The sequence below is a fragment of the Lampetra planeri genome, unplaced genomic scaffold, assembly GCF_965212315.1.
Source record: "Lampetra planeri unplaced genomic scaffold, kcLamPlan1.2.h2 scaffold_137, whole genome shotgun sequence".
Taxonomy (NCBI): domain Eukaryota; kingdom Metazoa; phylum Chordata; class Hyperoartia; order Petromyzontiformes; family Petromyzontidae; genus Lampetra; species Lampetra planeri.
In genome coordinates this window covers 2431-73390 of record NW_027614088.1, presented here as the reverse complement: position 1 = coordinate 73390, position 70960 = coordinate 2431, and the positions used below count along the sequence as shown (strand labels likewise).

At 54.0% G+C, this 70960-nt stretch overlaps 1 protein-coding gene and 5 long non-coding RNA genes across 11 annotated transcripts in view; 1 reads left to right on the top strand and 5 right to left on the bottom strand.

The window, feature by feature from the left end:
* The window catches only part of TECR (trans-2,3-enoyl-CoA reductase), a 53669-nt gene extending 53576 nt beyond the window's left edge, over positions 1–93 (top strand). For all 5 annotated transcript variants that reach the window (XR_013589382.1, XR_013589383.1, XR_013589381.1 and 2 more), the window contains one exon: positions 1–93. This exon is cut by the window's left edge. The gene's annotated coding sequence lies outside the window, so the exon portion shown is untranslated.
* Positions 94–1284: 1191 nt separating this feature from the next.
* LOC144739214 (uncharacterized) lies at positions 1285–5102 on the bottom strand. The gene is made up of 2 exons (XR_013589378.1): positions 3996–5102; positions 1285–2395 (listed from the first exon to the last, which is right to left on the bottom strand). It is a non-coding gene; the product is annotated as an uncharacterized LOC144739214 (long non-coding RNA).
* A 16484-nt stretch (positions 5103–21586) lies between these two features.
* LOC144739213 (uncharacterized) lies at positions 21587–31972 on the bottom strand. The gene is made up of 2 exons (XR_013589377.1): positions 27398–31972; positions 21587–23715 (listed from the first exon to the last, which is right to left on the bottom strand). It is a non-coding gene; the product is annotated as an uncharacterized LOC144739213 (long non-coding RNA).
* A 7160-nt stretch (positions 31973–39132) lies between these two features.
* LOC144739210 (uncharacterized) lies at positions 39133–41423 on the bottom strand. Its single transcript, XR_013589373.1, has 2 exons — positions 39668–41423; positions 39133–39523 (listed from the first exon to the last, which is right to left on the bottom strand). It is a non-coding gene; the product is annotated as an uncharacterized LOC144739210 (long non-coding RNA).
* Positions 41424–50309: 8886 nt separating this feature from the next.
* Positions 50310–62984, bottom strand: LOC144739211 (uncharacterized). 2 transcript variants are annotated; one of them, XR_013589374.1, is made up of 2 exons: positions 54877–62984; positions 50310–50493 (listed from the first exon to the last, which is right to left on the bottom strand). It is a non-coding gene; the product is annotated as an uncharacterized LOC144739211 (long non-coding RNA). The 2 variants fall into 2 exon arrangements; XR_013589375.1 differs by lacking the exon at positions 50310–50493 and adding an exon at positions 52717–54627.
* Positions 62985–64257: 1273 nt separating this feature from the next.
* Positions 64258–70440, bottom strand: LOC144739212 (uncharacterized). Its single transcript, XR_013589376.1, has 2 exons — positions 70340–70440; positions 64258–70211 (listed from the first exon to the last, which is right to left on the bottom strand). It is a non-coding gene; the product is annotated as an uncharacterized LOC144739212 (long non-coding RNA).
* Positions 70441–70960: the final 520 nt, after the last annotated feature.

The following is a 70960-nucleotide window of genomic DNA, read 5'->3' as shown; positions in this document are numbered from 1 at the left end:
CGCTCTCTCTGTCCCTCTCTCTGTCTGTCTATCTGCGTGTGTGTGTTGGGTTTCGTGTTTGGTGATTCAAATAAACGTGCATCTTAGAATGTCCGCAATCCATTTCGCTTTCATTTTTTTAACTCTACAACTGTAATGCGAGCGTACGCTGGCGTGCTGCCGGTTGGTGGGGGGTGGCCTTCGCCGCCTCAGCCTCTAAGCCAACCAGGCGAGTTTAAACAGTGAGTTGACCACTACAGCACCCCCCCCCCCCCAGACCGCTCGATGTTTAAAATGTGAGCTGACCACTACAGCTCCCCCCCCCCCCCCCCGTGTTTAAAACGCGAGCTGACCACTACAGCTCCCCCCCCCCCCCAGACCACTCTGTGTTTAAAACGTGAGCTGACCACTACAGCTCCCCCCCCCCCCCCAGGTGTTTAAAACGCGAGCTGACCACTACAGCTCCCCCCCCCCCCCAGACCGCTTGGTGTTTAAAACGTGAGCTGACCACGACAGCTCCCCCCCCCCCCCCCCCAGACCGCTCGGTGTTTAAAACGTGAGCTGACCACTACAGCACCCCCCCCCCCCAGACCGCTCGGTGTTTAAAACGTGAGTTGACCACTACAGCACCCCCCCCCCCAGGTGTTTAAAACGTGAGCTGACCACTACAGCTCCCCCCCCCAGGTGTTTAAAACGTGAGCTGACCACTACACCCCCCCCCCCCCACCGACCACTTGGTGTTTAAAACGTGTATCAGGTACCCGGTTGCGACCTCTGCTCACCAGCACCCAGAGTTATCCCACACACTCCCCACGTACACCACCACCACCAATGCGGAGGTGGCTGCGTGCAGGCACTCGTTGCACACAAAATCGCCGTATGGACACGCACCCCTACCCTCCTGTGGACCCGGCCTCAATCCGCCGTGCCAAAGAGATGCTAATGCTAGCGGGAAGGGGGGCGGCTGGGACAGGGCTGTATGAATACGCACCCCTACCCCACCACTACTGATGCTACACGAAAAGATGACCTGCGGCAGGATCTTGTGTGTAAACGCGCCGCTTAAAGCGCGCTGTGCAAACAAGCACAAGTGTCGCCGGCTCTGTGTGCTGCAGTAAACGCGCCTCATGCACACGCTCAATCACTCGCAAGCCGTCGCAGTCGTATAGATGGTAATCTACGCGCACACCAGCCCCGTGCGCTCTATCACCCCCCCCCCCCGCACGCAGTCACTCCACTTAGAAATCACAGACACCACGCCAAAGTTAACCCACACACACACACAGAAATCACACGACACCGATCTTCTGAACGTAAGTTTATTAATGGCGCGTCTAAAGAAAGCCCCGTGTGTGTGGCCCGGAGTAAATATTCTACGAGCAGCGCCTAGCCTGTTCCTCTTTCGTCCCCCACTCTACTTGTCGTCTCGCAGACGCACTCACGGTGTCGCACCGACGCTGTGGGAGTCGGAGTGACCATGATCCAGAGGTCGCAAACGGGTTTTGATTCCTTACACATACCCTACCTGCTACCCGGCTACCTGTACCCGGCCGGGTATCGGGTAGGGTACGGGTATCGGGTACCCGATTGCGACCTCTGGGATGAAGCCACGTTGCAGGCGCGGGTGGGTTCATTCTAGGAACTTGAATTGTGAGAAGAGACAAGACGTTGGGAAATGAGTGACAAACGGTGACTCACCAGTGACTCGCGGCCTACCCGTACCCGGCCGCACCAGGGTCGCAAACGGGCACCCGTACCCGGCCAGGTATCAGGTAGGGTACGGGTATCGGGTACCCGATTGCGACCTCTGTTTTATGCCCTCGGAATCCAAAGATCCAGGGTCACGTGGTATTATCCTGCACAGCCAATCGGGCGCCTACCTTTCGATTTTAAACCGATGCCCCCACCCCTACCCGGAGCGTTCTCTTCCCATTACGCTTCGATCCATTGTCAACCGGTTTGATCGGGGTGGCCGTCCCGCAGAATACGCATCTGCAGTGGGTCCAGGAAGTTCTTTCCCCACCTCCTCTTACGCGCTGCCCGTAGAGTGTTTGCCCTCGAGGCCCCGTGTCCCTGTGCCGTGTCTCATTGCGGTTAGCCCGACGAGCTTTGTCACACCCATACAACTTTAAGCCAATTCACGGGGGCCGCAATGCGATTTGGCCTGGGGGGGGTAGGCCAATTTCCTGGCACTGGGAAACCGTGGGACATCCCCGCTAGGGGCCCCTCGGGTAAAAACCCAGGGTACCAGGTGACCCCCCCACGAGACCCTACGTGGGTGCATGTGTGTGTTTAGTGTGCGGGTGTGTTTAGTGTGCGTGCGGGTGTGTTTAGTGGGTGTGTGCGTTCGTGTGGAGCGGTGCGAGGAGATGGAGACGCCAGCTGACTTGCTCCGTTGCCATGTCACCAGTTGCCCCTAGCAACGCACACACATCGCGCAAAATTTTCATTCGCGTTAACAATGCTTACAAAATATACACACACACACAACGCTTACAAAATATACACACGCTTACAAAATATACACATAGCGCCAAGGTTCATTCTTCAGTCTTATGTCATCTTCTCCCCCCCCCCACCTCAATGCGTGCAGTTACTGCTATAAAGTCCGTAGATATTAATATTAGAGCACTAAGCATTACACTGGTCAACAAACAAAAAAAAATTCTGGCCTGGACTTTTGCAGCTGTTTTAGACTAATTTCAGGGTGCCGATTCCAAATCTGATTTGCTCAGATTTGCTCTATCACATCTCATTTTTATGCTATCGGCATACCCCATTTTCTTTGATTTAACCCAAAATTAACTCAGTCACTTATGATTGCAAGTTGTTGTGAGTCAGTGACTGCTTTAGTGTTAAAATACGGTGCTGTATTTTTAGGATAGTGTGTTAATACTGGTAGGAACGAAGTGAACCAGCCTACAATAGATTATATCGTCCGTCCGTCCGATGTCCGATTAGGTGTAGCAACATCGCCCCCTACTGCTAAAACTTGGCAGGACCCTACAAAAACCTTTAGACTCAGTGACGCTTTCCTGGCTAAACAAGTGTAACATTCCCTTATAATTCCCTGAGATAATTTTTAACTTAAATGTTTTAATTAAAAGCTAACTCACAGCAGCCTAAAGCCTACAGCTAGGCCTAAAGCCTAGAACTAGGCCTCAAACTCTCCCTTCGTATCGTGCCCCCGCGTGTGTGAAAGGGAGTTAATGTTTAACAATGTTACATTCCCTGATGTTTTTAAATAGAAACATTTACATTTAAAGCTTTTACATTAATAATTAAAACATTTAAATTAAATATTAACTCACAGCGGCCTAAAGCCTACAGCTAGGCCTAAAGCCTAGAACTAGGCCTCAAACTCTCCCTTCGTATCGTCCGATTAGGTGTATCAACATCGCCCCCTACTGCAAACACTTGGCAGGACCCTACAAAAACCTTTACACTCAGTGAGGCTTTCCTGGCTAAACAAGTGTAATAATACATTATGTTTATATTTTTTGGTTATTCGTTCCTACCAGCCCACCCCGCAGGGACCTGTTAATATAATTTTATGTAGATATCCACATCTATTTAATATTTTTCTTCCGCAGTTTTTATTGAAAATGCAATATTTGATATCTCAAAAACCTGATGTGATAGACAAAAACTGATGCCAGATTTGGAATCAGCACCCCCAAAATTACCTTAAACCCGTTGGAATAACTTATGCCAGACAAAGTGTGTCGACCAGTGTTATTGCAGCGTGGGTGGGGGGAGCGGCCCAGCCCCCAGCCTGGCAACGTGCCACCTCCCCCGGTTGGGCAATCTAGGCAAGGCCGCGGGCTTTGCACGGGACTAGGCCTCACCACGGCAATGTAAAGTACAATTGTATTGCTTCTTTCGCTCAGAACTCGCGTAGATATTTCGGTAAAATCACGTGATGACCTCATTAGGCTCATTACGACTAAGGAAGGCGAACGCAAAGCCTGAAGCAGTCGTTGACGACGCCAATGGCAACGGCGTTTCAACTTTACCAGGTGTCCCGTTAACGGCCTGGATTCTCCCGACGACGACGCCCCAGACATCTGCACGCCCTCCACTCCGCTTGCGCAACACGAAGCCGCGTGGAGTTGAACCGAGACATCGAGACGCAGACCTGGCTCCCTGTCCCATCACTGCCTGGGATCTCTGCCCCGTTGGGGCTTCCTTGCTTTGGAGCTGTACCGAGATGTTTGAGCCAGAGTAGACCGGGGAGAGGTTTCTGGAAGATAAACCGTTAGGACACCCCCCCCCCCCAAACCCACCCCCAGCTGCGATGCGAACGCAGTAGCAACATCTGCAGTGAAAACAAACTTGGGCAAAAGAGTCGCGCTGTTACCAGGTGCCACGGAAACCAGCCCGAATTCTCCGCGACGAAGCCCAGACACCTTCACGGGACGCACGAGAGGGTTTGCGTGGAGTTTGAACCGAGAGAGACGTCTGTGTAAATGGGACTTGGGGATCTTGCGACTGCCTGGATTCACCGATGATCTCTCTTCCCCCTCTTTGACGGCAGGAGACGCGAGGGATTCTGGAAGATAAACCGTTAGGACACCCACCCCCCAACCCACCCCCAGCAGAAATTCGAATGCAGAAGCAACGTCTGTAATGAAAACAAACTTGAACAGGTGGCAAAAGAGTTGCGCTGTTACCAGGTTCCATGGAAACTGCCTGGATTCTCCCGACGAAGCCCCAGACATTCGCACTTCCTTCACGGGACGCACGAGAGGGTTTGCGTGGAGTTCGAACCGAGAGAGACGTCTGTGTAAATGGGACTTGGGGATCTTGCGACTGCCTGGATTCACCGATGATCTCTCTTCCCCCTCTTTGCTGTCGTCGCGAGGACGCAGGAGACGCGAGGGAGTCTGGAAGATAAAACGTCAGGACCCCCCCCCCCCCCCCAACACGAACGCAAAGCCTTAAGTAGTCATTGACAATGCCAATGGCAACGGCGTTTAACCTCAAGTAGAACATCCACATCGCTCGTTTGGTGAGCAAGGCCGAGGATCGGGCCGGAGACTCGCACGGTTACCTGGGTTGAGAACTCGCCCAGACATCTCTCTCAAAGTTGGGGGTGGCAGGAACGGATGCCAGCGTGTCTGATTCCCTTGCGTCTCCTGCGAGGACGCAGGAGACGCAAGGGATTCTGGAAGATAAAACGTCAGGACCCCCCCCCGCAACTCCGATACGAACGCAAAGCCTGAAGCAGTCGTTGACAATGCCAATGGCAACGGCGTTTCAACTTTACCAGGTGTCCCGTTAACGGCCTGGATTCTCCCGACGACGCCCCAGACATCTGCACGCCCTCCACTCCGCTTGCGCAACACGAAGCCGCGTGGAGTTGAACCGAGACATCGAGACGCAGACCTGGCTCCGTCCCGTCACTGCCTGGGATCTCTGCCCCGTTGGGGCTTCCTTGCTTTGGAGCTGTACCGAGATGTTTGACGTTTGAGCGAGAGTAGAGACCGGGGAGAGGATTCTGGAAGACAACGTTAGGACACCCACCCCCCACCAACCCACTCCCAGCTGCGATGCGAACGCAGTAGCAACATCTGCAGCAAAAACAAACTTGAACGGGTGGGCAAAGGAGTCACGCTGTTACCAGGTTCCATGGAAACTGCCTGGAGACACCCCAGACGTCCTCACGACCCTTCACCCCTCCGCTGTTCCGTGCACGACCGACGCCAAAGGGTGTCCCCCCCCCCCCCCCGAGTTGAAACCGAGAGAGACGTCATGACGCAGGACTGGTGGGGCTCCCCTTCCTGTCACTGCCTGGGATCTCTGCCCCGTTGGGGCTTCCTTTAGTTGGAGCTGTACCGAGATGTTCGGTGAGAGAAGACCAGGGAGAGGATTCTGGAAGACAGAACGTGAGACACATCATCGTTGTTGAACCCCTTCAGGATTCGAGATCAGAGGCGGTGGTGGGGGTCTATGCAACTAAGTAATAGATCAGTAATCAGCCACTTAGCATGTGACTCACCTCTAAGGCATTGCAATGTGTGTTGTGTATTACTTAATACATTCGGTAAAGTCACGCGACTTTGCCGAAAAACCCAAAGAGAATGAATTCCTGCAGCCACTAAAGCTTTAAGTCGAGATTTAAGACGCTTCCAGGCTGTGCCGAGTCTGTAGCCATCATAGCGATTTAAATTATTTGAATTATTCTCAATTAAAATGTATTCTCTAACCTTGGCCAGCAATAATTAGTTCCGCAAAACACTTCAACGTTATCAAAATCAATTGAATGTCCTTGTTGGCAAACAAGCACTGCCACTGCTGACAGCTGTGCTTGGGAGAGTTTAATGTCCCTTTGGTGCTCAAGTAAAACATCCACATCGCTCGTTTGGTGAGCAAGGCCGAGGATTGGGCCGGAGACTCGCACGGTTACCTGGGTTGAGAACTCGCCCAGACATCTCTCTCAAAGTTGGGGGTGGCAGGAACGGATGCCAGCGTGTCTGATTCCCTATCACCACCACCACCACCATCCGCTCAGCCTTGACAACGATAAACACAACCTCCGTGTTCACACTCGTGGCTACCTAGCAGCACTGCTCATGACCAGTTCATAGTAATAATGTTTCTGCTTCCTGGGACCTCTTTTGCCAGTACCAAAATATACTAATAGGGTTTTTCCCCTTTTTTCTGGCAACAAAACTGACACCTTTTGCAAGGAATCATGTCTACATTAACCACAATACCTGCAGTCAAATTACCAGAGTGTTGTTTTTTGTTTGCATTTGACTGCAGGTATTGTGGTTAATGTAGACATGATTCCTTGCAAAAGGTGTCAGTTTTGTTGCCAGAAAAAAGGGGAAAAACCCTATTAGTATATTAGTATGTTTCTGCTGCTGTGGGTAGCGAGAGACATTGACACTCCCTGACGGACGATGATGGACGTTGTTGGGAGTTGCATCAAGGTTGCGTTGAGTCGCACAGAGACCGTGTGGAGTTGCACTAAGTTGCGTGGAGTTGAACCGAGACATCGAGACGCAGACCTGGCTCCCTGTCCCGTCACTGCCTGGGATCTCTGCCACGTTGGGGCTTCCTTGCTTTGGAGCTGTACCGAGATGTTTGACGTTTGAGCGAGAGTAGAGACCGGGGAGAGGATTCTGGAAGACAGAACGTTAGAGACCGCCCCCCCACTCCCCCTGATACAAACACAAGGCCTGTAGCAGCAGTAGCAGCGAGGCAAATGTGAACGTCAAAATGTTGACGGTGTTACCGGGTCCCGTTAACCGCCTGGAATGGCCGATGATAGAGGAGCAATTTGCGCTTCCTTCCCTGTTGCTCTCCCCCCTTGTACGATGTCGCGAGGTTGCTTGGGAGTTGCACAGAGAACGCGTGGAGTTGCACTCAAGTTGCGAGGAGTTGGAGCAAGGTTGCGTGAAGGCGTTCTGAGGTTACGTAGAGTTGCAGCGAGGTAACGTGGAGTTGCACAGAGAACGTGTGAAGTTGGAGCAAGGTTGAATTAAATTGTTCTGAGGCTACGTGGAGTTGAACTGAGTTGCCTGGAGTTGCAGCGAGACCGTGTGGAGTTGCACTGAGGAAGTTGCGTGGAGTTGAACGAGACGTCTGCGCTAGGCACAACTGCTGGGGTCCTGTAACATAGAACGTTAGGAGCCCCTCCCCCCTCCCCCACCCCAGACCCACAACGGCCAACACTGCACGCCGCTTGCTAGCAATGTCACCATCAACGCCCTTTGCTGGCTTGGGGAAATATTCAGGACGGCCGTAAGAGAACACCGATTTCAATCTTCAGGTCGCATTACGTAAACTTCACGCTGTGGTCATTTGCTAATAAAGGTTTCAAGTTTTGCCTCGTTTAAAACTGTCCAAGTCCTGTCGACAACTTTTCCCCGCGTGGCCAATTACGATAAACAAAACGTCAACAAACCTCAAGTTAACATCCACATCGCTCGTTTGGTGAGCAAGGCCGAGGATCGGGCCGGAGACTCGCACGGTTACCTGGGTTGAGAACTCGCCCAGACATCTCTCTCAGAGTTGGGGGTGGCAGGAACGGATGCCAGCGTGTCTGATTCCCCATCACCATCACCATCCGCTCAGCCTTGACAATAATAAAACACAACCTCCATGATGCTCACGCGTGGCTACAGAGCACGGCTCATTGCCATTGATCATAAATAATGTTGCTGCTGTTGCTGCTGCTGTGGGTAGCAAGAGACGTTGACACTCCCTGATGGACGCTGTTGGGTGTCTCTGGCCCCTCCTGTCCAGGACTGGGTTGTAACAGCGGCAGGGGGTTGCGTATCTCCCATTCCGCCCATCACCACCACCACCATCATCAGCTCTGCCTTGACAACGATAAACACAACCTCCGTGTTCACACTCGTGGCTACCTAGCAGCACTGCACATGACCAGTTCATAGTAATAATGGTGCTGCTGCTGCTGCTGTGGGTAGCGAGAGACATTGACACTCCCTGACGGACGTTGATGGACGTTGTTGGGAGTTGCATCAAGGTTGCGTTGAGTCGCACAGAGACCGTGTGGAGTTGCACTGAGGAAGTTGCGTGGAGTTGAACTGAGACATCGAGACGCAGACCTGGCTCCCTGTCCCGTCACTGCCTGGGATCTCTGCCCCGTTGGGGCTTCCTTGCTTTGGAGCTGTACCGAGATGTTTGACGTTTGAGCGAGAGTAGACCGGGGAGAGGATTCTGGAAGACAGAACGTTAGGACACCCCCCCCCAACCCACCCCCAGCTGCGATGCGAACGCAGTAGCAACGTCTGCAGTGAAAACAAACTTGAACAGGTGGCAAAAGAGTTGCGCTGTTACCAGGTTCCATGGAAACTGCCTGGATTCTCCCGACGAAGCCCCAAACATTCCCACTTCCTTCACGGGACGCACGAGAGGGTTTGCGTGGAGTTCGAACCGAGAGAGACGTCTGTGTAAATCGGACTTGGGGATCTTGAGACTGCCTGGATTCACCGATGATCTCTTCTTTGCCGACGTCGCGAGAACGCAGGAGACGCGAGGAATTCTGGAAGATAAAACGTCAGGACCCCCCCCCCCCACCTCCGATACGAACGCAAAGCCTGAAGTAGTCGTTGATGATTCTGGTCTGCTGGCACTTTGCTCCAGACTCCACTCCAGATCCTGATCCTCGCTCCAAACTCCAGATCCTCGCTCCAAACTCAACTCCAGATCCTCGCTCCAAACTCCACTCCAGATCCTCGCTCCAAACTCCACTCCTGATCTTCGCTCCAAACTCCACTCCTGATCCTCGCTCCAAACTCCACTCCTGATCCTCGCTCCAAACTCCACTCCTGATCATCGCTCCAAACTCCACTCCAGATCCTCGCTCCAAACTCCACTCCTGATCCTCGCTCCAAACTCCACTCCAGATCCTCGCTCCAAACTCCACTCCTGATCCTCCCTCCAAACTCAACTCCAGATCCTCGCTCCAAACTCCACTCCAGATCCTCGCTCCAAACTCCACTCCAGATCCTCGCTCCAAACTCCACTCCAGATCCTCGCTCCAAACTCCACTCCTGATCTTCGCTCCAAACTCCACTCCTGATCCTCACTTCAAACTCCACTCCTGATCTTCACTCCAAACTCCACTCCAAACTCCACTCCAGATCCTCACTCCAAACTCCACTCCTGATCCTCGCTCCAAAATCCACTCCTGATCACCACCACCACAATCAACTCCACCACTACAATCATACACAAGGCGATGATGGAGACACGAGAGGGTTTGCGTGGAGTTCGAACCGAGAGAGACGTCTGTGTAAATGGGACTTGGGGATCTTGCGACTGCCTGGATTCACCGATGATCTCTCTTCCCCCTCTTTGCCGGCGTCGCGAGGACGCAGGAGACGCAAGGGATTCTGGAAGATAAAACGTCAGGACCCCCCCCCCGCAACTCCGATACGAACGCAAAGCCTGAAGCAGTCGTTGACAATGCCAATGGCGTTTCAACTTTACCAGGTGTCCCGTTAACGGCCTGGATTCTCCCGACGACGCCCCAGACATCTGCACGCCCTCCACTCCGCTAGCGCGACACGAAGCCGAGTGGAGTTGAACCGAGACATCGAGACGCAGACTTGGCTCCCTGTCCCATCACTGCCTGGGATCTCTGCCCCGTTGGGGCTTCCTTGCTTTGGAGCTGTACCGAGATGTTTGACGTTTGAGCGAGAGTAGACCGGGGAGAGGATTCTGGAAGATAAACGGTTAGGACACCCACCCCCCAACCCACCCCCAGCAGAAATTTGAACGCAGAAGCAACGTCTGTAATGAAAACAAACTTGAACAGGTGGCAAAAGCGTTGCGCTGTTACCAGGTTCCATGGAAACTGCCTGGATTCTCCCGACGAAGCCCTGATATTCCCACTTCCTTTACAGGACGCACGAGAGGGTTTGCGTGGAGTTCGAACCGAGAGAGACGTCTGTGTAAATGGGACTTGGGGATCTTGCGACTGCCTGGATTCACTGATGATCTCTCTTCCCCCTCTTTGCCGGCGTCGCGAGGACGCAGGAGACGCGAAGGATTCTGGAAGATAAAACGTCAGGACCCCCCCCCCCCCAACTCCGACACGAACGCAAAGCCTGAAGCAGTCGTTGATAATGCCAATGGCAAAGGCGTTTAACCTCAAGTAGAACATCCACATCGCTCGTTTGGTAAGGCCGAGGATCGGGCCGGAGACTCGCACGGTTACCTGGGTTGAGAACTCGCCCAGACATCTCTCTCAGAGTTGGGGGTGGCAGGAACGGATGCCAGCATGTCTGATTCCCCACCACCACCACCACCATCATCCGCTCAGCCTTGACAATAATAAAACACAACCTCCATGATGCTCACGCGTGCCTCTACAGCCAAGGCTCATTGCCATTGATCAATAAAGTTGCTGTGTGGGAAATACAAGAGTCATTGACACTCCCTGGTTTGGTGTTGTACAGCAGTGCGGCTGCTTGCTCTGTGCGTCAGCTTGCGTTTCACATTCACCACCACCAGCACCTGCCGAGCCTTGACAACGATAAACACAACCTCCGTGTTCACACTCGTGGGCTACAGAGCCAAGGCCCATCACCATTGATAAACAATTATAAATGTTGCCGTGTGGCTGTAAAGCACGAAGAGTTAAGGACACTCCCTGGTGGCGGCAAAGATTCTCGCCTCGCTCCTTCGACGGCTGGTTTACTTTGTGCCGATTAGTACAGCAGTCGGGGGTTGCGTTCCTCCCATTCTCCACCCATCGCCACCATCACCCGCTCATCCTTGACAACGATAAACACAGCTCCACGTTCACACTCGTGGCTACAGAGCCAACTCATGACCCATTGAGAATGACGCATGCAGAGCGAGGCGAGTCAAAGGGCACTCCCTGGTTGTGGCGGTGTCATGGGGGGCTTGCTGTGGTGTCTCTTCTTCCCCTTCTGCAGGGCTGGGCTTGTTGTACAGGGTAGGTAGGTAGGGCTGCACGTTTGACTAGGTTCTGTAACAGAGAACGCCCCCCCTCAAGATTCTGGCAAGCCACAGCAACGGACAGATTCGTATGTTCCACAGGTAACAAGTGGGTGTGTGGGGCGAGTCCATTCGTTTACCCAGACCACGAGGCACGAGACGTCTCACCGCCTGGGCTACGGAGACGCAAGCTCTGCTCAGGGGGAAGCAGATGGGGGGGGGGGGGAGAAACTTCTGGAAGACATTTGGTTAAGGACAACCCCCCCCCCCCGCCCACCCAATGCCTTCTTCCATGCACACAGCGCCGTGCACCACGTGGGGTGAAATTGCATGTGGGAGGAGTGGGACGATTGCTTTACCGCACAGCCTGCGCCACCCACACATAGGAGGATGATGGCCGGTCGGTTGAGCTTGGTATAGAACGCCAGCAGCCAGCGAGCGGCTACAAAGCGCGCACACGGGGGAGGAGGGTGCAGGGCAGACGGAGCAGCTGTGCGAGCTACCTGTGGCTGGGCAGCAGAGGGGCAGTGCAGAGGCGGTGATGGTGGCTGGGCAGTGCAGAGGCGGTGATGGTGGCTGGGCAGTGCAGAGGCGGTGATGGTGGCTGGGCAGTGCAGAGGCGGTGATGGTGGCTGGGCAGTGATCGTGGCTGGGCAGCAGATGGCGGTGACGGTGGCCGAGCAGTGGCAGGCGGTGACAGTGGAGCTGTGACAGTAGCAGCGTTGACGGTGGGCTGAGCGCTGACTGAGTGTGATGTTTGTGACCCGACGATTGATTTCACGCCGGCAAGGAACCGCCTGTGCGAGCGAGCCCCGTGCATCTGCGTCCCCGACCCTCCTCTGCTTCACACGTCTCCTGGACGATGCCCACTTCCCCCTCGGGCAATCTGCGCAAAAGACCAGGCCGACAAGAGTTGCTGTTGGTCGCTTCGCAATGGTCCCCCCCTCCCCCCCCCCAATAACCACACTTAGGAGGGCAATACAAGTGTGTAGCTGCTGCATGCCCCGTCAATCGCATAGTGGGGGGGGGGGGGTCCCCCAGCCTTGCCCTCTCCAAGTGGCTTAAGCGGTGCGCAATTTCCACGTTCGTAAAAAAGTCAATTGTTAAATCTTTGGCAAAGAGGGGGGGCCGCCTCCCTTCAAGATGCACTTGCTGATGCAGATTTATAGTTTGTAAAAAATTACTTCAAATTCCTCCACAATTTGTCGAGCGTTCATTGTCCAATCGTTCTTTTTCCGGAACCTTCCAGACTTCACGCGTGCCGGGGCTTTGACGTTGCCAAACCGACGTGGAGTGGCCGCGATGACTCGGGATGAAAGAGTTTGTTTCATGGAGACATTTCATCCTCGCAATAAAAAAAAATCTCCGCAAATTCATCCTCCAGTTTTTTAATGTTTCACGAGCAGCGAACAGAACCTTTTGACGGGCGGTCTCTGCCCCGTTGGGGTTTCCTTTCTTTGGAGCTGTACCGAGATGTTTCAGAGTAGACACGAGGAAAGATTCTGGAAGACAGAACGTTAGAGTACCCCGCCCCCAACACGAACAAATCCTGTAGCAGCAGCAAGGCAGATTCAAACGCACGGCCAAAGGAGTTGCGGTGTTACCAGGAGGTCCGCTAACTGCCCGTATCCACCGCCGATTCGACCGTTTGCACTTCCTGCCTCCGCAGTTGAACCGAGACATCGAGACGCAGACCTGGCTCCCTGTCCCGTCACTGCCTGGGATCTCTGCCCCGTTGGGGCTTCCTTGCTTTGGAGCTGTACCGAGATGTTTGACGTTTGAGCGAGAGTAGAGACCGGGGAGAGGATTCTGGAAGACAGAACGTTAGGACACCCACCCCCCTCCAAACCCACTCCCAGCTGCGATGCGAACGCAGTAGCAACGTCTGCAGCGAAAACAAACTTGAACGGGTGGGCAAGGAAGTCACACTGTTACCAGGTTCCATGGAAACTGCCTGGAGACGCCCTAGACGTCCTCACGACCCTTCACCCCTCCGCTGTTCCGTGCGCGACCGACGCCAAAGGGTGTCCCCCCCGAGTTGAAACCGAGAGAGACGTCATGACGCAGGACTGGTGGGGCTCTCCTTCCTGTCACTGCCTGGGATCTCTGCCCCGTTGGGGCTTCCTTTCTTTGGAGCTGTACCGAGATGTTTCAGAGTAGACACGAGGAAAGATTCTGGAAGACAGAACGTTAGAGTACCCCCCCCCAACACAAACAAATCCTGTAGTAGCAGCAAGGCAGATTGAAACGCACGGCCAAAGGAGTTGCGGTGTTACCAGGAGGTCCGCTAACTGCCCGTATCCACCGCCGATTCGACCGTTTGCACTTCCTGCCTCTGCAGTTGAACCGAGACATCGAGACGCAGACCTGGCTCCCTGTCCCATCACTGCCTGGGATCTCTGCCCCGTTGGGGCTTCCTTGCTTTGGAGCTGTACCGAGATGTTTGACGTTTGAGCGAGAGTAGAGACCGGGGAGAGGATTCTGGAAGACAGAACGTTAGGACACCCACCCCCCTCCAAACCCACTCCCAGCTGCGATGCGAACGCAGTAGCAACGTCTGCAGCGAAAACAAACTTTAACGGGTGGGCAAGGAAGTCACACTGTTACAAGGTTCCATGGAAACTGCCTGGAGACGCCCCAGACGTCCTCACGACCCTTCACCCCTCCGCTGTTCCGTGCGCGACCGACGCCAAAGGGTGTCCCCCGAGTTGAAACCGAGAGAGACGTCATGACGCAGGACTGGTGGGGCTCCACTTCCTGTCACTGCCTGGGATCTCTGCCCCGTTGGGGCTTCCTTTAGTTGGAGCTGTACCGAGATGTTCGGTGAGTGAGAGAAGACCAGGGAGAGGATTCTGGAAGACAGAACGTGAGACACCCCCCCCCCCCACACACAAACACACAAGGCCTGTAGCAGCAGTAGCAGCGAGGCAAATGTGAACGTCAAAGTGTTGACGGTGTTACCGGGTCCCGTTAACCGCCTGGAATGGCCGATGATAGAGGAGCAATTTGCGCTTCCTTCCCTGTTGCTCTCCCCCCTTGTACGATGTCGCGAGGTTGCTTGGGAGTTGCACAGAGAACGTGTGGAGGTGAGGAGTTGGAGCAAGGTTGAATGAAATTGCTCTGTTACGTGGAGTTGCACCGAGTTGCCTGGAGTTGCACCGAGGAAGATGCGTGGAGTTGAACCGAGACATCTGCGCTAGGCACAACTGCTGGGGTCCTGTAACATAGAACGTTAGGAGCCCCTCCCCCCTCCCCGATACAAACAAATCCTGTAGTAGTAGCAGCAAGGCAAACTCAAACGCACGGCCAAAGGAGTTGCGGTGTTACCAGGAGGTCCGCTGTCTGGGATTTCCCGACGACGCCCCAGACATCTGAACTTCCTTCACGGGACGAACGAGAGGGTTTGCGTGGAGTTCGAACCGAGAGAGCCGTCTGTGGAAAATCGGACTTGGGGCTCTTGCGACTGCCTGGATTCACCGATGATCTCTCTTCCCCCTCTTTGACGGCGTCGCGAGGACGCAGGAGACGCTAAGGATTCTGGAAGATAAAACGTCAGGACCCCCCCCCCACCTCCGATACGAACGCAAAGCCTGAAGCAGTCGTTGATCATTCTGGTCTCCTGATCCTCGCTCCAAACTTCACTCCACATCCTCGCTCCAAACTCCACTCCAGATCCTCGCTCCAAACTCCACTCCAGATCGTCACTCCAAACTCCACTCCACATCCTCGCTCCAAACTCCACTCCAGATCCTCGCTCCAAACTCCACTCCAGATCGTCACTCCAAACTCCACTCCACATCCTCGCTCCAAACTCCACTCCAGATCCTCGCTCCAAACTCCACTCCAGATCGTCACTCCAAACTCCACTCCACATCCTCGCTCCAAACTCCACTCCAGATCCTCGCTCCAAACTCCACTCCAGATCGTCACTCCAAACTCCACTCCTGATCCTCACTCCACTCCTGATCTTCGCTCCAAACTCCAACTCCTGATCCTCACTCCAGACTCCACTCCTGATCCTCACTCCAAACTCCACTCCTGATCCTCACTCCAAACTCCACTCCTGATCCTCACTCCAAACTCCACTCCTGATCCTCACTCCAGACTCCACTCCAGATCCTCACTCCAAACTCCACTCCTGATCCTCACTCCAAACTCCACTCCAGATCCTCACTCCAAACTCCACTCCAGATCCTCACTCCAAACTCCACTCCAGATCCTCGCTCCAAACTCCACTCCAGATCCTCACTCCAAACTCCACTCCAGATCCTCACTTCAAACTCCACTCCAGATCCTCGCTCCAAACTCCACTCCTGATCCTCACTCCAAACTCCACTCCAGATCCTCACTCCAGACTCCACTCCAGATCCTCACTCCAGACTCCACTCCAGATCCTCACTCCAAACTCCACTCCAGATCCTCACTCCAAACTCCACTCCTGATCCTCACTCCAGACTCCACTCCAGATCCTCACTCCAAACTCCACTCCAGATCCTCGCTCCAAACTCCACTCCTGATCTTCACTCCAAACTCCACTCCTGATCCTCACTCCAAACTCCACTCCAGATCCTCGCTCCAAACTCCACTCCAGATCCTCACTCCAAACTCCACTTCAGATCCTCACTCCAAACTCCACTCCAGATCCTCGCTCCAAACTCCACTCCAGATCCTCACTCCAAACTCCACTCCAGATCCTCACTCCAAACTCCACTCCTGATCCTCACTCCAAACTCCACTCCAGATCCTCACTCCAAACTCCACTCCTGATCTTCACTCCAAACTCCACTCCAGATCCTCACTCCAAACTCCACTCCAGATCCTCACTCCAAACTCCACTCCTGATCCTCACTCCAAACTCCACTCCAGATCCTCACTCCAAACTCCACTCCAGATCCTCACTCCAAACTCCAATCCAGATCCTCACTCCAAACTCCACTCCAGATCCTCACTCCAAACTCCACTCCAGATCCTCACTCCAAACTCCACTCCAGATCCTCGCTCCAAACTCCACTCCAGATCTTCGCTCCAAACTCCACTCCAGATCCTGATCCTCACTCCAAACTCCACTCCTGATCCTCGCTCCAAACTCCACTCCAGATCCTCGCTCCAAACTCCACTCCAGATCTTCGCTCCAAACTCCACTCCAGATCCTGATCCTCACTCCAAACTCCACTCCAGATCCTCGCTCCAAACTCCACTCCAGATCCTCGCTCCAAACTCCACTCCAGATCTTCGCTCCAAACTCCACTCCAGATCCTGATCCTCACTCCAAACTCCACTCCTGATCCTCGCTCCAAACTCCACTCCTGATCCTCACTCCAAACTCCACTCCAGATCCTCGCTCCAAACTCCACTCCAGATCCTCACTCCAAACTCCACTTCAGATCCTCACTCCAAACTCCACTCCAGATCCTCGCTCCAAACTCCACTCCAGATCCTCACTCCAAACTCCACTCCAGATCCTCACTCCAAACTCCACTCCTGATCCTCACTCCAAACTCCACTCCAGATCCTCACTCCAAACTCCACTCCTGATCTTCACTCCAAACTCCACTCCAGATCCTCACTCCAAACTCCACTCCAGATCCTCACTCCAAACTCCACTCCTGATCCTCACTCCAAACTCCACTCCAGATCCTCACTCCAAACTCCACTCCAGATCCTCACTCCAAACTCCACTCCAGATCCTCACTCCAAACTCCACTCCAGATCCTCACTCCAAACTCCACTCCAGATCCTCGCTCCAAACTCCCCTCCAGATCCTGATCCTCACTCCAAACTCCACTCCAGATCCTCGCTCCAAACTCCACTCCAGATCCTCGCTCCAAACTCCACTCCAGATCCTCGCTCCAAACTCCACTCCAGATCTTCGCTCCAAACTCCACTCCAGATCCTGATCCTCACTCCAAACTCCACTCCTGATCCTCGCTCCAAACTCCACTCCAGATCCTGATCCTCACTCCAAACTCCACTCCAGATCCTCGCTCCAAACTCCACTCCAGATCCTCGCTCCAAACTCCACTCCAGATCCTCACTCCAAACTCCACTCCAGATCCTCACTCCAAACTCCACTCCAGATCCTCACTCCAAACTCCACTCCTGATCCTCACTCCAAACTCCACTCCAGATCCTGATCCTCGCTCCAAACTCCACTCCTGATCCTCGCTCCAAACTCCACTCCAGATCTTCGCTCCAAACTCCACTCCAGATCTTCGCTCCAAACTCCACTCCAGATCCTCGCTCCAAACTCCACTCCAGATCCTCGCTCCAAACTCCACTCCTGATCCTCGCTCCAAACTCCACTCCTGATCCTCGCTCCAAACTCCACTCCAGACTCCACTCCAGATCCTCACTCCAAACTCCACTCCAGATCCTCGCTCCAAACTCCACTCCAGATCCTCACTCCAAACTCCACTCCAGATCCTCACTCCAAACTCCACTCCAGATCCTCGCTTCAAACTCCACCCCTGATCCTCACTCCAGACTCCACTCCAGATCCTCGCTCCAAACTCCACTCCAGATCCTCACTCCAAACTCCACTCCTGATCCTCGCTCCAAACTCCACTCCAGATCCTCGCTCCAGACTCCACTCCAGATCCTCGCTCCAAACTCCACTCCTGATCCTCGCTCCAAACTCCACTCCAGATCCTCGCTCCAAACTCCACTCCAGATCCTCACTCCAGACTCCACTCCTGATCCTCACTCCAAACTCCACTCCTGATCCTCACTCCAAACTCCACTCCAGATCCTCGCTCCAAAATCCACTCCTGATCACCACCACCACAATCACCTCCACCACTACAATCATACACAAGGCGATGATGGAGAGACACGAGAGGGTTTGCGTGGAGTTCGAACAGAGACGTCTGTGGAAAACCGGACTTGGGGATCTTGAGACTGCCTGCATTCACCGATGATCTCTCTTCCCCCTCTTTGCCGACGTCGCGAGGACGCAGGAGACGCGAGGGAGTCTGGAAGATAAAACGTCAGGACCCCCCCCCCCCGACACGAACGCAAAGCCTGAAGTAGTCGTTGATAATGCCAATGGCAACGGCGTTTCAACTTTACCAGGTGTCCCGTTAACGGCCTGGATTCTCCCGACGACGCCCCAGACATCTGCACGCCCTCCACTCCGCTTGCGCAACACGAAGCCGCGTGGAGTTGAACCGAGACATCGAGACGCAGACCTGGCTCCCTGTCCCGTCACTGCCTGGGATCTCTGCCCCGTTGGGGCTTCCTTGCTTTGGAGCTGTACCGAGATGTGTGACGTTTGAGCGAGAGTAGAGACCGGGGAGAGGATTCTGGAAGACAGAACGTGAGACAAACCCCCCCCCCCCACACACAAACACAAGGCCTGTAGCAGCAGTAGCAGCAAGGCAAATGTGAACGTCAAAGTGTTGACGGTGTTACCGGGTCCCGTTAACCGCCTGGAATGGCCGATGATAGAGGAGCAATTTGCGCTTCCTTCCCTGTCGCTCTCCCCCCTTGTACGATGTCGCGAGGTTGCTTGGGAGTTGCACAGAGAACGCGTGGAGTTGCACTGAGCTTGCGAGGAGTTGGAGCAAGGTTGCGTGAAGGTGTTCCGAGGTTACGTGGAGTTGGACCGAGTTGCCTGGAGTTGCAGCGAGGTTGTGTGGAGTTGCACTGAGGAAGTTGCGTGGAGTTGCACTGAGGAAGTTGCGTGGAGTTGAACGAGACGTCTGCGCTAGGCACAACTGCTGGGGTCCTGTAACATAGAACGTTAGGAGCCCCTCCCCCCGCCCCCACCCCAGACCCACAACGGCCAACACTGCACGCCGCTTGCTAGCAATGTCACCATCAACGCCCTTTGCTGGCTTGGGGAAATATTCAGGACGGCCGTAAGAGAACACCGATTTCAATCTTCAGGTCGCATTACGTAAACTTCACGCTGTGGTCATTTGCTAATTAGGTTTAAAGTTTTGCCTCGTTTAAAACTGTCCAAGTCCTGTCGACAACTTTTCCCCGCGTGGCCAATTACGATAAACAAAACGTCAACAAACCTCAAGTTAAACATCCACGTCGCTCGTTTGGTGAGCAAGGCCGAGGATCGGGCCGGAGACTCGCACGGTTACCTGGGTTGAGAATTCGCCCAGACATCTCTCTCAGAGTTGGGGGTGGCAGGAACGGATGCCAGCGTGTCTGATTCCCCATCACCACCACCACCACCATCCGCTCAGCCTTGACAATAATAAAACAACCTCCATGATGCTCACGCGTGGCTACAGAGCACGGCTCATTGCCATTGATCATAAATAATGCTGCTGCTGCTGCTGTGGGTAGCAAGAGACATTGACACTCCCTGATGGACGCTGTTGGGTGTCTCTGGCCCCTCCTGTCCAGGACTGGGATCTCTGCCCCGTTGGGGCTTCCTTGCTTTGGAGCTGTACCGAGATGTTTGACGTTTGAGCGAGAGTAGAGACCGGGGAGAGGATTCTGGAAGACAGAACGTTAGGACCCCCCCCCCCCCCAACTGCGATGCAAACGCAGTAGCAACGTCTGCAGTGAAAACAAACTTGAACGGGTGGGCAAAGGAGTCACACGCTGTTACCAGGTTCCATGGAAACTGCTTGGATTCTCCTAACGACGCCCCAGACATCCGCACTTCCTTCATGGGACGCACGAGAGGGTTTGCGTGGAGTTCGAACCGAGAGAGACGTCTGTGTAAATCGAACTTGGGGATCTTGCGACTGCCTGGATTCACCGATGATCTCTCTTCCCCCTCTTTGCCGGCGTCGCGAGGATGCAGGAGACGCGAGGGATTCTGGAAGATAAAACGTCAGGACCCCCCCCCCCACCTCCGATACGAACGCAAAGCCTGAAGTAGTCGTTGATAATTCTGGTCTGCTGGCACTTTGCTCCAAACTCCACTCCTGATCCTCACTCCAAACTCCACTCCTGATCCTCACTCCAGACTCCACTCCAGATCCTCACTCCAAACTCCACTCCAGATCCTCGCTCCAAACTCCACTCCAGATCCTCGCTCCAGACTCCACTCCAGATCCTCGCTCCAAACTCCACTCCAGATCCTCACTCCAAACTCCACTCCAGATCCTCACTCCAAACTCCACTCCAGATCCTCACTCCAAACTCCACTCCTGATCCTCACTCCAAACTCCACTCCAGATCCTGATCCTCGCTCCAAACTCCACTCCTGATCCTCGCTCCAAACTCCACTCCAGATCTTCGCTCCAAACTCCACTCCAGATCTTCGCTCCAAACTCCACTCCAGATCCTCGCTCCAAACTCCACTCCAGATCCTCGCTCCAAACTCCACTCCTGATCCTCGCTCCAAACTCCACTCCTGATCCTCGCTCCAAACTCCACTCCAGACTCCACTCCAGATCCTCACTCCAAACTCCACTCCAGATCCTCGCTCCAAACTCCACTCCAGATCCTCGCTCCAAACTCCACTCCAGATCCTCACTCCAAACTCCACTCCAGATCCTCGCTCCAAACTCCACTCCAGATCCTCGCTCCAGACTCCACTCCAGATCCTCGCTCCAAACTCCACTCCAGATCCTCACTCCAAACTCCACTCCAGATCCTCACTCCAAACTCCACTCCAGATCCTCACTCCAAACTCCACTCCTGATCCTCACTCCAAACTCCACTCCAGATCCTGATCCTCGCTCCAAACTCCACTCCTGATCCTCGCTCCAAACTCCACTCCAGATCTTCGCTCCAAACTCCACTCCAGATCTTCGCTCCAAACTCCACTCCAGATCCTCGCTCCAAACTCCACTCCAGATCCTCGCTCCAAACTCCACTCCTGATCCTCGCTCCAAACTCCACTCCTGATCCTCGCTCCAAACTCCACTCCAGACTCCACTCCAGATCCTCACTCCAAACTCCACTCCAGATCCTCGCTCCAAACTCCACTCCAGATCCTCACTCCAAACTCCACTCCAGATCCTCACTCCAAACTCCACTCCAGATCCTCGCTTCAAACTCCACCCCTGATCCTCACTCCAGACTCCACTCCAGATCCTCGCTCCAAACTCCACTCCAGATCCTCACTCCAAACTCCACTCCTGATCCTCGCTCCAAACTCCACTCCAGATCCTCGCTCCAGACTCCACTCCAGATCCTCGCTCCAAACTCCACTCCTGATCCTCGCTCCAAACTCCACTCCAGATCCTCGCTCCAAACTCCACTCCAGATCCTCACTCCAGACTCCACTCCTGATCCTCACTCCAAACTCCACTCCTGATCCTCACTCCAAACTCCACTCCAGATCCTCGCTCCAAAATCCACTCCTGATCACCACCACCACAATCACCTCCACCACTACAATCATACACAAGGCGATGATGGAGAGACACGAGAGGGTTTGCGTGGAGTTCGAACAGAGACGTCTGTGGAAAACCGGACTTGGGGATCTTGAGACTGCCTGCATTCACCGATGATCTCTCTTCCCCCTCTTTGCCGACGTCGCGAGGACGCAGGAGACGCGAGGGAGTCTGGAAGATAAAACGTCAGGACCCCCCCCCCCCGACACGAACGCAAAGCCTGAAGTAGTCGTTGATAATGCCAATGGCAACGGCGTTTCAACTTTACCAGGTGTCCCGTTAACGGCCTGGATTCTCCCGACGACGCCCCAGACATCTGCACGCCCTCCACTCCGCTTGCGCAACACGAAGCCGCGTGGAGTTGAACCGAGACATCGAGACGCAGACCTGGCTCCCTGTCCCGTCACTGCCTGGGATCTCTGCCCCGTTGGGGCTTCCTTGCTTTGGAGCTGTACCGAGATGTGTGACGTTTGAGCGAGAGTAGAGACCGGGGAGAGGATTCTGGAAGACAGAACGTGAGACAAACCCCCCCCCCCACACACAAACACAAGGCCTGTAGCAGCAGTAGCAGCAAGGCAAATGTGAACGTCAAAGTGTTGACGGTGTTACCGGGTCCCGTTAACCGCCTGGAATGGCCGATGATAGAGGAGCAATTTGCGCTTCCTTCCCTGTCGCTCTCCCCCCTTGTACGATGTCGCGAGGTTGCTTGGGAGTTGCACAGAGAACGCGTGGAGTTGCACTGAGCTTGCGAGGAGTTGGAGCAAGGTTGCGTGAAGGTGTTCCGAGGTTACGTGGAGTTGGACCGAGTTGCCTGGAGTTGCAGCGAGGTTGTGTGGAGTTGCACTGAGGAAGTTGCGTGGAGTTGCACTGAGGAAGTTGCGTGGAGTTGAACGAGACGTCTGCGCTAGGCACAACTGCTGGGGTCCTGTAACATAGAACGTTAGGAGCCCCTCCCCCCGCCCCCACCCCAGACCCACAACGGCCAACACTGCACGCCGCTTGCTAGCAATGTCACCATCAACGCCCTTTGCTGGCTTGGGGAAATATTCAGGACGGCCGTAAGAGAACACCGATTTCAATCTTCAGGTCGCATTACGTAAACTTCACGCTGTGGTCATTTGCTAATTAGGTTTAAAGTTTTGCCTCGTTTAAAACTGTCCAAGTCCTGTCGACAACTTTTCCCCGCGTGGCCAATTACGATAAACAAAACGTCAACAAACCTCAAGTTAAACATCCACGTCGCTCGTTTGGTGAGCAAGGCCGAGGATCGGGCCGGAGACTCGCACGGTTACCTGGGTTGAGAATTCGCCCAGACATCTCTCTCAGAGTTGGGGGTGGCAGGAACGGATGCCAGCGTGTCTGATTCCCCATCACCACCACCACCACCATCCGCTCAGCCTTGACAATAATAAAACAACCTCCATGATGCTCACGCGTGGCTACAGAGCACGGCTCATTGCCATTGATCATAAATAATGCTGCTGCTGCTGCTGTGGGTAGCAAGAGACATTGACACTCCCTGATGGACGCTGTTGGGTGTCTCTGGCCCCTCCTGTCCAGGACTGGGATCTCTGCCCCGTTGGGGCTTCCTTGCTTTGGAGCTGTACCGAGATGTTTGACGTTTGAGCGAGAGTAGAGACCGGGGAGAGGATTCTGGAAGACAGAACGTTAGGACCCCCCCCCCCCCCAACTGCGATGCAAACGCAGTAGCAACGTCTGCAGTGAAAACAAACTTGAACGGGTGGGCAAAGGAGTCACACGCTGTTACCAGGTTCCATGGAAACTGCTTGGATTCTCCTAACGACGCCCCAGACATCCGCACTTCCTTCATGGGACGCACGAGAGGGTTTGCGTGGAGTTCGAACCGAGAGAGACGTCTGTGTAAATCGAACTTGGGGATCTTGCGACTGCCTGGATTCACCGATGATCTCTCTTCCCCCTCTTTGCCGGCGTCGCGAGGATGCAGGAGACGCGAGGGATTCTGGAAGATAAAACGTCAGGACCCCCCCCCCCCACCTCCGATACGAACGCAAAGCCTGAAGTAGTCGTTGATAATTCTGGTCTGCTGGCACTTTGCTCCAAACTCCACTCCTGATCCTCACTCCAAACTCCACTCCTGATCCTCACTCCAGACTCCACTCCAGATCCTCACTCCAAACTCCACTCCAGATCCTCGCTCCAAACTCCACTCCAGATCCTCGCTCCAGACTCCACTCCAGATCCTCGCTCCAGACTCCACTCCAGATCCTCACTCCAAACTCCACTCCAGATCCTCGCTCCAAACTCCACTCCAGATCCTCACTCCAAACTCCACTCCAGATCCTCGCTCCAAACTCCACTCCAGATCCTCGCTCCAAACTCCACTCCAAACTCCACTCCTGATCCTCGCTCCAAAATCCACTCCTGATCACCACCACCACAATCAACTCCACCACTACAATCATACACAAGGCGATGATGGAGACACGAGAGGGTTTGTGTGGAGTTCGAACCGAGAGAGACGTCTGTGTAAATCGGACTTGGGGATCTTGAGACTGCCTGGATTCACCGATGATCTCTCTTCCCCCTCTTTGCCGGCGTCGCGAGGACGCAGGAGACGCGAGGGAGTCTGGAAGATAAAACGTCAGGACCCCCCCCCCCCCCCAACTCCGATACGAACGCAAAGCCTGAAGTAGTCGTTGAAAATGCCAATGGCAACGGCGTTTAACCTCAAGTAGAACATCCACATCGCTCGTTTGGTGAGCAAGGCCGAGGATCGGGCCGGAGACTCGCACGGTTACCTGGGTTGAGAACTCGCCCAGACATCTCTCTCAAAGTTGGGGGTGGCAGGAACGGATGCCAGCGTGTCTGATTCCCCATCACCACCACCACCACCATCCGCTCAGCCTTGACAATAATAAAACACAACCTCCATGATGCTCACGCGTGGCTACAGAGCACGGCTCATTGCCATTGATCATAAATAATGTTGCTGCTGCTGCTGTGGGTAGCAAGAGACGTTGACACTCCCTGATGGACGCTGTTGGGTGTCTCTGGCCCCTCCTGTCCAGGACTGGGATCTATGCCCCGTTGGGGCTTCCTTGCTTTGGAGCTGTACCGAGATGTTTGACGTTTGAGCGAGAGTAGAGACCGGGGAGAGGATTCTGGAAGACAGAACGCGAGACACCACCCCTCCCACACACAAACACAAGGCCTGTAGCAGCAGTAGCAGCCAGGCAAATGTGAACGTCAAAGTGTTGACGGTGTTACCGGGTCCCGTTAACCGCCTGGAATGGCCGATGATAGAGGAGCAATTTGCGCTTCCTTCCCTGTTGCTCTCCCCCCTTGTACGATGTCGCGAGGTTGCTTGGGAGTTGCACAGAGAACGCGTGGAGTTGCACTGAAGTTGCGACGAGTTGGAGCAAGGTTGCGTGAAGGCGTTCTGAGGTTACGTAGAGTTGCAGCGAGGTAACGTGGATTTGCACAGAGAACGTGTGGAGGTGAGGAGTTGGAGCAAGTTTGAATGAAATTGTTCTGAGGCTACGTGGAGTTGAATGGAGTTGCCTGGAGTTGCAGCGAGGTTGCGTGGAGTTGCACTGAGGAAGTTGCGTGGAGTTGAACGAGACGTCTGCGCTAGGCACAACTGCTGGGGTCCTGTAACATAGAACGTTAGGAGCCCCTCCCCCCGCCCCCACCCCAGACCCACAACGGCCAACACTGCACGCCGCTTGCTAGCAATGTCACCATCAACGCCCTTTGCTGGCTTGGGGAAATATTCAGGACGGCCGTAAGAGAACACCGATTTCAATCTTCAGGTCGCATTACGTAAACTTCACGCTGTGGTCATTTGCTAATAAAGGTTTCAAGTTTTGCCTCGTTTAAAACTGTCCAAGTCCTGTCGTCAACTTTTCCCCGCGTGGCCAATTACGATAAACAAAACGTCAACAAACCTCAAGTTAAACATCCACGTCGCTCGTTTGGTGAGCAAGGCCGAGGATCGGGCCGGAGACTCGCACGGTTACCTGGGTTGAGAACTCGCCCAGACATCTCTCTCAGAGTTGGGGGTGGCAGGAACGGATGCCAGCGTGTCTGATTCCCCATCACCATCACCATCCGCTCAGCCTTGACAATAATAAAACACAACCTCCATGATGCTCACGCGTGGCTACAGAGCACGGCTCATTGCCATTGATCATAAATAATGTTGCTGCTGCTGCGGGTAGCAAGAGACGTTGACACTCCCTGATGGACGCTGCTGGGTGTCTCTGGCCCCTCGTGTCCAGGACTGGGTTGTAACAGCGGCAGGGGGTTGCGTATCTCCCATTCCGCCCATCATCACCACCACCATCATCAGCTCTGCCTTGACAACGATAAACACAACCTCCGTGTTCACACTCGTGGCTACCTAGCAGCACTGCTCATGACCAGTTCATAGTAATAATGGTGCTGCTGCTGCTGCTGTGGGTAGCGAGAGACATTGACACTCCCTGATGGACGTTGATGGACGTTGTTGGGAGTTGCATCAAGGTTGCGTTGAGTCGCACAGAGACCGTGTGGAGTTGCACTGAGGAAGCCGCGTGGAGTTGAACCGAGACATCGAGACGCAGACCTGGCTCCCTGTCCCGTCACTGCCTGGGATCTCTGCCCCGTTGGGGCTTCCTTGCTTTGGAGCTGTACCGAGATGTTTGACGTTTGAGCGAGAGTAGACCGGGGAGAGGATTCTGGAAGATAAACCGTTAGGACACCCACCCCCCCCCAAACCCACCCCCAGCTGCGATGCGAACGCAGCGGCCTGAAATAAATAGAGCTGTAGATGACCGACGTATTAACTTATTATGTATTGTGATTATGGTGCGCTGCTGCTGCTATTGTTAATCCGGCTGTCATGGATTGACTTAAGCAGCTAGCGAAGAATGCTACGTTTAGCTGTGCGTTGTGTCTGTCGCTATTGTAAACTTTTAATCACATTTGTTGGGAAAACTGTTACGTTGTTGACATAGCATTGTTTTAGTAAGTTTTAGAGGGGCTTCATTTGGCCCAATTTTTTTATTGTGTAGATTTATACTTAACATTGTTATCTGTTTTGTATTGTTATTGGGATCAAACAGAAATGGCATTTTTTGCACTTTCTGTACGCAGCATAGATCGTTTGTGCTTTTTCTATAAGATTTTATTGTTTATGTAATGCGATGTTTAGATTTGTGTACAATTAATTCTAGGTGTATATTGTAATTTTAATGTTTGCTGCAGTTGACACCCACATCAAGAGCCGAATGGCTCACAGGGAAAAATCCTAACGAAATAGAAAAAAAAATAAAACAAAAACTCACGTTTCAAAAAGCGCTAGATTTTGGCAGAAAAGAGTCGCGCTGTTACCAGGTGCCACGGAAACCGGCCTGAATTCTCCGCGACGAAGCCCAGACACCTTCACGGGACGCACGAGAGGGTTTTCGTGGAGTTCGAACCGAGAGAGACGTCTAGGTAAATGGGACTTGGGGATCTTGCGACTGCCTGGATTCACCGATGATCTCTCTTCCCCCTCTTTGGCGGCGTCGCGAGGACGCAGGAGACGCAAGGGAGTCTGGAAGATAAAACGTCAGGACCCCCCCCCCCCACCTCCGATACGAACGCAAAGCCTGAAGTACTCGTTGACAACGCCAATGGCAACGGCGTTTTAACTTTACCAGGTGTCCCATCACTGCCTGAGATCTCTGCCCCGTTGGGGTTCGAACCCAAGAGACATCCGAGTGAGGCAGACTTGGGCTCCTGTAACCGCCTGGATTCACCGACGATCTCTCTCCCCCTTTGCCGCTGTTGATGCAAGCACGCAGGAGACGCGAGGGAGTCTGCAAGACACGCCGTTAACACAAACCCCCCCCCAGTCCCGCACCTCCGACTCGCGACACACGAACACAAATTCCGAAGAAACACGGCGACGTTTGTAAAAGGCAATGGATTCGTGCCAGAGGATTTATTCCGTTGTCACCAGGTGCCCCAGACACCGGCCTGGATTCTCCGACGACAACGCCCAGACATCGGCGCACGGCGGACACTCACACGCACTCACACGCACGAGGGTTTGCGCGCAGTTCCAAGCGAGAGCGACGTCTGTGCGAATCAAACTTGGTGGTGCTCCTGCCACCGCCTGGGTTCACCGACGATCCCTCTCTCTGCTGCTGCTGCCGTCGCGAGCACGCAGGAGACGCGAGGGAGTCTGCAAGACACGGTGTGAACACAGCAACCCCCCCCCCCTTCCTCCTACCCAGCCCCAAACTCACGACGTGAGAACGCCAATTCCGTAGCAACGCGTTTGTAAAAGCGTAACAGAGTTAGATTTCGATTTAAAACTTCTTTCGTGACTGCAGGGATTCATCTTCTTGGTTCTTTCGGTAAAGTCATCACGTAGAATGGAAATAAAATAATAAAAATAAAATAATAAAATAATTCTCACGACGTTTCGGCCACTACGCATTCAGACTCTGTCTTCTCGACAGACCTGTTATCCACCTGAGGACGGCTGCTTGCGTTGTGGCCGAAACATCGTGAGATTTTATTATGTTTAATTTTTATTATTTTATTATTTCCATTCTACGTGACTTTACCGAAAGAACCAAAAAGACGTAACAGAGTTGTTGTTGTTTTTGGGTTGGATCTCGTGAATATATTAAATGTGTCGTTGAAACCCGCCACCACCCGACACGGCCAATTGGGTAAGGTTTGTCGCGTGAACAAAACGTGCCAATTCGTCACTAGTTCTAGCACAAAAACATCTTATGTAGATCGGTCGCAAAAAGCCCCCTGCTGCTGATGCTGCTACTTGTTAAACGATGCCACTGCCTCCTACAGAGGCAAGGCACTCACCCCCTGGTTATCAACACCACCACCACAATCACCTCCACCACTACAATCACCCACAAGGCGATGGAGAGACACGAGAGGGTTTGCGTGGAGTTCGAACCGAGAGAGACGTCTGTGTAAATGGGACTTGGGGATCTTGCGACTGCCTGGATTCACCGATGATCTCTCTTCCCCCTCTTTGCCGGCGTCGCGACGACGCAGGAGACGCGAGGGAGTCTGGAAGATAAATCGTCAGGAGCCCCCCCCCCTCCAACTCCGACACGAAAGCAAAGCCTGAAGTAGTCGTTGATAATGCCAATGGCAACGGCGTTTAACCTCAAGTAAAACATCCACGTCGTTCGTTTGGCGAGCAAGGCCGAGGATCGGGCCGGAGACTCGCACGGTCACCTGGGTTGAGAACTCGCCCAGACATCTCTCTGGGGGTGGCAGGAACGGATGCCAGCGTGTCTGATTCCCCATCACCACCACCACCACCATCCGCTCAGCCTTGACAATAATAAAACACAACCTCCATGATGCTCACGCGTGGCTACAGAGCACGGCTCATTGCCATTGATCATAAATAATGTTGCTGCTGCTGCTGCTGTGGGTAGCAAGAGACATTGACACTCCCTGATGGACGCTGTTGGTTGCCTCTGGCCCCTCCTGTCCAGGACTGGGTTGTAACAGCGGCAGGGGGTTGCGTTCCTCACATTCCGCCCATCGCCACCAGAGAGACGTCTGTGTAAATCGAACTTGGGGATCTTGAGACTGCCTGGATTCACCGATGATCTCTCTTCCCCCTCTTTGCCGGCGTCGCGAGGACGCAGGAGACGCGAAGGATTCTGGAAGATAAAACGTCAGGACCCACCCCCCCAACTCCGACACGAACGCAAAGCCTGAAGCAGTCGTTGACGACGCCAATGGCAACGGCGTTTTAACTTTACCAGGTGTCCCATCACTGCCTGGGATCTCTGCCCCGTTGGGGCTTCCTTGCTTTGGAGCTATACCGAGATGTTTGACGTTTGAGCGAGAGTAGACCGGGGAGAGGATTCTGGAAGACAGAATGTTAGAGACTCCCCCCCCTCCCAGCTGCGATGCGAACGCAGTAGCAACGTCTGCAGCGAAAACAAACTTGAACGGGTGGGCAAAGGAGTCACAGGCTGTTACCAGGTTCCATGGAAACTGCCTGGAGACGCCCCAGACGCCCTCACGCCCTTCACTGTTCCGTGCACGACCGACACCAAAGGGTGTCCCTCCCCCGAGTTGAAACCGAGAGAGACGTCATGACGCAGGACTGGTGGGGCTCCCCTTCCTGTCACTGCCTGGGATCTCTGCCCCGTTGGGGCTTCCTTTAGTTGGAGCTGTACCGAGATGTTCGATGTGTGAGAGAAGACCAGGGAGAGGATTCTGGAAGACAAAACGTGAGACACCCCACCCCCCCACAAACACAAGGCCTGTAGCAGCAGTAGCAGCCAGGCAAATGTGAACGTCAAAGTGTTGACGGTGTTACCGGGTCCCGTTAACCGCCTGGAATGGCCGATGATAGAGAAGCAATTTGCGCTTCCTTCCCTGTTGCTCTCCACCCTTGTACGATGTCGCGAGGTTGCTTGGGAGTTGCACAGAGAACGCGTGGAGTTGCACTGAAGTTGCGAGGAGTTGGCGCAAGGTTGCGTGAAGGTGTTCTGAGGTTACGTAGAGTTGCAGCGAGGTAACGTGGAGTTGCACAGAGAACGTGGAGTTGCACTGAGGAAGTTGCGTGGAGTTGAACGAGACGTCTGCGCTAGGCACAACTGCTGGGGTCCTGTAACATAGAACGTTAGGAGCCCCTCCCCCCTCCCACGATACAAACAAATCCTGTAGTAGCAGCAGCAAGGCAAATTCAAACGCACGGCCAAAGGAGTTGCGGTGTTACCAGTCTGAGACACGGCAACCCTTCCTCCTACCCAGCCCCAACTCCCGACATGAGAACACAAATTCGGTAGCAACGAAACGTTTGTAAAAGCGTAATAGAGTTGTTGTTGATTTTGGATTGGATCTCGTAAATATTTTAAATGTGTCGTTAAAACCCGCCACCACCCGACACGGCCAATCAGTAGAAAAAAGTGTCACGTTGACAAAATAGTTCACCACTTTAGCCCGCCGGTGTGTTGAAGAGTGGATCGACGACATTTACAATCAGAGTAACAGCGACGTTTCGCTGGAAATTACATCCGGCACCTTCGGTGCGATTTGCCAGAATAGTGAAGCCATCCACCTGCTTCTGGTCTTAAACAAACAGTGCAGGATGACGATGTCATCGTCGTTGTTGAACCCCATCGGGATTCGAGATCAGAGGCGGCGATGAGGGTCTATGCAACTAAGTAATAGATCAGTAATCAGCCACTTAGCATGTGACTCACCTCTAAGGCATTGCAATGTGTGTTGTGTATTACTTAATACAGTCGGTAAAGTCACGTGACTTTGCCGAAAGACCCAAAGAGAATGAATTCCTGCAGCCACTAAAGCTTTAAGTCGAGATTTAAGAAGCTTCCAGGCTGCGCCGAGTCTGTAGCTATCACAACGGTTGAAATTATTTGAATTATTCTCAATTAAAATGTATTCTCTAATCTTGGCCAGTAATAATTAGTTCCGCAAAACACTTCAACGTTATCAAAATCAATTGAAAGTCCTTGTTGGCAAGCAAGCACTGCCACTGCTGACAGCTGTGTTTGGGAGAATTTAATGTCCCTTTGGTGCTCAAGTAAAACATCCACATAGCTCGTTTGGTGAGCAAGGCCGAGGATCGGGCCGGAGACTCGCACGGTTACCTGGGTTGAGAACTCGCCCAGACATCTCTCTCAGAGTTGGGGGTGGCAGGAACGGATGCCAGCGTGTCCGATTCCCCACCACCACCACCATCCGCTCAGCCTTGACAATAATATAACACAACCTCCATGATGCTCACGCGTGGCTACAGAGCACGGCTCATTGCCATTGATCATAAATAATGCTGCTGCTGCTGTGGGTAGCAAGAGACGTTGACACTCCCTGATGGACGCCGTTGGGTGTCTCTGGCCCCTCCTGTCCAGGACTGGGTTGTAACAGCGGCAGGGGGTTGCGTTCCTCACATTCCACCCATCGCCACCACCACCATCACCCGCTCATCCTTGACAACGATAAACACAACCTCCGTGTTCACACTCGTGGCTACCGAGCAGCACTGCTCATGACCAGTTCATAGTAATAATGCTGCTGCTGCTGCTGTGGGTAGCAAGAGACGTTGACACTCCCTGATGGACGCTGTTGGGTGTCTCTGGCCCGTCCTGTCCAGGACTGGGATCTCTGCCCGGTTGGGGCTTCCTTTCGTTGGAGCTGTACCGAGATGTTTCAGAGTAGACACGAGGAAAGATTCTGAAAGACAGAACGTTAGAGACCCCCCCCATCCCACTCCACCCGATACAAACACAACTACGGTAAGTAGCGAGGCAAATTCAAACAGACGCCAAAGTATTTGTGGTGTTACCAGGTGCCGGTTCAACCGCCTGGAATCGCCGCCGACTGACGCAGACCTTGGGCCTCCTCCTCCTCAAGTTTGAGCGCGAGTAGACGGGGTGGAGGAGTCTGCAGGTTGCAGCGTTAGAGGAACCCCCCTGCCCCAACTCCCACAGTCACCAAACTTGACAGCGACGGGTGGCACAGGAGCGGAGCTGTTACCAGGAGGTACGTTCACTGCCTGGGTTCTCGCGACGACGCCCCAGACATCCGCACTTCCTTCACGGGACGCACGAGAGGGTTTGCGTGGAGTTCGAACCGAGAGAGACGTCTGTGTAAAATCGGACTTGGGGATCTTGCGACTGCCTGGATTCACCGATGATCTCTCTTCCCCCTCTTTGCCGGCGTCGCGAGGACGCAGGAGACGCGAGGGAGTCTGGAAGATAAAACGTCAGGACCCCCCCCCCCCGCCCAACTCCGATACGAACGCAAAGCCTGAAGCAGTCATTGACGACGCGAATTGCAACGGCGTTTCAACTTTACCAGGTGTCCCGTTAACGGCCTGGATTCTCCCGACGACGCCCCAGACATCTGCACGCCCTCCACTCCGCTTGCGCAACACGAAGCCGCGTGGAGTTGAACCGAGACATCGAGACGCAGACCTGGCTCCCTGTCCCATCACTGCCTGGGATCTCTGCCCCGTTGGGGCTTCCTTGCTTTGGAGCTGTACCGAGATGTTTGACGTTTGAGCGAGAGTAGACCGGGGAGAGGATTCTGGAAGACAGAACGTTAGGACCCCCCCCCAACCCACTCCCAGCTGCGATGCGAACACAGTAGCAACGTCTGCAGCGAAAACAAACTTGAACGGGTGGGCAAAGGAGTCACACGCTGTTACCAGGTTCCATGGAAACTGCCTGGAGACGCCCCAGACGTCCTCACGACCCTTCACCCCTCAGCTGTTCCGTGCACGACCGACACCAAAGGGTGTCCCCCGAGTTGAAACCGAGAGAGACGTCATGACGCAGGACTGGTGGGGCTCCCCTTCCTGTCACTGCATGGGATCTCTGCCCCTTTGGGGCTTCCTTTAGTTGGAGCTGTACCGAGATGTTCGGTGAGAGAAGACCAGGGAGAGGATTCTGGAAGACAGAACGTTAGAGACCCCCCCCCCCCCACACACAAACACAAGGCCTGTAGCAGCAGTAGCAGCGAGGCAAATGTGAACGTCAAAGTGTTGACGGTGTTACCGGGTCCCGTTAACCGCCTGGAATGGCCGATGGTAGAGGAGCAATTTGCGCTTCCTTCCCTGTTGCTCTCCCCCCTTGTACGATGTCGCGAGGTTGCTTGCGAGTTGCACAGAGAACGCGTGGAGTTGCGAGGAGTTGGAGCAAGGTTACGTGACGGTGTTCTGAAGTTAAGTAGAGTTGCAGCAAGGTTGCATGGAGTTGCACAAAGAACGCGTGGAGGTGAGGAGTTGGATCAAGGTTGCGTGAAGGTGTTCTGACGATACGTGGAGTTGCACCGAGGTTAGGCAAAGTTGAACCGAGGTTGTGTGGAGTTGCACTGAGGAAGTTGCGTGGAGTTGAACCGAGACATCTGCGCTAGGCACAACTGCTGGGGTCCTGCAACATAGAACGTTAGGAGCCCCCCCCCTCACCGATACAAACAAATCCTGTAGTAGCAGCAAGGCAAACTCGTGTTACCAGTCTAAGACACGGCGCAAACACGGCAACCCTCCTCCCCCTCAGCCCCAACTCACGACGTGAGAACACTAATTCTGTAGCAACGCGTTTGTAAAAGCGTAACAGAGTTGTTGTTGTTTTTGGGTTGGATCTCGTGAATATATTAAATGTGTCGTTGAAACCCGCCACCACCCGACACGGCCAATTGGGTAAGGTTTGTCGCGTGAACAAAACGTGCCAATTCGTCACTAGTTCTAGCACAAAAACAACATCTTGTGTAGATCGGTCGCAAAAAGCCCCCTGCTGCTGATGCTGCTACTTGTTAAACGATGCCACTGCCTCCTACAGAGGCAAGGCACTCACCCCCTGGTTATCAACACCACCACCACCACCACAATCACCTCCACCACTACAATCACCCACAAGGCGATGGAGAGACACGAGAGGGTTTGCGTGGAGTTCGAACCGAGAGAGACGTCTGTGTAAATGGGACTTGGGGATCTTGCGACTGCCTGGATTCACCGATGATGTCTCTTCCCCCTCTTTGCCGGCGTCGCGAGGACGCAGGAGACGCGAGGGAGTCTGGAAGATAAATCGTCAGGAGCCCCCCCCCCTCCAACTCCGACACGAAAGCAAAGCCTGAAGTAGTCGTTGATAATGCCAATGGCAACGGCGTTTAACCTCAAGTAAAACATCCACGTCGTTCGTTTGGCGAGCAAGGCCGAGGATCGGGCCGGAGACTCGCACGGTCACCTGGGTTGAGAACTCGCCCAGACATCTCTCTGGGGGTGGCAGGAACGGATGCCAGCGTGTCTGATTCCCCATCACCACCACCACCACCATCCGCTCAGCCTTGACAATAATAAAACACAACCTCCATGATGCTCACGCGTGGCTACAGAGCACGGCTCATTGCCATTGATCATAAATAATGTTGCTGCTGCTGCTGCTGTGGGTAGCAAGAGACATTGACACTCCCTGATGGACGCTGTTGGTTGCCTCTGGCCCCTCCTGTCCAGGACTGGGTTGTAACAGCGGCAGGGGGTTGCGTTCCTCACATTCCGCCCATCGCCACCAGAGAGACGTCTGTGTAAATCGAACTTGGGGATCTTGAGACTGCCTGGATTCACCGATGATCTCTCTTCCCCCTCTTTGCCGGCGTCGCGAGGACGCAGGAGACGCGAAGGATTCTGGAAGATAAAACGTCAGGACCCACCCCCCCAACTCCGACACGAACGCAAAGCCTGAAGCAGTCGTTGACGACGCCAATGGCAACGGCGTTTTAACTTTACCAGGTGTCCCGTTAACGGCCTGGATTCTCCCGACGACGCCCCAGACATCTGCACGCTCTCCACTCCGCTAGCGCGACACGAAGCCGCGTGGAGTTGAACCGAGACATCGAGACGCAGACCTGGCTCCCTGTCCCGTCACTGCCTGGGATCTCTGCCCCGTTGGGGCTTCCTTGCTTTGGAGCTGTACCGAGATGTTTGACGTTTGAGCGAGAGTAGACCGGGGAGAGGATTCTGGAAGACAGAACGTTAGAGACCCCCCCCCACTCCCCCTGATACAAACACAAGGCCTGTAGCAGCAGTAGCAGCGAGGCAAATGTGAACGTCAAAGTGTTGACGGTGTTACCGGGTCCCGTTAACCGCCTGGAATGGCCGATGATAGAGGAGCAATTTGCGCTTCCTTCCCTGTTGCTCTCCCCCCTTGTACGATGTCGCGAGGTTGCTTGGGAGTTGCACAGAGAACACGTGGAGTTGCACTGAGGTTGCGAGGAGTTGGAGCAAGGTTGAATGAAATTGTTCTGACGTTACGTAGAGTTGCAGCGAGGTAACGTGGAGTTGCAAAGAGAACGTGTGAAGTTGGAGCAAGGTTGAATTAAATTGTTCTGAGGCTACGTGGAGTTGAACTGAGTTGCCTGGAGTTGCAGCGAGACCGTGTGGAGTTGCACCGAGGAAGTTGCGTGGAGTTGAACCGAGACATCTGCGCTAGGCACAACTGCTGGGGTCCTGTAACATAGAACGTTAGGAGCCCCTCCCCCCTCCCCGATACAAACAAATCCTGTAGTAGTAGCAGCAAGGCAAACTCAAACGCACGGCCAAAGGAGTTGCGGTGTTACCAGTCTAAGACACGGCAACCCTTCCTCCTACCCAGCCCCAACTCCCGACATGAGAACACAAATTCGGTAGCAACGAAACGTTTGTAAAAGCGTAATAGAGTTGTTGTTGCTTTTGGATTGGATCTCGTAAATATTTTAAATGTGTCGTTAAAACCCGCCACCACCCGACACGGCCAATCAGTAGAAAAAGTGTCACGTTGACAAAAGACAAAAGAGTTCACCACTTTAGCCCGCCGGTGTGTTGAAGAGTGAATCCACGACATTTACAATCAGAGTAACAGCGACGTTTCGCTGGAAATTACATCCGGCACCTTCGGTGCGATTTGCCAGAATAGTGAAGCCATCCACCTGCTTCTGGTCTTAAACAAACAGTGCAGGATGACGATGTCATCGTCGTTGTTGAACCCCATCGGGATTCGAGATCAGAGGCGGCGGTGAGGGTCTATGTAACTAAGTAATAGATCAGTAATCAGCCACTTAGCATGTGACTCACCTCTAAGGCATTGCAATGTGTGTTGTGTATTACTTAATACAGTCGGTAAAGTCACGCGACTTTGCCGAAAGACCCAAAGAGAATGAATTCCTGCAGCCACTAAAGCTTTAAGTCGAGATTTAAGAAGCTTCCAGGCTGTGCCGAGTCTGTAGCTATCACAACGGTTGAAATTATTTGAATTATTCTCAATTCTCTAACTAATCTTGGCCAGTAATAATTAGTTCTGCAAAACACTTCAACGTTATCAAAATCAATTGAATGTCCTTGTTGGCAAGCAAGCACTGCCACTGCTGACAGCTGTGTTTGGGAGAATTTAATGTCCCTTTGGTGCTCAAGTAAAACATCCACATCGCTCGTTTGGTGAGCAAGGCCGAGGATCGGGCCGGAGACTCGCACGGTTACCTGGGTTGAGGACTCACCCAGACATCTCTCTCAGAGTTGGGGGTGGCAGGAACGGATGCCAGCGTGTCTGATTCCCCATCACCACCACCACCATCCGCTCAGCCTTGACAATAATAAAACACAACCTCCATGATGCTCACGCGTGGCTACAGAGCACGGCTCATTGCCATTGATCATAAATAATGCTGCTGCTGCTGCTGCTGTGGGTAGCAAGAGACGTTGACACTCCCTGATGGACGCTGTTGGGTGTCTCTGGCCCCTCCTGTCCAGGACTGGGTTGTAACAGCGGCAGGGGGTTGCGTTCCTCACATTCCGCCCATCGCCACCATCACCCGCTCATCCTTGACAACGATAAACACAACCTCCGTATGTCCACGTGTGGGCTACACAGCCAAGGCTCATTGCCATTGATCAATAAAGTTGCTGTGTGGGAAGTACAAGAGTCATTGACACTCCCTGATGGATGGTAATGGCCGTACGGCTTCTCCCCCCTTCCACCCAGGGCTGGGTTGGTGTTGTACAGCAGGGCGGCTGCTTGCTCTGTGCGTCAGCTTGTGTGTCACATTCACCACCACCACCACCTGCCGAGCCTCGACAACAATAAACACAACCTCCGTGTTCACACTCGTGGGCTACAGAGCCAAGGCCCATCACCATTGATAAACAATTATAAATGTTGCCGTGTGGCTGTAAAGCACGAAGAGTTAAGGACACTCCCTGGTGGCGGCAAAGATTCTCGCCTCGCTCCTTCCACGGCTGGTTTACTTTGTGCCGATTAGTACAGCAGTCGGGGGTTGCGTTCCTCCCATTCTCCACCCATCGCCACCATCACCCGCTCATCCTTGACAACGATAAACACAGCTCCACGTTCACACTCGTGGCTACAGAGCCAACTCATGACCCATTGAGAATGACGCATGCAGAGCGAGACGAGTCAAAGGGCACTCTCCCTGGTTGTGGCGGTGTCATGGGGGACTTGCTGTGGTGTCTCTTCTTCCCCTTCTGCAGGGCTGGGGGCTTGTTGTACAGGGTAGGTAGGTAGGGCTGCACGTTTGACTAGGTTCTGTAACAGAATGTGAAAGGCCCCCCCCGCCCCCCCTCAAGATTTCTGGCAAGCCACAGCAACGGACAGATTCGTATGTTCCACAGGTAACAAGTGGGTGTGTGGGGCGAGTCCATTCGTTTACCCAGACCACGAGGCACGAGACGTCTCACCGCCTGGGCTACGGAGACGCAAGCTCTGCTCAGGTGGGAGGAGATGGGGGGGGGGAGAAACTTCTGGAAGACATTTGGTTAAGGACAACCCCCCCCCCCGCCCACCCAATGCCTTCTTCCATGCACACAGCGCCGTGCACCACGTGGGGTGAAATTGCATGTGGGAGGAGTGGGACGATTGCTTTACCGCACAGCCTGCGCCACCCACACATAGGAGGATGATGGCCGGTCGGTGGAGCTTGGTATAGAAGGCCAGCAGCCAGCGAGCGGCTACAAAACGCGCACACGGGGGAGGAGGGTGCAGGGCAGACGGAGCAGCTGTGCGAGCTACCTGTGGCTGGGCAGCAGAGGGGCGGTGACGGTGGCCGATTCAGTGGCAGTGCAGAGGCGGTGATGGTATTTAGTGGCAGTGCAGAGGCGGTGATGGTGGCTGGGCAGTGCAGAGGCGGTGATGGTGGCTGGGCAGTGATCGTGGCTGGGCAGCAGATGGCGGTGACGGTGGCCGAGCAGTGGCAGGCGGTGACAGTGGAGCTGTGACAGTAGCAGCGTTGACGGTGGGCTGAGCGCTGACTGAGTGTGATGTTTGTGACCCGACGATTGATTTCACGCCGGCAAGGAACCGCCTGTGCGAGCGAGCCCCGTGCATCTGCGTCCCCGACCCTCCTCTGCTTCACACGTCTCCTGGACGATGCCCACTTCCCCCTCGGGCAATCTGCGCAAAAGATCAGGCCGACAAGAGTTGCTGTTGGTCGCTTCGCAATGGTCCCCCCCTCCCCCCCCCAATAAGCACACTTAGGAGGGCAATACAAGTGTGTAGCTGCTGCATGCCCCGTCAATCGCATAGTGGGGTGGGGGGGGGTCCCCAGCCTTGCCCTCTCCAAGTCTCTAAAGCGGTGCGCAATTTCCACGTTCGTAAAAAAAAGTCAATTGTTAAATCTTTCGCAAAGAGGGGGGACCGCCTCCCTTCAAGAAGCACTTGCTGAAGCAGGTTTAGTTTGTAAAAAATTACTTCAAATTCCTCCACAATTTGTCGAGCGTTCATTGTCCAATCGTTCATTTCCCGGAACCTTCCAGACTTCACGCGTGCCGGGGCTTTGACGTTGCCAAACCGACGTGGAGTGGCCGCGATGACTCGGGATGAGAGAGTTTGTTTCATGGAGACATTTCATCCTCGCAATAAAAAAAAATCTCCGCAAATTCATCCTCCAGTTTTTTAATGTTTCACGAGCAGCGAACAGAACCTTTTGACGGGCGGTCTCTGCCCCGTTGGGGCTTCCTTTCTTTGGAGCTGTACCGAGATGTTTCAGAGTAGACACGAGGAAAGATTCTGGAAGACAGAACGTTAGAGTACCCCCCCCCCCCCAACACAAACAAATCCTGTAGTAGTAGCAGCAAGGCAAATTCTAACGCACGGCCAAAGGAGTTGCGGTGTTACCAGGAGGTCCGCTAACTGCCCGTATCCACCGCCGATTCGACCGTTTGCACTTCCTGCCTCTGCAGTTGAACCGAGACATCGAGACGCAGACCTGGCTCCCTGTCCCATCACTGCCTGGGATCTCTGCCCCGTTGGGGCTTCCTTGCTTTGGAGCTGTACCGAGATGTTTGACGTTTGATCGAGAGTAGACCGGGGAGAGGTTTCTGCAAAAGAAACTGTTAGGCCACCCACCCCCCCCCAAACCCATCCTCCAGCTGCGATGCGAACGCAGTAGCAACATCTGCAGTGAAAACAAACTTGGGCAAAAGAGTCGCGTTGTTACCAGGTGCCACGGAAACCGGCCTGAATTCTCCACGGCGAAGCCCAGACACCTTTACGGGACGCACGAGAGGGTTTGCGTGGAGTTCGATCCGAGAGAGCCGTCTGTGTAAATGGGACTTGGGGACCTTGCGACTGCCTGGATTCACAGATGATCTCTCTTCCCCCTCTTTGCCGGCGTCGCGAGGACGCAGGAGACGCGAGGGATTCTGGAAGATAAAACGTCAGGACCCCCCCCCCCCCCCAACTCCGATACGAACGCAAAGCCTGAAGTACTCGTTGACAATGCCAATGGCAACGGCGTTTAACCTCAAGTAGAACATCCACATCGCTCGTTTCGTGAGCAAGGCCGAGAATCGGGCCGGAGACTCGCACGGTTACCTGGGTTGAGAACTCGCCCAGACATCTCTCTCAGAGTTGGGGGTGGCAGGAACGGATGCCAGCGTGTCTGATTCCCCATCACCACCACCACCACCACCCGCTCAGCCTTGACAATAATAAAACACAACCTCCATGATGCTCACGCGTGGCTACAGAGCACGGCTCATTGCCATTGATCATAAATAATGCTGCTGCTGCTGCTGTGGGTAGAAAGAGACGTTGACACTCCCTGATGGATGCTGTTGGGTGTCTCTGTCCCCTCCTGTCCAGGACTGGGATCTCTGCCATGTTGGGGCTTCCTTTCGTTGGAGCTGTACCGAGATGTTTCAGAGTAGACACGAGGAAAGATTCTGGAACATAAAAGGTTAGAGACCCCCCATCCCCACCCCCCGATACAAACAAATCCTGTAGTAGTAGCAGCAAGGCAAATTCAAACGCACGGCCAAAGGGGTTGCGGTGTTACCAGGAGGTCCGCTAACTGCGTTTTCCCGACGACGCCCCAGACATCTGAACTTCCTTTACGGGACGCACTAGAGGGTTTGCGTGGAGTTCGAACCGAGAGAGACGTGTGGAAAATCGGACTTGGGGATCTTGCGACTGCCTGGATTCACCGATGATCTCTCTTCCCCCTCTTTGCCGGCGTCGCGAGGACGCAGGAGACGCGAGGAATTCTGGAAAATAAAACGTCAGGACCCCCCTCCCCCCCAACTCCAATACGAACGCAAAGCCTGAAGTAGTCGTTGACAACGCCAATGGCAACGGCGTTTCAACTTTACCAGGTGTCCCGTTAACGGCCTGGATTCTCCCGACGACGCCCCAGACATCTGCACGCCCTCCACTCCGGTTGCGCGACACGAAGCCGCGTGGAGTTGAACCGAGACATCGAGACGCAGACCTGGCTCCCTGTCCCGTCACTGCCTGGGATCTCTGCCCCGTTGGGGCTTCCTTGCTTTGGAGCTGTACCGAGATGTTTGACGTTTGAGCGAGAGTAGACCGGGGAGAGGATTCTGGAAGACAGAACGTTAGAGACCCCCCCCCCCAACCCACTCCCCCCCGATACAAACAAGGCCTGTAGCAGCAGTAGCAGCAAGGCAAATGTGAACGTCAAAGTGTTGACGGTGTTACCGGGTCCCGTTAACCGCCTGGAATGGCCGATGATAGAGGAGCAATTTGCGCTTCCTTCCCTGTTGCTCTCCCCCCTTGTACGATGTCGCGAGGTTGCTTGGGAGTTGCACATAGAACGCGTGGAGTTGCGAGGAGTTGGAGCAAGGTTGCGTGAAGGTGTTCTGAGGTTACGTAGAGTTGCAGCGAGGTAACGTGGAGTTGCACAGAACGTGTGGAGGTGAGGAGTTGGAGCAAGTTTGAATGAAATTGTTCTGAGGCTACGTGGAGTTGGACCGAGTTGCCTGGAGTTGCAGCGAGGAAGTTGCGTGGAGTTGAACGAGACGTCTGCGCTAGGCACAACTGCTGGGGTCCTGTAACATAGAACGTTAGGAGCCCCCCCCCTCCCCCACCCCAGACCCACAACGGAAAACACTGCACGCTGCCTGCTAGCAATGTCACCATCAACGCCCTTTGCTGGCTTAGGGAAATGTTCAGGACGGCCGTAAGAGAACACCGATTTCAATCTTCAGGTCACATTACGTAAACTTGACGCTGTGGTCATTTGCTAATAAAAGTGTCAAGTTTTGCCTCGTTTAAAACTTTCACAAAGTCCTGCCCACAACCTTTCCCCACGTGGCCAATTACGAAAAGCAAAACATAATAGGGTTTTTTCCCCTCCGATGTTCTGAGGTTACGTAGAGTTGCATCGAGGTAACTACAAATCCTGTAGTAAGTAGCAGCAAGACAAACTCAAACGCACGGCCAAAGGAGTTGCGGTGTTACCAGGAAAACCGCTGTCTGGGTTTTCCCGACGAATGTCCCAGAGTTCGAACCGAGAGAGACGTCTGTGTAAATGGGACTTGGGGATCTTGCGACTGCCTGGATTCACAGATGATCTCTCTTCCCCCTCTTTGCCGGCGTCGCGAGGACGCAGGAGACGCGAGGGATTCTGGAAGATAAAACGTCAGGACCCCCCCCCCAACTCCGATACGAACGCAAAGCCTGAAGTACTCGTTGATAATGCCAATGGCAACGGCGTTTAACCTCAAGTAGAACATCCACATCGCTCGTTTCGTGAGCAAGGCCGAGAATCGGGCCGGAGACTCGCACGGTTACCTGGGTTGAGAACTCGCCCAGACATCTCTCTCAGAGTTGGGGGTGGCAGGAACGGATGCCAGCGCGTCTGATTCCCCATCACCACCACCATCATCCACTCAGCCTTGACAATAATAAAACACAACCTCCATGATGCTCATGCGTGGCTACAGAGCACGGCTCATTGCCATTGATCATAAATAATGCTGCTGCTGCTGCTGCTGCGGGTAGCAAGAGACGTTGACACTCCCTGATGGACGCTGTTGGGTGTCTCTGTCCCCTCCTGTCCAGGACTGGGATCTCTGCCATGTTGGGGATTCCTTTCTTTGGAGCTGTACCGAGATGTTTGAACGAAAGTAGACCGGGGAGAGAAATTCTGGAAGATAAACCGTTAGGACCCCCCCCCCCCAACAGAAATTCGAACGCAGAAGCAACATCTGTAGTGAAAACAAACTTGAACAAGTGGCAAAAGAGTTGCGCTGTTACCAGGTTCCATGGAAACTGCCTGGATTCTCCCGACGAAGCCCTGATATTCCCACTTCCTTTACAGGACGCACGAGAGGGTTTTTGCGTGGAGTTCGAACCGAGAGAGACGTCTGTGTAAATCGAACTTGGGGATCTTGCGACTGCCTGGATTCACCCATGATCTCTTCTTTGCTGGCGTCGCAAGGACGCAGGAGACGCGAGGGATTCTGGAAGATAAAACGTCAGGAGCCCCCCCCACCTCCAACACGCACGCAAAGCCTGAAGTAGTCGTTAATAATGCCAATGGCAACGGCGTTTAACCTCAAGTAAAACACCCACATCGCTCGTTTCGTGAGCAAGGCCGAGGATCGGGCCGGAGACTCGCACGGTTACCTGGGTTGAGAACTCGCCCAGACATCTCTCAAAGTTGGGGGTGGCAGGAACGGATGCCAGTGTGTCCGACTCCATCACCACCACCATCATCCGCTCAGCCTTGACAACGATAAACACAACCTCCGTATGTCCACGTGTGGGCTACAGAGCCAAGGCTCATTGCCATTGATCAATAAAGTCGCTGTGTGGGAAGTACAAAGAGTCATTGACACTCCCTGGGTTGGTGTTGTACAGCAGTGCGGCTGCTTGCTCTGTGCGTCAGCTTGCGTTTCCCATTCACCACCACCACCACCTGCTGAGCCTTGACAACGATAAACACAACCTCCGTGTTCACACTCGTGGCTACAGAGCCAACTCATGACCCATTGAGAATGACGCATGCAGAGTGAGGCGAGTCAAAGGGCACTCCCTGGTTGTGGCGGTGTCATGGGGCTTGCCGTGGTGTCTCTTCTTCCCCTTCTGCAGGGCTGGGCTTGTTGTACAGGGTAGGTAGGTAGGGCTGCACGTTTGACTAGGTTCTGTAACAGAGAACGTGAAAGGCCCCCCCCGCCCCCCCCCTCAAGATTTCTGGCAAGCCACAGCAACGGACAGATTCGTATGTTCCACAGGTAACAAGTGGGTGTGTGGGGCGAGTCCATTCGTTTACCCAGACCACGAGGCACGAGACGTCTCACCGCCTGGGCTACGGAGACGCAAGCTCTGCTCAGGTGGGAGGAGATGGGGGGGGGGAGAAACTTCTGGAAGACATTTGGTTAAGGACAACCCCCCCCGCCCACCCAATGCCTTCTTCCATGCAAACAGCACCGTGCACCACGTGGGGTGAAATTGCATGTGGGAGGAGTGGGACGATTGCTTTACCGCACAGCCTGCGCCACCCACACATAGGAGGATGATGGCCGGTCGGTTGAGCTTGGTATAGAACGCCAGCAGCCAGTGAGCGGCTACAAAACGCGCACACGGGGGAGGAGGGTGCAGGGCAGACGGAGCAGCTGTGTGAGCTTCCTGTGGCTGGGCAGCAGAGGGGCGGTGACGGTGAACGATTCAGTGGCAGTGCAGAGGCGGTGATGGTATTTAGTGGCAGTGCAGAGGCGGTGATGGTGGCTGGGCAGTGCAGAGGCGGTGATGGTGGCTGGGCAGTGATCGTGGCTGGGCAGCAGATGGCGGTGACGGTGGCCGAGCAGTGGCAGGCGGTGACAGTGGAGCTGTGACAGTAGCAGCGTTGACGGTGGGCTGAGCGCTGACTGAGTGTGATGTTTGTGACCCGACGATTGATTTCACGCCGGCAAGGAACCGCCTGTGCGAGCGAGCCCCGGTGCATCTGCGTCCCCGACCCTCCTCTGCTTCACACGTCTCCTGGACGATGCCCACTTCCCCCTCGGGCAATCTGCGCAAAAGACCAGGCCGACAAGAGTTGCTGTTGGTGGCTTCGCAATGCTCCCCCCCCCCCCCCCCCCAATAACCACACTTAGGAGGGCAATACAAGTGTGTAGCTGCTGCATACCCCGTCAATCGCATAGTGGGGTGGGGGGGGGGGGTCCCCCAGCCTTGCCCTCTCCAAGTCTCTAAAGCGGTGCGCAATTTCCATGTTCGTAAAAAAGTCAATTGTTAAATCTTTCCCAAAGAGGGGGGGCCGCCTCCCTTCAAGATGCACTTGCCGATGCAGATTTATAGTTTGTAAAAAATTACTTCAAATTCTTCCACAATTTGTCGAGCGTTCATTGTCCAATCGTTCTTTTTCGGGAACCTTCCAGACTTCACGCGTGCCGGGGCTTTGACGTTGCCAAACCGACGTGGAGTGGCCGCGATGACTCGGGATGAAAGAGTTTGTTTCATGGAGACATTTCATCCTCGCAATAAAAAAAATCTCCGCAAATTCATCCTCCAGTTCTTTAATGTTTCACGAGCAGCGAACAGAACCTTTTGACGGGCGGTCTCTGCCCCGTTGGGGCTTCCTTTCTTTGGAGCTGTACCGAGATGTGTGAGCGAGAGTAGACCGGGGAGAGGTTTCTGGAAGATAAACCGTTAGGACACCCACCCCCCCCAACCGCGATGCGAACGCAGTAGCAACGTCTGCAGTGAAAACAAACTTTAACGGGTGGGCAAAGGAGTCACACGCTGTTACCAGGTTCCATGGAAACTGCCTGGAGACGCCCCAGACGCCCTCACGCCCTTCACCCCTCAGCTGTTCCGTGCACGACCGACGCCAAAGGGTGTCCCCCCCGAGTTGAAACCGAGAGAGCGGTCATGACGCAGGACTGGTGGGGCTCCCCTTCCTGTCACTGCCTGGGATCTCTGCCCCGTTGGGGCTTCCTTCAGTTGGAGCTGTACCGAGATGTTCGGTGTGTGAGAGAAGACCAGGGAGAGGATTCTGGAAGACAGAACGTGAGAGACACCCCCCCCCCCCCACACACACAAACACAAGGCCTGTAGCAGCAGTAGCAGCGAGGCAAATGTGAACGTCAAAGTGTTGACGGTGTTACCGGGTCCCGTTAACCGCCTGGAATGGCCGATGATAGAGGAGCAATTTGCGCTTCCTTCCCTGTTGCTCTCCCCCCTTGTACGATGTCGCGAGGTTGCTTGCGAGTTGCACAGAGAACGCGTGGAGTTGCACTGAAGTTGCGAGGAGTTGGAGCAAGGTTGAATGAAATTGTTCTGAGGTTACGTGGAGTTGGACCGAGTTGCCTGGAGTTGCAGCGAGGTTGCGTGGAGTTGCACTGAGGAAGTTGCGTGGAGTTGAACGAGACGTCTGCGCTAGGCACAACTGCTGGGGTCCTGCAACATAGAACGTTAGGAGCCCCTCCCCCCTCCCCCACCCCAGATCCACAACGGCCAACACTGCACGCCGCTTGCTAGCAATGTCACCATCAACGCCCTTTGCTGGCTTGGGGAAATATTCAGCACGGCCGTAAGAGAACACCGATTTCAATCCACCATAGGAACCTCCTTTGCCAGTAGCAGAATATGATCATTGGTTTTTTACCCTTTTATCTGGCAACAAAACCGACACCTTTTGGTGTCATCTGGTCCAACACCATGTGAGACTGGGCTCTAAGAAAAGCTGTCTCGGTGTGGACCAATCAACTTCAAGGACAGTGCATATCATTATCAGAGTTGTGTTTTTTGTTTGCATTCCGACCGCAGGTATTGTGGTCAATGCAAACATGACTCCGTGTCAAAAAGGTATCAGTTTTGTTGCCAGATAAAAGGGTAAAAAACCAATTATCATTGATTTCAATCTTCAGGTCGCATTACGTAAACTTCACGCTGTGGTCATTTGCTAATTAGGTTTTAAGTTTTGCCTCGTTTAAAACTGTCCAAGTCCTGTCGACAACTTTTCCCCACGTGGCCAATTACGATAAACAAAACGTCAACAAACCTCAAGTAGAACATCCACATCGCTCGTTTGGTGAGCAAGGCCGAGGATCGGGCCGGAGACTCGCACGGTTACCGGGGTTGAGAACTCGCCCAGACATCTCTCCCAAAGTTGGGGGTGGCAGGAACGGATGCCAGCGTGTCTGATTCCCCATCACCACCACCACCACCATCCGCTCAGCCTTGACAATAATAAAACACAACCTCCATGATGCTCACGCGTGGCTACAGAGCACGGCTCATTGCCATTGATCATAAATAATGCTGCTGCTGCTGCTGCTGTGGGTAGCAAGAGACGTTGACACTCCATGATGGACGCTGTTGGGTGTCTCTGGCCCCTCCTGTCCAGGACTGGGTTGTAACAGCGGCAGGGGGTTGCGTTCCTCACATTCCGCCCATCGCCACCACCACCATCATCCGCTCAGCCTTGACAACGATAAACACAACCTCCGTGTTCACACTCGTGGCTACCTAGCAGCACTGCTCATGACCAGTTCATAGTAATAATGTTTCTGCTGCTGCTGGTGCGGGTAGCGAGAGACATTGACACTCCCTGATGGACGTTGATGGACGTTGTTGGGAGTTGCATCAAGGTTGCGTTGAGTCGCACAGAGACCGTGTGGAGTTGCACTGAGGAAGCCGCGTGGAGTTGAACCGAGACATCGAGACGCAGACCTGGCTCCCTGTCCCGTCACGGCCTGGGATCTCTGCCCCGTTGGGGCTTCCTTGCTTTGGAGCTGTACCGAGATGTTTGACGTTTGAGCGAGAGTAGACCGGGGAGAGGATTCTGGAAGACAGAACGTGAGACACCCCCCCCCCCACACACAAACACAAGGCCTGTAGCAGCAGTAGCAGCGAGGCAAATGTGAACGTCAAAGTGTTGACGGTGTTACCGGGTCCCGTTAACCGCCTGGAATGGCCGATGATAGAGGAGCAATTTGCGCTTCCTTCCCTGTTGCTCTCCCCCCTTGTACGATGTCGCGAGGTTGCTTGGGAGTTGCACAGAGAATGCGTGGAGTTGCACTGAAGTTGCGAGGAGTTGGAGCAAGGTTGCGTGAAGGTGTTCTGAGGTTACGTGGAGTTGGACCGAGTTGCCTGGAGTTGCAGCGAGGTTACGTAGAGTTGCACTGAGGAAGTTGCGTGGAGTTGAACGAGACGTCTGCGCTAGGCACAACTGCTGGGGTCCTGTAACATAGAACGTTAGGAGCCCCTCCCCCCTCCCCGATACAAACAAATCCTGTAGTAGTAGCAGCAAGGCAAATTGAAATGCACGGCCAAAGGAGTTGCGGTGTTACCAGGAGGCCCGCTGTCTGGGTTTTCCCGACGACGCCCCAGACATCTGAACTTCCTTCACGGGATGCACGAGAGGGTTTGCGTGGAGTTCGAACCAAGAGAGACGTCTGTGTAAATGGGACTTGGGGATCTTGCGACTGCCTGGATTCACCGATGATCTCTCTTCCCCCTTTTTGCCGGCGTCACGAGGACGCAGGAGACGCGAAGGATTCTGGAAGATAAAACGTCAGGACCCCCCCCCCCCAACTCCGAAACGAACGCAAAGCCTGAAGGAGTCGTTGACAATGCCAATGGCAACGGCGTTTAACCTCAAGTAAAACACCCACGTCGCTCGTTTGGTGAGCAAGGCCGAGGATCGGGCCGGAGACTCGCACGGTTACCTGGGTTGAGAACTCGCCCAGACATCTCTCAGAGTTGGGGGTGGCAGGAACGGATGCCAGCGTGTCTGATTCCCCATCACCACCACCACCACCATCCGCTCAGCCTTGACAATGATAAACACAACCTCCGTGTTCACACTCGTGGCTACCTAGCAGCACTGCTCATGACCAGTTCATAGTAATAATGGTTCTGCTGCTGCGGGTAGCGAGAGACATTGACACTCCCTGATGGACGTTGATGGACGTTGATGGGAGTTGCATCAAGGTTGCGTTGAGTCGCACAGAGACCGTGTGGAGTTGCACTGAGGAAGTTGTGTGGAGTTGAACCGAGACATCGAGACGCAGACCTGGCTCCCCGTCCCGTCACTGCCTGGGATCTCTGCCCCGTTGGGGCTTCCTTGCTTTGGAGCTGTACCGAGATGTTTGACGTTTGAGCGAGAGTAGACCGGGGAGAGGATTCTGGAAGACAGAACGTTAGAGACCCCCCCCCCACTCCCCCTGATACAAACACAAGGCCTGTAGCAGCAGTAGCAGCGAGGCAAATGTGAACGTCAAAGTGTTGACGGTGTTACCGGGTCCCGTTAACCGCCTGGAATGGCCGATGATAGAGGAGCAATTTGCGCTTCCTTCCCTGTTGCTCTCCCCCCTTGTACGATGTCGCGAGGTTGCTTGGGAGTTGCACAGAGAACACGTGGAGTTGCACTGAGGTTGCGAGGAGTTGGAGCAAGGTTGAATGAAATTGTTCTGACGTTACGTAGAGTTGCAGCGAGGTAACGTGGAGTTGCAAAGAGAACGTGTGAAGTTGGAGCAAGGTTGAATTAAATTGTTCTGAGGCTACGTGGAGTTGAACTGAGTTGCCTGGAGTTGCAGCGAGACCGTGTGGAGTTGCACCGAGGAAGTTGCGTGGAGTTGAACCGAGACATCTGCGCTAGGCACAACTGCTGGGGTCCTGTAACATAGAACGTTAGGAGCCCCTCCCCCCTCCCCGATACAAACAAATCCTGTAGTAGTAGCAGCAAGGCAAATTCAAACGCACGGCCAAAGGAGTTGCGGTGTTACCAGTCTAAGACACGGCAACCCTTCCTCCTACCCAGCCCCAACTCCCGACATGAGAACACAAATTCTGTAGCAACGAAACGTTTGTAAAAGCGTAATAGAGTTGTTGTTGCTTTTGGATTGGATCTCGTAAATATTTTAAATGTGTCGTTAAAACCCGCCACCACCCGACACGGCCAATCAGTAGAAAAAGTGTCACGTTGACAAAAGACAAAAGAGTTCACCACTTTAGCCCGCCGGTGTGTTGAAGAGTGAATCCACGACATTTACAATCAGAGTAACAGCGACGTTTCGCTGGAAATTACATCCGGCACCTTCGGTGCGATTTGCCAGAATAGTGAAGCCATCCACCTGCTTCTGGTCTTAAACAGTGCAGGATGACGATGTCATCGTCGTTGTTGAACCCCATCGGGATTCGAGATCAGAGGCGGCGGTGAGGGTCTATGCAACTAAGTAATAGATCAGTAATCAGCCACTTAGCATGTGACTCACCTCTAAGGCATTGCAATGTGTGTTGTGTATTACTTAATACAGTCGGTAAAGTCACGTGACTTTGCCAAAAGACCCAAAGAGAATGAATTCCTGCAACCACTAAAGCTTTAAGTCGAGATTAAAGAAGCTTCCAGGCTGCACTGAGTCTGTAGCTATCACAACGGTTGAAATTATTTGAATTATTCTCAATTAAAATGTATTCTCTAACTAATCTTGGCCAGTAATAATTAGTTCCGCAAAACACTTCAACGTTATCAAAATCAATTGAATGTCCTTGTTGGCAAGCAAGCACTGCCACTGCTGACAGCTGTGTTTGGGAGAATTTAATGTCCCTTTGGTGCTCAAGTAAAACATCCACATCGCTCGTTTGGTGAGCAAGGCCGAGGATCGGGCCGGAGACTCGCACGGTTACCTGGGTTGAGAACTCGCCCAGACATCTCTCTCAAAGTTGGGGGTGGCAGGAACGGATGCCAGCGTGTCTGATTCCCCATCACCACCACCACCATCCGCTCAGCCTTGACAATAATAAAACACAACCTCCATGATGCTCACGCGTGGCTACAGAGCACGGCTCATTGCCATTGATCATAAATAATGCTGCTGCTGCTGCTGCTGTGGGTAGCAAGAGACGTTGACACTCCCTGATGGACGCTGTTGGGTGTCTCTGGCCCCTCCTGTCCAGGACTGGGTTGTAACAGCGGCAGGGGGTTGCGTTCCTCACATTTCGCCCATCGCCACCATCACCCGCTCATCCTTGACAACGATAAACACAACCTCCGTATGTCCACGTGTGGGCTACACAGCCAAGGCTCATTGCCATTGATAAATAAAGTTGCTGTGTGGGAAGTACACGAGTCATTGACACTCCCTGATGGATGGTAATGGCCGTACGGCTTCTCCCACCTTCCACCCAGGGCTGGGTTGGTGTTGTACAGCAGTGCGGCTGCTTGCTCTGTGCGTCAGCTTGCGTTTCACATTCACCACCACCACCTGCCGAGCCTTGACAACGATAAACACAACCTCCGTGTTCACACTCGTGGGCTACAGAGCCAAGGCCCATCACCATTGATAAACAATTATAAATGTTGCCGTGTGGCTGTAAAGCACGAAGAGTTAAGGACACTCCCTGGTGGCGGCAAAGATTCTCGCCTCGCTCCTTCCACGGCTGGTTTACTTTGTGCCGATTAGTACAGCAGTCGGGGGTTGCGTTCCTCCCATTCTCCACCCATCGCCACCATCACCCGCTCATCCTTGACAACGATAAACACAGCTCCACGTTCACACTCGTGGCTACAGAGCCAACTCATGACCCATTGAGAATGACGCATGCAGAGTGAGGCGAGTCAAAGGGCACTCCCTGGTTGTGGCGGTGTCATGGGGGGCTTGCCGTGGTGTCTCTTCTTCCCCTTCTGCAGGGCTGGGCTTGTTGTACAGGGTAGGTAGGTAGGTAGGGCTGCACGTTTGACTAGGTTCTGTAACAGAGAACGTGAAAGGCCCCCCCCCCCGCCCCCCCTCAAGATTTCTGGCAAGCCACAGCAACGGACAGATTCGTATGTTCCACAGGTAACAAGTGGGTGTGTGGGGCGAGTCCATTGGTTTACCCAGACCACGAGGCACGAGACGTCTCACCGCCTGGGCTACGGAGACGCAAGCTCTGCTCAGGTGGGAGGAGATGGGGGGGGGGAGAAACTTCTGGAAGACATTTGGTTAAGGACAACCCCCCCCCCCGCCCGCCCACCCAATGCCTTCTTCCATGCACACAGCGCCGTGCACCACGTGGGGTGAAATTGCATGTGGGAGGAGTGGGACGATTGCTTTACCGCACAGCCTGCGCCACCCACACATAGGAGGATGGCCGGTCGGTGGAGCTTGGTATAGAACGCCAGCAGCCAGTGAGCGGCTACAAAACGCGCACACGGGGGAGGAGGGTGCAGGGCAGACGGAGCAGCTGTGTGAGCTTCCTGTGGCTGGGCAGCAGAGGGGCGGTGACGGTGGCCGATTCAGTGGCAGTGCAGAGGCGGTGATGGTGGCTGGGCAGTGCAGAGGGGGTGATGGTGGCTGGACAGTGATCGTGGCTGGGCAGCAGATGGCGGTGACGGTGGCCGATTCAGTGGCAGTGCAGAGGCGGTGATGGTATTTAGTGGCAGTGCAGAGGCGGTGATGGTATTTAGTGGCAGTGCAGAGGCGGTGATGGTATTTAGTGGCAGTGCAGAGACGGTGATGGTGGCTGGGCAGTGCAGAGGCGGTGATGGTGGCTGGGCAGTGATCGTGGCTGGGCAGCAGATGGCGGTGACGGTGGCCAAGCAGTGGCAGGCGGTGACAGTGGAGCTGTGACAGTAGCAGCGTTGACGGTGGGCTGAGCGCTGACTGAGTGTGATGTTTGTGACCCGACGATTGATTTCACGCCGGCAAGGAACCGCCTGTGCGAGCGAGCCCCGTGCATCTGCGTCCCCGACCCTCCTCTGCTTCACACGTCTCCTGGACGATGCCCACTTCCCCCTCGGGCAATCTGCGCAAAAGACCAGGCCGACAAGAGTTGCTGTTGGTCGCTTCGCAATGGTCCCCCCCTCCCCCCCCCAATAAGCACACTTAGGAGGGCAATACAAGTGTGTAGCTGCTGCATGCCCCGTCAATCGCATAGTGGGGTGGGGGGGGGGGGTCCCCCAGCCTTGCCCTCTCCAAGTGGCTTAAGCGGTGCGCAATTTCCACGTTCGTAAAAAAGTCAATTGTTAAATCTTTGGCAAAGAGGGGGGGCCGCCTCCCTTCAAGAAGCACTTGCTGATGCAGATTTATAGTTTGTAAAAAATTACTTCAAATTCCTCCACAATTTGTCGAGCGTTCATTGTCCAATCGTTCATTTCCCGGAACCTTCCAGACTTCACGCATGCCGGGGCTTTGACGTTGCCAAACCGACGTGGAGTGGCCGCGATGACTCGGGATGAAAGAGTTTGTTTCATGGAGACATTTCATCCTCGCAATAAAAAAAATCTCCGCAAATTCATCCTCCAGTTTTTTAATGTTTCACGAGCAGCGAACAGAACCTTTTGACGGGCGGTCTCTGCCCCGTTGGGGCTTCCTTTCTTTGGAGCTGTACCGAGATGTTTCAGAGTAGACACGAGGAAAGATTCTGGAAGACAGAACGTTAGAGTACCCCCCCCCCCCAACACAAACAAGTCCTGTAGTAGTAGCAGCAAGGCAAATTCAAACGCACGGCCAAAGGGGTTGCGGTGTTACCAGGAGGTCCGCTAACTGCCCGTATCCACCGTCGATTCGACCGTTTGCACTTCCTGCCTCTGCAGTTGAACCGAGACATCGAGACGCAGACCTGACTCCCTGTCCCGTCACTGCCTGGGATCTCTGCCCCGTTGGGGCTTCCTTGCTTTGGAGCTGTACCGAGATGTTTGACGTTTGAGCGAGAGTAGACCGGGGAGAGGATTCTGGAAGATAGAACGTGAGACAAACCCCCCCCCCCCACACACACAAACACAAGGCCTGTAGCAGCAGTAGCAGCAGTAGCAGCGAGGCAAATGTGAACGTCAAAGTGTTGACGGTGTTACCGGGTCCCGCTAACCGCCTGGAATGGCCGATGGTAGAGGAGCAATTTGCGCTTCCTTCCCTGTTGCTCTCCCCCCTTGTACGATGTCGCGAGGTTGCTTGCGAGTTGCACTGAGAAAGTTGCCTGGAGTTGCAGCCAGGTTACGTGGAGTTGCACTGAGGAAGTTGCGTGGAGTTGAACCGAGACATCTGCGCTAGGCACAACTGCTGGGGTCCTGTAACATAGAACGTTAGGAGCCCCTCCCCCCTCCCCGATACAAACAAATCCTGTAGTAGTAGCAGCAAGGCAAATTCAAACGCACGGCCAAAGGAGTTGCGGTGTTACCAGTCTAAGACACGGCAACCCTTCCTCCTACCCAGCCCCAACTCCCGACATGAGAACACAAATTCGGTAGCAACGAAACGTTTGTAAAAGCGTAATAGAGTTGTTGTTGCTTTTGGATTGGATCTCGTAAATATTTTAAATGTGTCGTTAAAACCCGCCACCACCCGACACGGCCAATCAGTAAAAAAAGTGTCACGTTGACAAAAGACAAAATAGTTCACCACTTTAGCCCGCCGGTGTGTTGAAGAGTGGATCGACGACATTTACAATCAGAGTAACAGCGACGTTTCGCTGAAAATTACATCCGGCACCTTCGGTGCGATTTGCCAGAATAGTGAAGCCATCCACCTGCTTCTGGTCTTAAACAAACAGTGCAGGAAGACGATGTCATCGTCGTTGTTGAACCCCTTCAGGATTCGAGATCAGAGGCGGCGGTGAGGGTCTATGCAACTAAGTAATAGATCAGTAATCAGCCACTTAGCATGTGACTCACCTCTAAGGCATTGCAATGTGTGTTGTGTATTACTTAATACAGTCGGTAAAGTCACGTGACTTTGCCGAAAGACCCAAAGAGAATGAATTCCTGCAGCCACTAACGCTTTAAGTCGAGATTTAAGAAGCTTCCAGGCTGCGCCGAGTCTGTAGCTATCACAACGGTTGAAATTATTTGAATTATTCTCAATTAAAATGTATTCTCTAATCTTGGCCAGTAATAATTAGTTCCGCAAAACACTTCAACGTTATCAAAATCAATTGAATGTCCTTGTTGGCAAGCAAGCACTGCCACTGCTGACAGCTGTGTTTGGGAGAATTTAATGTCCCTTTGGTGCTCAAGTAAAACATCCACATCGCTCGTTTGGTGAGCAAGGCCGAAGATCGGGCCGGAGACTCGCACGGTTACCTGGGTTGAGAACTCGCCCAGACATCTTTCTCAGAGTTGGGGGTGTCAGGAACGGATGCCAGCGTGTCTGATTCCCCATCACCACCACCACCATCATCCGCTCAGCCTTGACAACGATAAACACAACCTCCGTATGTCCACGTGTGGACTACACAGCCAAGGCTCATTGCCATTGATAAATAAAGTTGCTGTGTGGGAAGTACACGAGTCATTGACACTCCCTGATGGATGGTAATGGCCGTACGGCTTCTCTCCCCTTCCACCCAGGGCTGGGTTGGTGTTGTACAGCAGTGCGGCTGCTTGCTCTGTGCGTCAGCTTGCGTTTCCCATTCACCACCACCACCACCTGCCGAGCCTTGACAACGATAAACACAACCTCCGTGTTCACACTCGTGGCTGCCTAGCAGCACTGCTCATGACCAGTTCATAGTAATAATGTTGCTGCTGCTGCTGTGGGTAGCAAGAGACATTGACACTCCCTGATGGACGCTGTTGGAGTTGCATCAAGGTTGCGTTGAGTTGCACAGAGACCGTGTGGAGTTGCACTGAGGAAGTTGCGTGGAGTTGAACGAGACGTCTGCGCTAGGCACAACTGCTGGGGTCCTGTAACATGGAACGTTAGGAGCCCCTCCCCCCTCCCAGATCCACAATGTCCAACACTGCACGCCGCTTGCTAGCAATGTAACCATCAACGCCCTTTGCTGGCTTGGGGAAATATTCAGGACGGCCCTAAGAGAACACCGATTTAAATCTTGCAGTAACGTGAGGGACCGTGGTGATTTCCAGCCAACACGAGTTGAGCGTCGACAATTTGAGCCGTAAACGTGGACAATTAGAGCTGCAAAAAAAGATCATTTAAATTTTTTTTTCTCAATTATAGAATATAGTATTGTCATCAGTATGACATACCTATACGAAGGTTGCAGTGGATACGACATTGGGAATACGGTTGAAATTGAGTTACAAGATTTCTTTTTTGAGGATACAACAGACTTGAGTTAAATAAAAGCGTGTAAAAAAGCGATAGATTTGGGCAGACGCAGACCTGCCTCCCCCTGTCTTGCCACTGCCTGGGATCTCTGCCCCATTGGGGCTTCCTTTCGTTGGAGCTGTACCGAGATGTTTGACGTTTGAGCGAGAGTAGACCGGGGAGAGGATTCTGGAAGACAGAACGTTAGGAACCCCCCCCCCAACCCACCCCCAGCGGCGATGCGAACGCAGTAGCAACGTCTGCAGTGAAAACAAACTTGGGCAAGAGTCGCATTGTTACCAGGTGCCACGGAAACCGGCCTGAATTCTCCACGACGAAGCCCAGACACCTTTACGGGACGCACGAGAGGGTTTGCGTGGAGTTCGAACCGAGAGAGACGTCTGTGTAAATGGGACTTGGGGATCTTGCGACTGCCTGGATTCACCGATGAGCTCTCTTCCCCCTCTTTGCCGGCGTCGCGAGGACGCAGGAGACGCGAGTGAGTCTGGAAGATAAAACGTCAGGACGCCCCCCCCCAACTCCGATACGAACGCAAAGCCTGAAGCAGTCGTTGACGACGCCAATGGCAACGGCGTTTTAACTTTACCAGGTGTCCCGTTAACGGCCTGGATTCTCCCGACAACGCCCCAGACATCTGCACGCCCTCCACTCCGCTTGCGCAACACGAAGCCGCGTGGAGTTGAACCGAGACATCGAGACGCAGACCTGGCTCCCTGTCCCGTCACTGCCTGGGATCTCTGCCCCGTTGGGGCTTCCTTGCTTTGGAGCTGTACCGAGATGTTTGACGTTTGAGCGAGAGTAGAGACCGGGGAGAGGATTCTGGAAGACAGAACGTTAGGACACCCCCCCCACCAACCCACTCCCAGCTGCGATGCGAACGCAGTAGCAACGTCTGCAGTGAAAACAAACTTGAACGGGTGGGCAAAGGAGTCACACGCTGTTACCAGGTTCCATGGAAACTGCTTGGATTCTCCTAACGACGCCCCAGACATCCGCACTTCCTTCACAGGACGCACGAGAGGGTTTGCGTGGAGTTCGAACCGAGAGAGACGTCTGTGTAAATGGGACTTGGGGATCTTGCGACTGCCTGGATTCACCGATGATCTCTCTTCCCCCTCTTTGCCGACGTCGCGAGGACGCAGGAGACGCGAGGGATTCTGGAAGATAAAACGTCAGGACCCCCCCCCACCTCCGATACGAACGCAAAGCCTGAAGTAGTCGTTGATGATTCTGGTCTGCTGGCACTTTGCTCCAAACTCCACTCCAGATCCTGATCCTCACTCCAAACTCCACTCCAGATCCTGATCCTCACTCCAAACTCCACTCCAGATCCTGATCCTCACTCCAAACTCCACTCCAGATCCTCACTCCAAACTCCACTCCAGATCCTGATCCTCACTCCAAACTCCACTCCAGATCCTCGCTCCAAACTCCACTCCAGATCCTCACTCCAAACTCCACTCCAGATCCTCGCTCCAAACTCCACTCCAGATCCTCGCTCCAAACTCCACTCCAGATCCTCGCTCCAAACTCCACTCCAGATCCTCACTCCAAACTCCACTCCTGATCCTCGCTCCAAACTCCACTCCAGATCCTCACTCCAAACTCCACTCCAGATCCTCACTCCAAACTCCACTCCAGATCCTCACTCCAAACTCCACTCCAGATCCTCACTCCAAACTCCACTCCAGATCCTCACTCCAAACTCCACTCCAGATCCTCACCCCAAACTCCATTCCAGATCCTCACTCCAAACTCCACTCCAGATCCTCACTCCAAACTCAACTCCAGATCCTCACTCCAAACTCAACTCCTGATCCTCACTCCAGACTCCACTCCTGATCTTCGCTCCAAACTCCACTCCTGATCACCACCACCATCACAATCATCCACAAGGCGATGGAGAGACACGCGAGGGTTTGCGTGCGGAAAATCAGAGCTGGGCTCCTGTAACCGCCTGGATCTGGATTCGCACATCACTGTCAACTCTCTCGCTCTTCCCCCCGTTGCAGTTCTTGTTGCCAGCACGCAGGAGACGCGAGTCTGCAAGACACGGCGTTAACACAACACCCCCCCCCCTTACCCGCCCCGTCAACTCCAGACATACGAACACAAATAAAATAACAAAAACTCACGTTTGAAAAAGCGATAGATTTGGGCAGAGAAGATTTGTGGTGTTTACCAGGTGCCAGGGAAACCGGCCTGAATTCTCTGCGACGAAGCCCAGACACCTTTACGGGACGCACGAGAGGGTTTGCTTGGAGTTCGAACCGAGAGAGACGTCTGTGTAAATGGGACTTGGGGATCTTGCGACTGCCTGGATTCACCGATGATCTCTCTTCCCCCTCTTTGCCGGCGTCGCGAGGACGCAGGAGACGCGAAGGATTCTGGAAGATAAAACGTCAGGACCCCCCCCCCCCAACTCCGACACGAACGCAAAGCCTGAAGCAGTCGTTGATAATGCCAATGGCACCGGCGTTTAACCTCAAGTAGAACATCCACATCGCTCGTTTGGTAAGGCCGAGGATCGGGCCGGAGACTCGCACGGTTACCTGGGTTGAGAACTCGCCCAGACATCTCTCTCAGAGTTGGGGGTGGCAGGAACGGATGCCAGCGTGTCTGATTCCCCATCACCACCACCACCACCATCCGCTCAGCCTTGACAATAATAAAACACAACCTCCATGATGCTCACGCGTGGCTACAGAGCACGGCTCATTGCCATTGATCATGAATAATGCTGCTGCTGCTGTGGGTAGCAAGAGACGTTGACACTCCCTGATGGACGCTGTTGGTCGTCTCTAGCCCCTCCTGTCCAGGACTGGGTTGTAACAGCGGCAGGGGGTTGCGTATCTCCCATTCCGCCCATCATCACCACCACCATCATCAGCTCTGCCTTGACAACGATAAACACAACCTCCGTGTTCACACTCGTGGCTACCAAGCAGCACTGCTCATGACCAGTTCATAGTAATAATGTTGCTGCTGCTGTGGGTAGCGAGAGACATTGACACTCCCTGATGGACGTTGATGGACGTTGTTGGGAGTTGCATCAAGGTTGCGTTGAGTCGCACAGAGACCGTGTGGAGTTGCACTGAGGAAGTTGCGTGGAGTTGAACCGAGACATCGAGACGCAGACCTGGCTCCCTGTCCCGTCACTGCCTGGGATCTCTGCCCCGTTGGGGCTTCCTTGCTTTGGAGCTGTACCGAGATGTTTGACGTTTGAGCGAGAGTAGACCGGGGAGAGGATTCTGGAAGACAGAACGTGAGACACCCCCCCCCCCCCACACACACAAACACAAGGCCTGTAGCAGCAGTAGCAGCGAGGAAAATGTGAACGTCAAAGTGTTGACGGTGTTACCGGGTCCCGTTAACCGCCTGGAATGGCCGATGATAGAGGAGCAATTTGCGCTTCCTTCCCTGTTGCTCTCCCCCCTTGTACGATGTCGCGAGGTTGCTTGGGAGTTGCACAGAGAACGCGTGGAGTTGCACTGAGCTTGCGAGGAGTTGGAGCAAGGTTGCGTGAAGGTGTTCTGAGGTTACGTAGAGTTGCAGCGCGTTAACGTGGAGTTGCACAGAGAACGTGTGGAGGTGAGGAGTTGGAGCAAGGTTGAATGAAATTGTTCTGAGGCTACGTGGAGTTGGACCGAGTTGCCTGGAGTTGCACAGAGACCGTGTGGAGTTGCACTGAGGAAGTTGCGTGGAGTTGAACGAGACGTCTGCGCTAGGCACAACTGCTGGGGTCCTGTAACATAGAACGTTAGGAGCCCCTCCCCCCTCCCCCACCCCAGACCCACAACGGCCAACACTGCACGCCGCTTGCTAGCAATGTCACCATCAACGCCCTTTGCTGGCTTGGGGAAATGTTCAGCACGGCCGTAAGAGAACACCGATTTCAATCCACCATAGGAACCTCCTTTGCCAGTAGCAGAATATGATCATTGGTTTTTTACCCTTTTATCTGGCAACAAAACCGACACCTTTTGGTGTCATCTGGTCCAACACCATGTGAGACTGGGCTCCAAGAAAAGCTGTCTCGGGTGTGGACCAATCAATTTCAAGGACAGTGCATACATTATCAGAGTTGTGTTTTTTGTTTGCATTCTGACCGCAGGTATTGTGGTCAATGCAAACATGACTCCGTGTCAAAAAGGTATCAGTTTTGTTGCCAGATAAAAGTGTAAAAAACCAATTATCATTGATTTCAATCTTCAGGTCGCATTACGTAAACTTCACGCTGTGGTCATTTGCTAATTAGGTTTAAAGTTTTGCCTCGTTTAAAACTGTCCAAGTCCTGTCGACAACTTTTCCCCACGTGGCCAATTACGATAAACAAAACGTCAACAAACCTCAAGTAGAACATCCACATCGCTCGTTTGGTGAGCAAGGCCGAGGATCGGGCCGGAGACTCGCACGGTTACCGGGGTTGAGAACTCGCCCAGACATCTCTCCCAAAGTTGGGGGTGGCAGGAACGGATGCCAGCGTGTCTGATTCCCCATCACCACCACCATCCGCTCAGCCTTGACAATAATAAAACACAACCTCCATGATGCTCACGCGTGGCTACAGAGCACGGCTCATTGCCATTGATCATAAATAATGTTGCTGCTGCTGCTGCTGTGTGGTAGCAAGAGACGTTGACACTCCCTGATGGACGCTGTTGGGTGTCTCTGGCCCCTCCTGTCCAGGACTGGGATCTCTGCCCCGTTGCGGGTTCCTTTCGTTGGAGCTGTACCGAGATGTTTCAGAGTAGACACGAGGAAAGATTCTGGAAGACAGAACGTTAGAGACCCCCCTCCCCCCCCCACCCTGATACAAACACAAGGCCTGATCTGATCCCATCCTTAAAGGATGTCATTCTTGACTCACAGTACCCTGGTGTCTACAAACTGAGTAGCATTTGTGGTGATTGTTAGATCAATATTAATGCGACTGCCTGGATTCACCGATGATCTCTTCCCTCTCTCTGCTGGTGTTGCGAGGACACAGGAGATGCGAGGAATTCTGGAAGACACGGTGTTAAGACCCCCCCCCCCCCAACTCCGATACAAACACAAGGCTTGTAGCAGCAAGGCAAATTTGAATGTCAAAGTGTTGACGGTGTTACCGGGTCCCGTTAACCGCCCGGAATGGCCGATGATAGAGGAGCAATTTGCGCTTCCTTCCCTGTTGCTCTCCCCCCTTGTACGATGTCGCGAGGTTGCTTGGGAGTTGCACCGAGAAAGTTGCGTGGAGTTGGAGCGAGGTTGCGTGACGGTGTTCTGAAGTTATGTAGAGTTGCAGCGAGGTTGCATGGAGTTGCACAAAGAACGCGTGGAGGTGAGGAGTTGGATCAAGGTTGCGTGAAGGTGTTCTGACGATACGTAGAGTTGCAGAGGTTACGTGGAGTTGGTCCATGGTTGTGTGGAGTTGCAGAGGTTACGTGGAGTTGGTCCATGGTTGTGTGGAGTTGAACCGAGGTTATGTGGAGTTGCACAGAGGCCGTGTGGAGTTGCACTGAGGAAGTTGCGTGGAGTTGAACCGAGACGTCTGCGCTAGGCACAACTGCTGGGGTCCTGTAACATAGAACGTTAGGAGCCCCTCCCCCCTCCCCGATACAAACAAATCCTGTAGTAGCAGCAGCAGCAAGGCAAACTCAAACGCACGGCCAAAGAAGTTGCGGTGTTACCAGGAGGTCCGCTGTCTGGGTTTTCCCAACGACGCCCCAGACATCTGAACTTCCTTCACGGGACGCACGAGAGGGTTTGCGTGGAGTTCGAACCGAGAGAGACGTCTGTGTAAATCGAACTTGGGGATCTTGCGACTGCCTGGATTCACCGATGATCTCTCTTCCCGCTCTTTGCCGGCGTCGCGAGGACACAGGAGACGCGAGGGATTCTGGAAGATAAAACGTCAGGACCCCCCCCCCCACCTCCGATACGAACGCAAAGCCTGAAGCAGTCGTTGATCATTCTGGTCTGCTGGCACTTTGCTCCAAACTCCACTCCAGATCCTCGCTCCAAACTCCACTCCAGATCCTCGCTCCAAACTCCACTCCAGATCCTCGCTCCAAACTCCACTCCAGATCCTCGCTCCAAACTCCACTCCAGATCCTCGCTCCAAACTCCACTCCAGATCCTCGCTCCAAACTCCACTCCAGATCCTCGCTCCAAACTCCACTCCAGATCCTCGCTCCAAACTCCACTCCAGATCCTCGCTCCAAACTCCACTCCAGATCCTCGCTCCAAACTCCACTCCAGATCCTCGCTCCAAACTCCACTCCAGATCCTCGCTCCAAACTCCACTCCAGATCCTCGCTCCAAACTCCACTCCAGATCCTCACTCCAAACTCCACTCCTGATCCTCGCTCCAAACTCCACTCCAGATCCTCGCTCCAAACTCCACTCCAGATCCTCGCTCCAAACTCCACTCCAGATCCTCGCTCCAAACTCCACTCCAGATCCTCGCTCCAAACTCCACTCCAGATCCTCACTCCAAACTCCACTCCTGATCCTCACTCCAAACTCCACTCCAGATCCTCGCTCCAAACTCCACTCCAGATCCTCACTCCAAACTCCACTCCAGATCCTCGCTCCAAACTCCACTCCAGATCCTCACTCCAAACTCTACTCCAGATCCTCGCTCCAAACTCCACTCCAGATCCTCACTCCAAACTCCACTCCTGATCCTCGCTCCAAACTCCACTCCTGATCCTCACTCCAAACTCCACTCCTGATCCTCACTCCAAACTCCACTCCAGATCCTCGCTCCAAACTCCACTCCAGATCTTCGCTCCAAACTCCACTCCTGATCCTCACTCCAAACTCCACTCCTGATCCTCGCTCCAAACTCCACTCCTGATCCTCGCTCCAAACTCCACTCCTGATCCTCGCTCCAGACTCCACTCCTGATCCTCGCTCCAAACTCCACTCCAGATCCTCACTCCAGACTCCACTCCTGATCCTCACTCCAAACTCCACTCCAGATCCTCACTCCAAACTCCACTCCTGATCCTCGCTCCAAACTCCACTCCAGATCCTCGCTCCAAACTCCACTCCAGATCCTCACTCCAAACTCCACTCCAGATCCTCACTCCAAACTCCACTCCTGATCCTCGCTCCAAACTCCACTCCTGATCCTCGCTCCAAACTCCACTCCTGATCCTCGCTCCAAACTCCACTCCTGATCCTCGCTCCAAACTCCACTCCAGATCCTCGCTCCAAACTCCACTCCAGATCCTCACTCCAAACTCCACTCCTGATCCTCGCTCCAAACTCCACCCCTGATCACCACCACCACAATCACCTCCACCACTACAATCATACACAAGGCGATGATGGAGAGACACGAGAGGGTTTGCGTGGAGTTCGAACCGAGAGAGACGTCTGTGTAAATGGGACTTGGGGATCTTGCGACTGCCTGGATTCACCGATGATCTCTCTTCCCCCTCTTTGCTGGCGTCGCGAGGACGCAGGAGAAGCGAGTCTGGAAGATAAAACGTCAGGACCCCCCCCCCCCAACTCCGATACAAACGCAAAGCCTGAAGCAGTCGTTGACGACGCCAATGGCAACGGCGTTTCAACTTTACCAGGTGTCCCGTTAACGGCCTGGATTCTCCCGACGACGCCCCAGACATCTGCACGCCCTCCACTCCGCTTGCGCAACACGAAGCCGCGTGGAGTTGAACCGAGACATCGAGACGCAGACCTGGCTCCCTGTCCCGTCACTGCCTGGGATCTCTGCCCCGTTGGGGCTTCCTTGCTTTGGAGCAGTACCGAGATGTTTGACGTTTGAACGAGAGTAGAGACCGGGGAGAGGATTCTGGAAGACAGAACGTTAGGACACCCCCCCCACTCCCCCTGATACAAACAAGGCTTGTAGCAGCAGTAGCAGCCAGGCAAATGTGAACGTCAAAGTGTTGACGGTGTTACCGGGTCCCGTTAACCGCCCGGAATGGCCGATGATAGAGGAGCAATTTGCGCTTCCTTCCCTGTTGCTCTCCCCCCTTGTACGATGTCGCGAGGTTGCTTGGGAGTTGCACAGAGAACGCGTGGAGTTGCACTGAGGAAGTTGCGTGGAGTTGAACCGAGACATCGAGACGCAGACCTGGCTCCCTGTCCCGTCACTGCCTGGGATCTCTGCCCCGTTGGGGCTTCCTTGCTTTGGAGCTGTACCGAGATGGTTGACGTTTGAGCGAGAGTAGAGACAAGGGAGAGGATTCTGGAAGACAGAACGTGAGACAACCCCCCCCCCCCACACACAAACACAAGGCCTGTAGCAGCAGTAGCAGCAAGGCAAATGTGAATGTCAAAGTGTTGACGGTGTTACCGGGTCCCGTTAACCGCCTGGAATGGCCGATGATAGAGGAGCAATTTGCGCTTCCTTCCCTGTTGCTCTCCCCCCTTGTACGATGTCGCGAGGTTGCTTGGGAGTTGCACAGAAAACGTGTGGAGGTGAGGAGTTGGAGCAAGTTTGAATGAAATTGTTCTGAGGCTACGTGGAGTTGAACTGAGTTGCCTGGAGTTGCAGCGAGGTGGTGTGGAGTTGCACTGAGGAAGTTGCGTGGAGTTGAACGAGACGTCTGCGCTAGGCACAACTGCTGGGGTCCTGTAACATAGAACGTTAGGAGCCCCTCCCCCCTCCCCCACCCCAGACCCACAACGGCCAACACTGCACGCCGCTTGCTAGCAATGTCACCATCAACGCCCTTTGCTGGCTTAGGGAAATGTTCAGGACGGCCGTAAGAGAACACCGATTTCAATCTTCAGGTCACATTACGTAAACTTGACGCTGTGGTCATTTGCTAATAAAAGTGTCAAGTTTTGCCTCGTTTAAAACTTTCACAAAGTCCTGCCCACAACCTTTCCCCACGTGGCCAATTACGAAAAGCAAAACATTATAGGGTTTTTTCCCCTCCGATGTTCTGAGGTTACTTAGAGTTGCATCGAGGTAACTACAAATCCTGTAGTAAGTAGCAGCAAGACAAACTCAAACCCACGGCCAAAGGAGTTGCGGTGTTACCAGGAAATCCGCTGTCTGGGTTTTCCCGACGAATGTCCCAGAGTTCGAACCGAGAGAGACGTCTGTGTAAATGGGACTTGGGGATCTTGCGACTGCCTGGATTCACCGATGATCTCTCTTCCCCCTCTTTGCCGGCGTCGCGAGGACGCAGGAGACGCGAGGGATTCTGGAAGATAAAACGTCAGGACCCCCCACCCCCAACTCCGACACGAACGCAAAGCCTGAAGCAGTCGCTGACAATGCCAACGGCGTTTCAACTTTACCAGGTGTCCCGTTAACGGCCTGGATTCTCCCGACGACGCCCCAGACATCTGCACGCCCTCCACTCCGTTTGCGCAACACGAAGCCGCGTGGAGTTGAACCGAGACATCGAGACGCAGACTTGGCTCCCTGTCCCATCACTGCCTGGGATCTCTGCCCCGTTGGGGCTTCCTTGCTTTGGAGCTGTACCGAGATGTTTGACGTTTGAGCGAGAGTAGAGACCGGGGAGAGGATTCTGGAAGATAAACGGTTAGGACACCCACCCCCCAACTCACCCCCAGCAGAAATTCGAACGCAGTAGCAACGTCTGTAATGAAAACAAACTTGAACAGGTGGCAAAAGAGTTGCGCTGTTACCAGGTTCCATGGAAACTGCTTGGATTCTCCCGACGAAGCCCTGATATTCCCACTTCCTTTACGGGACGCACGAGAGGGTTTTTGCGTGGAGTTCGAACCGAGAGAGACGTCTGTGTAAATGGGACTTGGGGATCTTGCGACTGCCTGGATTCACCCATGATCTCTCTTCCCCCTCTTTGCTGTCGTCGCGAGGACGCAGGAGACGCGAGGGATTCTGGAAGGTAAAACGTCAGGACCCCGCCCCCTCCCAACTCCGATACGAACGCAAAGCCTGAAGTAGTCGTTGATAATGCCAATGGCAACGGCGTTTAACCTCAAGTAGAACATCCACATCGCTCGTTTGGTAAGGCCGAGGATCGGGCCGGAGACTCGCACGGTCACCTGGGTTGAGAACTCGCCCAGACATCTCTCTCAAAGTTGGGGGTGGCAGGAACAGATGCCAGCGTGTCTGATTCCCCATCACCACCACCACCACCACCCGCTCAGCCTTGACAATAATGAAACACAACCTCCATGATGCTCACGCGTGCCTCTACAGCCAAGGCTCATTGCCATTGATCAATAAAGTTGCTGTGTGGGAAATACAAGAGTCATTGACACTCCCTGGGTTGGTGTTGTACAGCAGTGCGGCTGCTTGCTCTGTGCGTCAGCTTGCGTTTCACATTCACCACCACCACCACCTGCTGAGCCTTGACAACGATAAACACAACCTCCGTGTTCACACTCGTGGGCTACAGAGCCAAGGCCCATCACCATTGATAAACAATTATAAATGTTGCCGTGTGGCTGTAAAGCACGAAGAGTTAAGGACACTCCCTGGTGGCGGCAAAGATTCTCGCCTCGCTCCTTCCACGGCTGGTTTACTTTGTGCCGATTAGTACAGCAGTCGGGGGGGGGTTGAGTTCCTCCCATTCTCCACCCATCGCCACCATCACCCGCTCATCCTTGACAACGATAAACACAGCTCCACGTTCACACTCGTGGCTACAGAGCCAACTCATGACCCATTGAGAATGACGCATGCAGAGTGAGGCGAGTCAAAGGGCACTCCCTGGTTGTGGCGGTGTCATGGGGGGCTTGCCGTGGTGTCTCTTCTTCCCCTTCTGCAGGGCTGGGCTTGTTGTACAGGGTAGGTAGGTAGGGCTGCACGTTTGACTAGGTTCTGTAACAGAGAACGTGAAAGGCCCCCCCCGCCCCCCCCTCAAGATTTCTGGCAAGCCACAGCAACGGACAGATTCGTATGTTCCACAGGTAACAAGTGGGTGTGTGGGGCGAGTCCATTGGTTTACCCAGACCAGAGGCACGAGACGTCTCACCGCCTGGGCTACGGAGACGCAAGCTCTGCTCAGGTGGGAGATGGGGGGGGGAGAAACTTCTGGAAGACATTTGGTTAAGGACAACCCCCCCGCCCACCCAATGCCTTCTTCCATGCACACAGCGCCGTGCACCACGTGGGGTGAAATTGCATGTGGGAGGAGTGGGACGATTGCTTTACCGCACAGCCTGCGCCACCCACACATAGGAGGATGATGGCCGGTCGGTGGAGCTTGGTATAGAACGCCAGCAGCCAGCGAGCGGCTACAAAACGCGCACACGGGGGAGGAGGGTGCAGGGCAGACGGAGCAGCTGTGTGAGCTTCCTGTGGCTGGGCAGCAGAGGGGCGGTGACGGTGGCCGATTCAGTGGCAGTGCAGAGGCGGTGATGGTGGCTGGGCAGTGATCGTGGCTGGGCAGCAGATGGCGGTGACGGTGGCCGAGCAGTGGCAGGCGGTGACAGTGGAGCTGTGACAGTAGCAGCGTTGACGGTGGGCTGAGCGCTGACTGAGTGTGATGTTTGTGACCCGACGATTGATTTCACGCCGGCAAGGAACCGCCTGTGCGAGCGAGCCCCGTGCATCTGCGTCCCCGACCCTCCTCTGCTTCACACGTCTCCTGGACGATGCCCACTTCCCCCTCGGGCAATCTGCGCAAAAGACCAGGCCGACAAGAGTTGCTGTTGGTCGCTTCGCAATGCTCCCCCCCCCCCACCAATAAACACACTTAGGAGGGCAATACAAGTGTGTAGCTGCTGCATACCCCGTCAATCGCATAGTGGGGGGGTCCCCCAGCCTTGCCCTCTCCAAGTGGCTTAAGCGGTGCGCAATTTCCACGTTCGTAAAAAAGTCAATTGTTAAATCTTTCCCAAAGAGGGGGGACCGCCTCCCTTCAAGATGCACTTGCCGATGCAGATTTATAGTTTGTAAAAAATTACTTCAAATTCTTCCACAATTTGTCGAGCGTTCATTGTCCAATCGTTCTTTTTCCGGAACCTTCCAGACTTCACGCGTGCCGGGGCTTTGACGTTGCCAAACCGACGTGAAGTGGCCGCGATGACTCGGGATGAAAGAGTTTGTTTCATGGAGACATTTCATCCTCGCAATAAAAAAAATCTCCGCAAATTCATCCTCCATTTTTTTAATGTTTCACGAGCAGCGAACAGAACCTTTTGACGGGCGGTCTCTGCCCCGTTGGGGTTTCCTTTCTTTGGAGCTGTACCGAGATGTGTGAGCGAGAGTAGACCGGGGAGAGGTTTCTGGAAGATAAACCGTTAGGACACCCACCCCCCCCAACCGCGATGCGAACGCAGTAGCAACGTCTGCAGTGAAAACAAACTTTAACGGGTGGGCAAAGGAGTCACACGCTGTTACCAGGTTCCATGGAAACTGCCTGGAGACGCCCCAGACGCCCTCACGCCCTTCACCCCTCAGCTGTTCCGTGCACGACCGACGCCAAAGGGTGTCCCCCCCCCCCCCCCCGAGTTGAAACCGAGAGAGCGGTCATGACGCAGGACTGGTGGGGCTCCCCTTCCTGTCACTGCCTGGGATCTCTGCCCCGTTGGGGCTTCCTTTCTTTGGAGCTGTACCGAGATGTTTCAGAGTAGACACGAGGAAAGATTCTGGAAGACAGAACATTAGAGTACCCCCCCCCCCCAACACAAACAAATCCTGTAGTAGTAGCAGCAAGGCAGATTCAAACGCACGGCCAAAGGAGTTGCGGTGTTACCAGGAGGTCCGCTAACTGCCCGTATCCACCGCCGATTCGACCGTTTGCACTTCCTGCCTCCGCAGTTGAACCGAGACATCGAGACGCAGACCTGGCTCCCTGTCCCGTCACTGCCTGGGATCTCTGCCCCGTTGGGGCTTCCTTGCTTTGGAGCTGTACCGAGATGTTTGACGTTTGAGCGAGAGTAGACCGGGGAGAGGTTTCTGCAAAAGAAACTGTTAGGACACCCACCCCCCCCCCAAACCCACCCCCAGCTGCGATGCGAACGCAGTAGCAACATCTGCAGTGAAAACAAACCTGGGCAAAAGAGTCGCGTTGTTACCAGGTGCCACGGAAACCGGCCTGAATTCTCCACGACGAAGCCCAGACACCTTTACGGGACGCACGAGAGGGTTTGCGTGGAGTTCGATCCAAGAGAGCCGTCTGTGTAAATGGGACTTGGGGACCTTGCGACTGCCTGGATTCACAGATGATCTCTCTTCCCCCTCTTTGCCGGCGTCGCGAGGACGCAGGAGACGCGAGGGATTCTGGAAGATAAAACGTCAGGACCCCCCCCCTCCCAACTCCGATACGAACGCAAAGCCTGAAGTACTCGTTGATTATGCCAATGGCAACGGCGTTTAACCTCAAGTAGAACATCCACATCGCTCGTTTGGTGAAGGCCGAGGATCGGGCCGGAGACTCGCACGGTTACCTGGGTTGAGAACTCGCCCAGACATCTCTCTCAAAGTTGGGGGTGGCAGGAACGGATGCCAGCGCGTCTGATTCCCCATCACCACCACCATCATCCACTCAGCCTTGACAATAATAAAACACAACCTCCATGATGCTCATGCGTGGCTACAGAGCAGGGCTCATTGCCATTGATCATAAATAATGTTGCTGCTGCGGGTAGCAAGAGACGTTGACACTCCCTGATGGACGCTGTTGGGTGTCTCTGTCCCCTCCTGTCCAGGACTGGGATCTCTGCCATGTTGGGGATTCCTTTCTTTGGAGCTGTACCGAGATGTTTGAACGAAAGTAGACCGGGGAGAGAATTTCTGGAAGATAAACCGTTAGGACCCCCCCCCCCCCCCCAACAGAAATTCGAACGCAGAAGCAACATCTGTAGTGAAAACAAACTTGAACAAGTGGCAAAAGAGTTGCGCTGTTACCAGGTTCCATGGAAACTGCCTGGATTCTCCCGACGAAGCCCTGATATTCCCACTTCCTTTACAGGACGCACGAGAGGGTTTTTGCGTGGAGTTCGAACCGAGAGAGACGTCTGTAAATCGAACTTGGGGATCTTGCGACTGCCTGGATTCACCGATGATCTCTCTTCCCCCTCTGCTGGCGTCGCAAGGACGCAGGAGACGCGAGGGATTCTGGAAGATAAAACGTCAGGAGCCCCCCCCACCTCCAACACGAACGCAAAGCCTGAAGTAGTCGTTAATAATGCCAATGGCAACGGCGTTTAACCTCAAGTAAAACACCCACATCGCTCGTTTCGTGAGCAAGGCCGAGGATCGGGCCGGAGACTCGCACGGTTACCTGGGTTGAGAACTCGCCCAGACATCTCTCTCAAAGTTGGGGGTGGCAGGAACGGATGCCAGTGTGTCCGACTCCCCATCACCACCACCATCACCATCATCCGCTCAGCCTTGACAATGATAAACACAACCTCCGTATGTCCACGTGTGGGCTACAGAGCCAAGGCTCATTGCCATTGATAAATAAAGTTGCTGTGTGGGAAGTACAAAGAGTCATTGACACTCCCTGGGTTGGTGTTGTACAGCAGTGCGGCTGCTTGCTCTGTGCGTCAGCTTGCGTTTCCCATTCACCACCACCACCACCACCTGCTGAGCCTTGACAACGATAAACACAACCTCCGTGTTCACACTCGTGGCTACAGAGCCAACTCATGACCCATTGAGAATGACGCATGCAGAGTGAGGCGAGTCAAAGGGCACTCCCTGGTTGTGGCGGTGTCATGGGGCTTGCCGTGGTGTCTCTTCTTCCCCTTCTGCAGGGCTGGGCTTGTTGTACAGGGTAGGTAGGTAGGGCTGCACGTTTGACTAGGTTCTGTAACAGAGAACGTGAAAGGCCCCCCCCCCCGCCCCCCCTCAAGATTTCTGGCAAGCCACAGCAACGGACAGATTCCTATGTTCCACAGGTAACAAGTGGTGTGTGGGGCGAGTCCATTCGTTTACCCAGACCACGAGGCACGAGACGTCTCACCGCCTGGGCTACGGAGACGCAAGCTCTGCCTCAGGTGGGAGGAGATGGGGGGGGGGGAGAAACTTCTGGAAGACATTGGTTAAGGACAACCACCCCCCCCCGCCCACCCAATGCCTTCTTCCATGCACACAGCACCGTGCAACCACGTGGGGTGAAATTGCATGTGGGAGGAGTGGGACGATTGCTTTACCGCACAGCCTGCGCCACCCACACATAGGAGGATGATGGCCGGTCGGTTGAGCTTGGTATAGAACGCCAGCAGCCAGTGAGCGGCTACAAAACGCGCACACGGGGGAGGAGGGTGCAGGGCAGACGGAGCGCTGTGTGAGCTTCCTGTGGCTGGGCAGCAGGAGGGTGGTGACGGTGGCCGATTCAGTGGCAGTGCAGAGGCGGTGATGGTGGCTGGGCAGTGCAGAGGCGGTGATGGTGGCTGGGCAGTGCAGAGGCGGTGATGGTGGCTGGGCAGTGCAGAGGCGGTGATGGTGGCTGGGCAGTGCAGAGGCGGTGATGGTGATTGGGCAGTGGAGCTGTGACAGTAGCAGCGTTGACGGTGGGCTGAGCGGTGACTGAGTGTGATGTTTGTGACCCGACGA